General features: G+C 37.2%; 2 protein-coding genes across 2 annotated transcripts; one reads left to right on the top strand and one right to left on the bottom strand.

The window, feature by feature from the left end:
- Positions 1-40,158: 40,158 nt before the first annotated feature.
- Positions 40,159-43,093, bottom strand: LOC149263369 (protein SPIRAL1-like 3). The gene is made up of 3 exons (XM_089426194.1): positions 42,928-43,093; positions 40,778-41,112; positions 40,159-40,599 (listed from the first exon to the last, which is right to left on the bottom strand). The coding sequence occupies exons 2-3, from the start codon at positions 41,036-41,038 to the stop codon at positions 40,516-40,518; spliced, it is 345 nt and encodes a 114-aa protein (XP_089282320.1). The 5' UTR covers positions 41,039-41,112; positions 42,928-43,093; the 3' UTR covers positions 40,159-40,515.
- A 23,855-nt stretch (positions 43,094-66,948) lies between these two features.
- On the top strand, positions 66,949-67,638 carry LOC149263368 (uncharacterized). Its single transcript, XM_089387859.1, has one exon. It carries the CDS (start codon positions 66,949-66,951, stop codon positions 67,636-67,638), a length of 690 nt encoding a protein of 229 aa, XP_089243985.1.
- Positions 67,639-72,089: the final 4,451 nt, after the last annotated feature.

The raw sequence follows: 72,089 nt of genomic DNA, 5'->3' as shown, positions 1-72,089 counted from the left end.
GGATGGATTGGAGGGGCTTATACACCTGGCCTTTGAAGAAACAAAGGGAGAAAGAGGGATTCAAGAGAACCCCTCGACAGAAGGCACCCATCTCCTACCAGTGAAGCTGAGAAAACAGAATGTGGGGACGGAAGATAAGCTCAAGATAGCATCAGTGGGAGATTACTGGGACAAACAAACCACCAAAGAAAATTTTGATTTATTACATAAATACCAGGACCTGTTCCCAACTTCAGTGGCAAAAATCAAGGGGATAAAAGGTAACCTAGGAGAAATGAAAATTGCTTTGAAACTAGGTGTCCGACCAATAAAGCATAAACCATACCGACTAAACCCAAGGGTAAAAGAGAAAGTTAAAAGGGAAATTGACAAAATGTTGGATGCAGGGATCATATTTCTAGTAGATGAGGCTGACTGGATAAGCCCCATAGTTATTCAGAACAAGAATGATGCAACCGAAGTTAGGGTATGTGTCGACTATAGAAGCCTGAACAATGCATGCATGCATGACCCATTCCCCACGCCATTCAATGACGAAGTCCCAGACAATGTTGCAGGGAATGAGGCATACTCGTTCACAGATGGGTTCTCGGGCTACCACCAGGTATGAATAGCCGAGGAAGACAAAAGGAAAACAACCTTCACAATGGATTGGGGGTCGTATGCATACAATGTAATGCCATTCGAATTAAATAATGCGCTAGCGGTATTCTCAAGGATTGTAATAGCTGCATTCCGAGATTACATTCATAAGTTTCTAGAAGTTTACATGGATGAATGGACAGTATATATCTTACGGAAGAAGCATACCAGCTTATTGAGAGTGATGTTCAAGAGGTGCAGACAATTGCGGATCTCCTTAAATTTAAAAATGTATTTTCACAGTCCCCTTTGGAACTCTACTGGGCCATATTGTCTACAAAGATGGAGTCCGCGTGGACCCCACCAAGGTAGTAGAAATTGTCCACATGGAACCACCATGCAACATGAAACAACTAAGGGCAACTCTGGGCCACACGGGGTACTATAGATGGTTCATTTGGAACTACACAGCCATAACATCCTCGATGGATAAATTACTAAGGAAGACAGAAGAATTTATCTGGATTGCAGGCTGTTAAGCAGCACTGAATAAATTGAAAGAAAGGTTAGTAAGCACCCCCATATTAGTGTACTCTAACTTGAACAAAATTTTCCACGTACACATCGACGCATCTGGGATAGCGCTAAGAGTGGTCTTGGTGCAACCAGGAGAAAAGATGGACCATCCAATATACTACGCTAGTAGAAAGCTCTCTACGGTAGAAAGGAACTACACAAAAACAAAATGGTAAGCTTTGGCAATGGTCTACTCTCTCCAAAAGTTCAGGCACCACCTACTGGGCACATCGTTCAAATTCTTTACAGACCATTCTGCGCTGAAGTACTTAGTAAACAAGTTGGTACTAGAAGGAAGAATATGCAAGTGGTTGTTACTATTCCAAGAATTCACATTTGAAGTGGTTGTTAAACCAGGTAGATTGAATGTAGGGCCATATCACCTGTCACGCCTGGAAACAGAGGAGGATGACAGATCAATAGACAGTCAGTTTCCCGATGCTGACCTATTCAGGGTAGAAGCCATTCCCGATCACCTAGAAGAGATTGCTACTTTGCTAACAACAGGTCATTGCCCAGAGGGATACACGACAGCACAGAGGTAGCACTTAGTGGTCATAGCAGCATATTACTAGCTCATCGCAGGACACCTCTACAAAATGGGCTTGGATCAAGTTCTCGGACCCTGTGTCCTATAGCACGAAAGAAAGGGCATCCTATGGGAGTGCCACGCAGGGTTCGCAAGAGGCCATGTAGGAGACAAGGTCACCGCAAGAAAGATACTACACGCAGGATTATGGTGGCCCACTATCCATAAGGATTCTAATGCATTTTCCAAAGAATGCGATGTCTATCAAAGGGTCGGTAAGCCTTCCTGATGTGATGAGCTACCACTACACCCGGTCCATTCGGTGCAGATCTTTGGTAAGTGGGTAGTAGACTTCATTGGCCCAATTTCTCCACCAGCAAGACACTCACAAGCCCGATACATGATTATAGCGACATAATACCTCACAAGATGGGCAGAGGCCACGCTAGTAAAAGACTACACTACAGAAACAGCGGCAAGATTCATTTTTTTAATATTATTTCAAGGTTTGGATGCCCAAGGAGCCTACAAGTGACTAGGGCACCCACTTTCTAAACAAAACAATTGAAGCTCTACTAACAACTTTTATGGTCCAGCATAATAAGAGTAGTCCTTATCATCCACAAGCAAATGGTGCAGTAGAAGAATTTAATAAAATACTGGAGAAAGGGCTAACAAAAGTCGTATCTGCCAACTGGGATGACTGGGACGAGAGAATTCCAGCAACTCTATGGGAATATAGGACAACAGTCAAATGACTCCATAAACAAACTCCATTTTAGCTTATGTACGGCAGAGAGGTGGTGGTATTAGTGGAACTTATACTTCCTAGCATGCTAATATCAGAGGCTACAGGAGTGACGGATAGCAGTGCCTTGCGAAACAGGTTGAGCCAGCTGATGGAACTCAATGAAACCCGGTTCCTAGAAAAATTCCATCAATCAGTCAAGCAACGAAGACAAAAATCTTGGCAGCACATCAAGAAGAAATCATTTGAAGTCGGAGACCAGGTGCTCCTTTATGACATCAAGTTCCTGAAGTTCCCAGGAAAACTACAGATGCACTGGTTAGGCCCATTCATAATCGCAGAAATAAAAGAATCGAGCGCGGTAAGACTCGCGTAACTGGACGAACTCCTACTGTAGGGATGGGTGAATGGCGCACGCCTTAAACTCTTCCACAAGTAAAAAAAATAAATGGTTCGAATAAAAAGGTTGCAGCCAACCTTGGGATACCGCAACCCATTTGTGGTCGGGGGGGGTAAGGTCAGCGGTCATGTAAGTAGGCCAAGTCACCAGAGATTGGGTAGTATCAGTGGTCATGTTGGTAGGCCTAGTCAGCAGAGACAGTAGTTACACATGTCATCCTCATCAACAGAATACACGTAGGTCCAAACCTTTTCCAAAATTGATGGCCACACAAGTACCTATCCCATCCACTGTACCAGTAGATATTTCTCGATTAAGTAATCAATAAGGTAACTGTCAAGATAGGGTCACAAAATATCTCCCATTAAGCATATAATTAGTTAATAAATAAACCCATCACGGAAAACTAAAGACGCCATGCAGCCCACTCTGTACTTTCCAGACCACGTCATCGTTGTCACGTACAAGTCGGTCGACAGCAGAAAAATATAGCTAGAATACATGGAAAGGTCACCGAAGTAATTAGTTGATTAAATCCTCATCAATCAGGGGATGTCATGTCAGATTTGGCTACATAAACCGCAGGAGGATGCAGGGAACGCTAGAGTTTCAAACCACAGAAGAATTTTAGGATCACTCTGAAGAATAGGGGCAGAAGAAGAGAAGCAAGAAACCTCCAGTACAGATAGTTTACCGCAGAAGAGAAGAAATGGTGAAAGGAATAATATCAGTCCCACAGAACACTCTTGATGCACAAATTGAAGTAGTGGACGATCTATATGGGAAGTATGATAGGTCGAATCTGATCGACAATGACTTCACAGATGGATTCCAGTTTCCAGCCATGAAGAGGGAGGTGTATGCGGAAGAATTTCAAAGGGAGGATGGCACTAGGGCCTCCAGAATCAGAGATGAATTCAAGGGGATATAGAGGTCCACGCTATTCCACTTACGTATTTTGCCCGTATTCGGCACCCAATTTTCCGCCATGCAGTGCACAAAATTGCTGGCAAGCAGGATGCATGGTGGGTCACTATGGATAGACAAGGAATACCCCATTCATGTCGAGGATATTAATTGACTCATTGGGCTAGCAGAAGTTGGGAATACAGTCAGCACAACATTCCAGGTTGGGGTCAAGCGGGGAAAGAAGCAGATGGATGACAACATCTACGCCAGATACGGGATAGAGCGAGGTGGGAGGGATGCAAAGGTGGACAAACTTAATAAGGATAATATCAGGTTTTCTTTCTATCTTATCACAGGAAAAACAATGAGGCATTTCACAAGGAACGAGTGCACCTTTGATATCGTTTCAATTGCGAAACACTGCTGCCAAAGAGAAGTACTCAATTGGTCAGCCATCATGCTCAATGAACTATTCGAGGCTTGTGAAGATGTCTATAGGAGGAGAACTGGATTTGTGTTCGGGTACTTGGTAATGGCAATAGCAATGTGGAAATGGAGGCCACCACCAGAAAGGAAAATGGCAAACATTATGAAAACCAGCCAATTGCGCTCAGGTACGAATCGTGGAAGGCATCGAGGGATCCCAACATAAAGGAGATCAATGAGATAGCTTTCAATAGCTGGTATGAGCAGATGTGGACACCATTCAGTCCACTGAGAGGATACCCAAGTCTCTCTTGGATGAGTTCTTAGGCGAGCTCTAGTTTTGCGCCTCCCACGAGCACACTTACTTAAGACCGCGGTGTGTCAACCTGAGCACATTCAAATTGAGGCCGCAGAGGTTTGGCTTGATGAAGGAAGCATTGCACAGAGAAGTGGAGTCCTGGCCGGGAGTGGCCTACAAGGTAAGAGAAGGGAATCCAAGGTACCTTTTCAGAGTCCCGATGCCACAAGGCTGAGGGGGAGATGGGGCAGAAAGTAGTCAGAAGTGGGCAGCCGACGAAGTACTCTAGCCGATGCTACTCCAAATGGAAGAAAAAATGTTCGAAGCAAGAAGGACAGTCACCAGCTTCAAGCCAGGTGAGAGTGACTATCTTAAGAACTTTCAAGGTTCCACCATGCTTTCCCCCTTTCCCCCATTATAACGCAACCACTCATTATGGCACTTCCCTCGAGAGAATCTCAGGCTCCCTCCCAAATGATAGTCCCCAAACCGCAGAAAAAGTGATTCATCCGAACCCCACAGGTCAAAAAGCCAGCTACTAAAAAGCCAAAAATTATCCCGCCAGGTCCAGTCATCGACCTCACTTTTGTTCGGTGTGGAGCCTGATTATCTTTTGTATTCAAAGGCTTCAGCCGAATGTATACCCTAGGAATACTGTACACCCCTCCACGCGGGGGGGTGTGGGGGGGGACTTGTGCCCCCCGCAGGGGTCCGGGGGCCAGTAGTCCCTCGGCGAGGGTTCGGGGTAGCACCCCCGAAGCTAAAAATAGATGTAAATTTTCCTTGTAAAAGCATAGTAATTTCTAGTCAATCTAGGCCGTTCATTAGGCAGATGATCTGACAGTAGAAGTTATGTTTAATTTAGGTTTTTTCCCTAGAAGGCAACCCCTCGCTATATATATGAGGGAATTGTATTGCGTCTATGTACATTTGTATTCGAAGTGAGGAAAAGAGAGGATATTGAGAGCAAAGAGGGAGTTACAGTAGATCTGTTCTAGGTTGTATCTCTTCAGTTTGCTGGATAATATAATAAAATAAGGACTGGCTATTTCTTCATGGACGTAGCCTAAACTGTGTGAACCATGTATATCTGTGTCTCTCTTGTTTTATGTGTTTTCTGTGTTTATATTTCTGCAATATTTTATGTGTTCCATTGCTCTATAATATATAATTTTCTAACAACTTTTGAGGTTGAACGACCAATTCCCGCAACCACCATAGTCGAGGAGATACCTGCCACTACATCCATCATAGTACAACCGTCACAAGAGTCATCCCGTAAACTACTTCCACTTCTACGATCCTGTCCGAGATCCTCTCGTTCGGCCAGTGAAGGACTACTTCAGAAGCAGAAGTTCAGTCAGCCGGTCAGATAGAGGGCACCACCTCGACCATAGGAATGTCACCAGCGGATAGTACATCACCAATGTTTGGGTTGGACCCACCAGCAGGGAGAGACCTGGATACCATTTTGCAGAGAGAAAGGACTTAACCATACTTTCCTGCTCTCCCTATAAAGCTCGTAGTCCCTCCAAACCCTAGCATTACTCTAGCCACACCATAGTTCACTCCACCATCCCAGCAAGAACACTCACCCACCTCCCATTCAGATAAGTCCATTGCAAGCGACCTACCCCTACAACAACAATTCCTGGAACCAAGCACAATGTAGGCTGATACACTCCATCACTGGTCATTGGCCCAATTATTTTCTTTTATTCAGCAAGCAGCTCACAAGGCCAAGAGCCTCCATGAAGACCTGGCTAAAGAACATGAGTAGCAGAGGAAGCAGTTGCTCATAGTGACGGAGGAGCGAGATCGCCTATGGGAAGCAAACATAGGATTGCAAGCCCAGGTGGATCAGATTACACAACGGTTTCAATCAATATGGCCAATTGTCATCGAGGCCAACATTGAAGCACTGGCAGACATGACCGCCTGCACGTTGATCGACTGTTGCAATCACATATAGATGGTGTGCACACGCCTGACAACCACCAATGTTGAGATGAGGCAGAAGCTAGAGACGGTAAGGTCCACACTACCAGATCTCATGGAAATCTATGCACGGATGATTGAAGGAAAGTTCAGGGAACTGGAAGTGAAGAAGAAAGCCTTGGCCAAAGCCCTCACCAAAAGATACGTCCTAATGGGAAAGGTCCACGATTGGTCAGGCAGTTTAGCACTAAATAACCACCAGGTTTACCTGCTAAGAGAGCAGATTAAGTCACTGTTTGCCAACACAATGGATTGTACAAACCATACTCAGCTGCAGCAAATCAATGAGCAAATCGACATCCTCCAGGCCCAGGTTGACAGCATTGAGGAGGAGTCAGCAAGGACAAAATAGATAATCTGAGACCTACAGCCCCCGGTTCGTATGCAAGTTCTACTCCTGACAGAGGCATGCAACTCCAGCAACCAGCAATGGAACGACCTGCAGAGACAGCAGCCAACAAACCTACATCGCAATTGGCCGTGGCATTCACTGAAGGCACTAATGAAATCCTTGCCAACTGGGACCTAGACATTCAAAGATACACTAAGTTCAGGCAGCAAACAACAACTCAGTCCCAGAGTTGGAGCCTTCATTTGGAACAGAGGAGCCACAAGGGCAAGAAAGGGCCACAGGAACAAATTCCATGCCACATGCCAGGATTGAGACAGAAGAGGCACATACTTCGCAAGCAAGGATCGAAGCAACAGAAGTGCTGACATAACAGATAGCAGAGACAGCGCTAGTAGTAACGCAACCACCACTTGTAGAGCACATGGAAGTAATAGTAGGACTGCCAAAGGTTGAAATGACTTGACTCGGGGATAATTCAATAAATTGTGGTCGGGGCTTGTTGGGGCCTTCATTAATTTTGAATGATTTTGACCAGTTTTGACTGACCGAAGGGTGAGAAAGAGACAGATGGCAGCAATGGTTGGGTGGTGGAATGAACAGTTGCAGAGGAGTGGTGGCAAGGTGGCAGCAGAAGGCAAAGGCAGCCGAGGAGACAGGAAGGCGTAGAAGCAGCCAAGAGAGAAAGTAGTCGAGCGAGAACTGGCAATCCAGGCAGCCGAGGACATAAAAGGGGAAGACCAAAGAGGAAGAAGGTTGTTTTTGAACATACCAGAGGAAGAAGGAGTCGGGTGTAGAAGAGATACATAGTTGCAGAGGTCGAATGAGAGAGTGTTGGGATCCGAGGGACTTGGTTGCAGAACTGATCTAACCCGAGCGACTGAGCCAGGTATTTTATGTAATTCTTATGACGAATGCCAGATTATGATGTATTCTGTTATGTTAGGTTAATATAAGATAGAGCTTATGTTTGTTGTGACTTTTAACGTATTGAGCATCGTGTTTAGTGGGTCCATTAAAATTTTAAACAGTCTATTTGTTGCATGTAGATGGTAATTCATAGACTGATGCAAGGATGTTGTTAGTTCTGTGTTCTTTATGATGGATCTATGTGTATGATTTAAGGATATTGTTATCTCTATTTCACGTAACATGGATATGTATGTGTATGATCGCTTGTGCCCAGTTGATATTCCCTTGACCCTATGCTAAACCCTTCTCCCTTTTACTCGTGGCACACCTCGAGTGAGACTCCTTGCCCTTTGGGGTGAGGTGAAAATGTTGGCATTGTTCTAGACTATAGGGAACAATTGTTGGCCTCCTGTGCCCAAAACCAGGGTCTTTTCCCTGATGACTCTTTCGAGCCAACAATTTTTATGTTTTTTCCCCTTCAATATATATATATATATATAGATATATATATATATATATATATATATATATATATATATATATATATATATATATCTATATATATATATATCTATATATATATATATCTATATATATATATATGTTTTTTTTCTAAAACCTTAATTTCGATGATTAAACTTGTATGTGATGCAACCAAGAGATGGAGGAAGAAAGGATTTGGATCTATCAAGAGAGCAAAGATGATATTGGATTCCTTTAAGTGCTACAGACTTAAAAATAGAGTTCGTAAGGGAGTTGAAGTCCAAGCATCCATAAAATCGAAAATATGAATATAATGAAAAACGTAGATCTAAATGCCATCCCAACGGACTACATGGAGGTTAAGTGGAGACTATGTGAGCATTTTCAGACCTTAAGGGTAGGTTAGTGATAAGATGGCATGTTTATGTGTCACACTAATGGCCAAGTAGGGGTAGGCTTTAGGTGACATGGCATGTTAATGTGTTTCTAATGTGACATGTCAATGTAGCAAGATGACATGGTGTGGTGTATGGAGTTGAGATGGTAGTGAATGCATCACTACTTGGCAAGGGTGATGTGAAATTCGAAAATATGGAATTTTGTAAAATGAGAACTTTTTGGTTTTTTTGGATCCAAATGAATCTAAATAAATAAAATAAAAAAGATAAAAAAAACCCAAATATTCATATAAGTAGGAGTTTTACTACATGGGTCCAAGCTAACATGGTAGGTGCTAATAAGGATCGGATTGGTGCAACCATGTCGAGGTGGACATCAAATGGCAAGTAAATTGATGTGACATGGATGGAAAAATGTCTGGATAGTGGAGATATGGATGTGAATTTTAGTTTTTCACGAATTTGGATGTGACCATTGAGCATAACAAGACAGAAAAAAACCAAGATCCAGATGGGTTCAAAATCTTTGAAAAATCTTGATGAATTCAATTGACTGGAGATCCACAAAATTTCTATAATGGGGAATTTTCAAAAATCTCAAATCCAAATCAGAGCATGTCTAGTGTGTCTTCTAAGGATGTAACCCTATGTGATGTTGACACATGTGCTAGGATTTCCATATGGAATCCATGTGTAGCTAATGAAGCATTATACAATAGGGACACGAGGGAAAAATGGCTACCACACATCTACTATGTGCCAATGGTATAAATGTTGATGTGTTACCTAGGAGAGAAAATCTTCAAATGGCCATAAATTTGCATTCAAGGCTCATATTTTGATGAAATTTATATGAATATAAAGTTCCCAACAAGTGCCAAGAGACAATGTGATCTCAAAAAGTAGTTTTAAATTAGTTGATAGAAGAGGAATTTTGATAACCTTGTCTCCATAAAGTAACCTTGGAGTTCAGCTCTTAAAGTCCTTTTCCCTAAAGACCTTGAGGGGTTTGTGCTGTTACAGAGTGGTATGAGAGCTAACGTCCATTTGAAGAATGTGCTTTCTAATTCAATTAAAACTAAGTAAAAATACATCAATTTTGGCCAAAGTCATCAAGAATTTTTACAAAAGTAAATTCAAGTTTAAAGAAAGAGAAATATTTATTTCTCCCAAGGGATTCCAATTGTGGAAAGAAATTATAGCTGCTGACAAAGAATAATGTTTTTAAGCCTTCAATTCCCAACCATTTTGATTTTCCCCAAAACAACTATTTTTTTCCAACAAGGAATTATTTATGGAAATGGAGGTAAAGCATGTGGAAAAATGTAATGACACCTATCGGAGGGAAATTCTAATATAGGTTGTAAATTGGGGAAAATTAATGCCTCAGTCTTGCACAAAATGTGGAGATTGGATGTACATAAGTTCCCATTTGCACTACTTGGAGAAAGATAGTTTCAATATTATTCACCTATTAATTAAATAGTTTATAAAAATGGTTGATAGGATGTGAGGTCAATTAGACCTAATACAGAGAATGTTTAGGGCCAACAACAATTAGGCTTGTACCAATCACAAAATGGTACATTATGATGTAATGTATGATAGAACATAGTTATATATCCAATTGGTTTTCCAATTTGTGGGAGTCAACAATGACTTGGACATGAACCCATTATATTCATCTAACACTCAAATAATTTATTAGATTGACAAAACACAGTGAAAATAAAAATAAAAAGAAAACATCGGGCATGCAAGTAGCCTTTAATAACATCAATTTAATCAAATATAGTGCTCAACCAATTCTTGAAAGGTCCTATGATTCACAACTACTCTAATTACAAGAATCATCCTAGATAAGGATGGAATCAAGTTGTGTTGTAGATATTAGCAGAGTACACAATAAAGAGAAATAAAATGTTGTAGCTTAAAATGCACATGATTCCACAGCAATTATATGTGGCCAACAATTCAATGCAATGTTTATAATGCTCAATCAATCATTTAAATCAAAAATAAATAAATAATACAATAGTCACATTTTTGTCCTAGAAACATATATGATAAAACCAATATTTGGTGGGGATTTTATTAAGTTCACAAAATTGCTACAAATGTGTGTTATGGATTCTCAAACTAGAGATTCAATGCATCCTTACTCATAGGCACATTCAAACAAATGGATTTAGCTAGGAGATGGCTTTCAGGCTTCTTTTAAATCCATCATGTTCTACTTATGCCTTTGTTCTTCCTTTCCTCTTCACTTCTCTTCTCCATTAAATGCTTTCTTCACAAGCTTCATTTTTTAATAAGTTGCCTTGGAAAGACAACTATCATAATGGTTCATTTCAACTCCCAAGGAGAGTTTTTAGACTATTCACTTTTCCGAAATGAGAGATTAAATAGAGAAACAAATTTGGATTATTTTTTCTATCAAATTTGTGTAGTTTGACACTACATCTAAATCCACATGCATGTTTATGCATCTTTTGAGGCATTATAACACATACTTTGGACTTTTGTTAAGGAAACAATGCATCATTTCAAATTTCAAGTAATTTTCAACATTGGCCTTCATTGTCTAAAAAAAATATTTTTTGTTGAGGCTAAAATTTATCTTTTCAAATTTTCAAGTAATTTTTCAACATTTGCCTTCTGCTTGGCTTTTCAAATTTGGCGACAAAGTGTCTAAGGGTAAGAGATTGTTGTGTACTTAATTACTACATCCTTTTTATGTATTAGATTGTATCATGTACATGAGCTAATTTGTGATTATGTATGTGCATGGACTTTCGCATTTCATAGTTACCCCTACTCTTTTTTCATTATGCTTTACTCTTTGTTTATGTTATTTTTATGTTTTTTTCCACTTCAATAATTTATATATATGTGTGTGTGTGTGTGTGTGTGTGTGTGTGTGTGTGTGTGTTATGTTATTTTTATGTTTTTTCCACTTTAATAAAATATATATATATATATATATATATAATAAAAAATAAAAATTTCTATAGTTGCCTTTTTCTAAAACCTTAATTTCGATGATGAAACTTGTATGTGATGCAACCAAGAGTTGGAGGAAGAAAGGATTTGGAATCTACCAAGAGCCAAAGATGATATTGGATTCCTTTAAGTGCTACAGACTGAAAAACAGAGTTTGTAAGGGAGTGGAAGTCCAAGCATCCATAAAATCAAAAATATGAATATAATGAAAAACCTAGATCCAAATCCCATCATAATGGATTACATGGCAGTTAAGTGGAGACTATGTGAGCATTTTCAGACCTTATCGGTAGCCTAGTGTTAACATGGCATGTTGATGTGTCACACTAATGGGGCAAGTAGGGGTAGGCTTTGGGTGACATGGCATGTTAATGTGTTTCTAATGTGACATGTCAATGTAGCAATATGACACGGTGTGGTGTATGGAGTTGACATGGTAGTGAATGCAGCACTACATGGCAAGGGTGATGTGAATTTCAGAAATATGGAATTTTGTAAAATGAGCACTTTTTGGTTTTTTTTGGATCCAAATGGATCTAGATAAATAAAATAAAAAAGATAATAAAAAAAAACCAAATATTCATATAAGCAGGAGTTTTACTGCATGGATCCAAGATGACATGGTAGGTGCTAATAAGGATCGAAGTGGTGCAGCCATGTCGAGACGGACATCAAATGGTAGGTAAATTGATGTGACGTGGATGGCAAAAGGTCTGGATAGTGGATATATGGATGTAACTTTTATTTTTTCTGTAGTATACCTAGGGGGGATAATATGGGGTACAAAGGGAGGTACCCAAGGGAATAATGTAATAATGGGATGGGCCATAGTAATAAATAAGGTGGTTAACCCATATCATGTAAGGGACCACAACTAGTTAGTAATAAGGTAATGGGCCCATGGTATTAGATAGATGGTATTGAGGGAACCATGGTAATGACCCATGGTATTGTATGTATGAGGTCTATATAGAGGCTAGAGACTCCACATTGAGAGATGTGAAGGATTATTGTATGAACAGGCATATGGCTTGTGGAGTGTTCTCCTTCCTTAAGGAGTGAATGTATGGTGTTACCCTACCTTAAGGGTTTTACATTAATAAAGAAGCATTTCTAGTCTATATTCAGATCTTTTTATTCTTGGGTTAGATCTATAATAGCATTAATAAGGCCAAAAGGCATGACCAAAAATTCATAATGACCCTCATGAGTTCTAAATGTTGTTTTTGGAATGTCTTGAGTCTTCATTCTAATTTGATGATATCCTGAACAAAGATCCAACTTGGTGAAGTAAATTGATCCATGCAATTCATCCAATAATTCATCAATGACATGAATGCGAAATTTATCTTTAATAGTGAGCTTTTTGAGCTCCCTATAATCTGGACACATGCACCATGATCCATCCTTCTTGTGAACCAATACTACTGGAGCAGAGAAAGAACTTTGACTAGGTTGAATTATACCGGCCTATAGCATTTCTGCAACCATTTGTTCAATTTCACTCTTTTGGACATAGGGATATCTGTAAGGCCTGATGTTTGGAGGAACACTTCCTGGAATCAAATTGATTGCATGATCATGATCACGAATAGGTGGGAGGCCTTTGGGAGTCTCAAATACCTTGGAATGATTATCCAAGACTTTTTGGAGATCTGGAGAAATGGATGATTTCGATGTGGGAACCTCTAGTGAACATAATTGTGCAATTATGCCTCGTTGTTCTTTCTTTATAAGCTTTGTCATTCTGTTAGAGCTGATTATCTTTCCTGGTTTCCCTATGATACCCCTTAATTCAACTTCCTTTCCTTCTGCAGAGAATTTCATGAAAAGTTCTTGAAAATTAAAATCTATTGTACCCAAGGATTGTAGCCATTGGACTCCTATTACAACATCAGCACCACCCATTGGAATGGAAAGCATTGGGCTATTCAATACATATTATCCCATGGATAGCTTGATATTATGGCACTTTCCTGAGCAATTTATGGTTCCTCCACTTGCAACCATCACTTGGCACTCTGGTGCTGGATATAGGAAGCAATTCAATTCCTTGGCTATCTTACAATGAATAAAATTATGGGTACTTCTTGAATCAATCAACACTATTACCTTTTTCTTCTTGATATGCCCTTCTATCTTGATAGTTTGAGGAGTGGTAATTCCATCCAATGCATTACAAGATATGGTTGGATTCATTTCTTCTTTTTCTAGGGTTTGTTCCTGGTGTATATCCTCTTCTTTTGATGTTTCTTGTTCCTTTTCTTTCTCCTCTTCACAATCTATCTAAAATAATTTCTTCTCGGCGCACTTATGACCTTTAGTGTATTTGCTATCACAACTTTAACAAAGCCCTTTTGCTATTCTTTCTTCCAATTGTTGTGGTGTCAACCTTACAGGTTGTGGATGGCTAGGGGCAGCAACACTTCCATCTTTATGATTGTGAGTGGTAGGCTTCCTTGTTGCCATAATTTTGCTTTTCATTTTTCTTTCCAACCTGAGTGCCTTCTCCAATGAATCTGGTTCCCAAAGGCGAACCTCATGTTGGAAGTTATCTTTCAAATTCCCTATGAACACATCAATCCTATGCTCCTCTGGAATATCTTTTACCCTTATATTCAATTTTTGGAAGTCCTCAATGTGCTCCATCATTAAACCCTTTTGCTTGAGATTTATCAATTGGCTAAAAAAAGTGTTGCTTTTTGTATCCTCATAAGGTGCTATCATTTCATCTGTAAAAATAGCCCAATTGACAATTTGTTTACGAGAGCAAAGCCATCGATACCATACAAACTGATTTGATTCCAAATATAAAGTTGCAATGCGTACCTTTTGTGTGTTTTGCACATTATGGAGATCGAAAAATTGCTCCATCTATAGTATCCATGTTCCGGGATCCTTGCCATCAAACTTCCTCATATCGATCTTTGGAACATGATGGTTCTTCGATCCAATGTTAGAGTCTATGAAATCATGATTAACATTTATTTTTTTCTCATCATGAGTTTCCTTTACTACCCTTTCGCCATTAGTAAGCATTTATTGTAGAAACTTTGTCAAATCTATCTTCAAATCTTCCATGCTTGTCTTCAAATTTGTCTTCAAATCATCCATCTTAGCTTCCACGTCATCCATCTTAGCTTCCACGCCTTCCATCTTAGCTTCCACATCATTCATCTTAGCTTCTACACCTTTATTTAAACCATCCATCTTAGTTTCCACGCCTTTCTTTAAACCATCCATATTAGCTTCCACGCCATACATCTTAGCTTCTACATCTTTCTTTAAACCATCCATCTTAGATTATGTTACTTTTTGTGCGAGTGACATTTGTTGCACTTGGTCTCGTAATTTTGATATATCATGTTGCATTTCTTCCTCTTCTTCATGAGTCATGCTAGCGCTTTCAGGTTTCTTACTAGGTGTTTCCATTTTCTTTTTTTGGGGCATCAATAATGCTTCACTATGCCCTTTGAATTCCTTCAAACTAATTTTTCAAACCAAGCTTATGCAAAAATTTAAAAAAACATTACACACCTTTTATTTTTTCACTTTGTAGGAGCTTGATATTGAATCTAATGTATTTCTATAATTTTGGATCTCCAAGGTCTGAAATTTCTTCCTGCAATAACCCTCTAACTAATATTTCTAACTCCACAAGTCTGATCAAGATTGGATTATCCAATGAAGAGTTATGCCAAATCTCCCACAATGACTTGATTATAGACTTGTTATGTAGAGCAAACTTGTACGATGTGCCGCTAGTCACTGTTTCAACCTTAGGTTCTGAAAATGGTACCCCAAAAACTACAATCCGTCCTCTTTCTGAAGCTTCTTACAAAAATTCAATTTGATGATCAGAGAGAAAGTTATGAAGATTTTCCCAAGGTGACCTATTTGGAATGTAATTTGAGGGTTTGCAAAAACCTTAACTTCCTCAGATTATATCTCTGAAAATATAGCGAGTCGGGATCTGATACTCAGAGCCAAGGTTCAGACTGATTTCTTCTCAAATGGGTTATTTTTTTTTATCTTCTGAAACTTCGTAGAGAAAGAGTTATAGCGAACATTCCACGATGACCTGTTTTAGATGAAATTCTGGAGCTTGCAAAAACCCTAAATTCCTCAGATCATTTCTCCGAAAATATAGCGAGACAAGATATGAAATTCGGACCTGAGGTTTAGCTAGATTTCATCTAAAAATAAAAATAAAATAAAATGAATAAATAAATAAAATTAGCAAAATTCCATGATGACCTATTTGGAGCAACGAAACCCTAGAATCCAAAGCTCTGATACCAAATGTTATGAAACCAGCTCACAAAAAGATAGAAAAGATAGATCAACGCCTTAGAATTTAGCCTCTTCGAGGGGATAACCTCCTTTACATTACACAAATGAAAAATTCTCAGATGATTCAAATGACAAAACCTGCTTTCTATATATAGGAGTCTAAGGGGTCACAATATAACCAAGCTGACCTAACAATAATAATATAAAGGCACAAAAATAACAATAGTGGGATTCTATGGGGCACAATAATAACAATAAGGGATACAATGACAATAGTAATGGGGGAATCACTAGTATTATAGGGACCTAACAATAGACCTCTTTTAACTTATCTTTGAGGTTATTCAAAGATAATATATCTTGTCCCAAATCATGAATTCCTTTAGCATCTTGAAGCCAAGCCTAGGAGTATTTTCTAACTTGAATGACCTGGGACCGATAACGACAAAATCAACAATGGACTCATTCTCCAATCTAAATAGTTAGGACAATACACCAATAGGAGAAATATGGATTTGATCAATGCAACCATCCTCAACAAGTTTATTTGCTTGATGCTTAGACATATTGTTTTCACAATGGTGAATTATTAAATAAATTCCATGCTATTTTAGGATTTCTCCATCTTTGATAGAACTTGCTACGCTTATAGATAGGAAGTTCCCTTGAGCCATTGTTATTATTGAAAGGTGTGTGTCTATTTAAATGAAAGAACCCTATCCCCCAGTTTCTCCCCTTCAGTCATACAATTATGCATTTATTGACACATTTTTGTTGGATTAGAATCTCGATAAATCTAAAACGTTCGATGCCTTTATTATCCTACAAGTTTACAATGTGTTAAATTCATACAATGTGTTATTATTGATATACTCTTCTTAAATTCATCCAATGTGTTATTAGTGATATACTCTTCCACAATATTAGATTGTGACCTTGATTTGGTGCACAACTTTGCGTGTGGGGTTTCCAATGTGCTTACAACTTTGGTCTTTTCAATAACCTACAACATTGGTTGTTATTTAGGAGCAATGAAAATGTGACTTGGACCATGGATTTTTTGCATGTGTCTTGCAATCTTGGCATGACAACAACAATGGACATCATAGTTGTTATGTTGTCCTCTTAGAAGTAGAGGGATCAACTTTAAACCAATGAAAATTTTTGTAGGGTGGTGCCATGAATATCATTCATTAGAATTCAGAGGTTTCCATTCCTTTGATCAAAATACTTTGATACTATCTTGTATGGTTGTCAATGTTCTTTGTAATATTTGATCCCCTCACAAATTTCCACTTGGTTTATCATGGTTCCATTGGTTTTCATTTTGTACCTAGTAGAAGTGTACATCACTTCCTTTGTGACCTACAAATGGACATTAAAGTCCTTACAATGAGATTCGTCATATTTGTGAGCCTATTTAAATAAATTATCATATCTTCTTTTTATTTAATAAATATGGTTAAAATATCTTAATTTGCTCCACATTTACTACATATAATATTCCCATATATATAGGAATTTAAAACAAAATACAATTTTTTTTATATTTTCCAATATCTTGAATGATTTGTAGCTTCAAGGGCTTCATTTCATGTGTAGTGCTTAAACCTTCTCATAATGTGTGCAAAAAAGTAGATATATTCTTTGGAGTATAATATGATATTGAAATATATGTACTTTCTTTATTTTTAACATTATTGGGCTCTTGAGTGTTTGTGCAAGAAATAAGCAATCCCAAAGAAGTCTTGGTGTTGTGATCTATATGATTGTAAAAGTGGTGAATCCATCATAAACATCCTAAGTATAAACTATTTCATAATGCCTCTAAATGTTCTTAACATTGCACAAGTCTTAAAAAGTTCGCGAATAAGAGCATGTAAGAAATATCAAGATGCATATAAAGACATTTGAATTGTGATTTGTTCAATTTTAAAAATGTTGAACACATGTAAAATTTTATCCTAGGGCTTTGTATTCTCACAATGCAACGAATGTATTGTTTTTTAAGCACAACATTTAATTTTCCATCCTTTTTCCAATGGAATTTTTTTTCTCTTCAAGTTTGTCTCAACATTGTCCATAGGGTAGACTGTAGAAAAGGAGATTGATATCCCAGGTCTCCTCACTTTCACACTACTTTCCCTAGTAGAAGACTTATGCACTTTGCACTCTTATTCTAGTGGAAATAATAGGAGGATTGCATGACCTTAATATCTAATATAACACTATAATGCAATCTTTGTAGAGAACATTGTTCACATCAATGCATACCAATGCTTCGTGAATAATGCCCAAAAATTCAAAAGTACACTTGCAATTATGTTGTTTTTGGCTTAAATTATAACAATAGATGTAATAATCAATGTAGAAAAAATAGATAAAAACAAGTTGCACATCTATGTGATTCCCACAAGATGTGGAAAGTTCATTGTTTTAACTAAAATGTTGCAATGTAGAGTTACATATGGTCATAGATCGATGTTCACATTTTTGAACATTCATAAACTGTATGACACGAAGTTTCATCCACATGAGTCCAATTTTCACTTGGATTGATATCTCAGACCATAACACTATCTAATCTATAAACCTATATAATAACATCCTTACAAAAGAGTTCCATATTTCCTAACAATGAAGGGTCCTATATAATATATAGCAAAAGATTTTAGTTATCATCTGTAACTAGGCCTTGAATTAACCTACACAATGTTGTCATCAATATTTAGGTTATGTGCTCAATGATATTTATATTTATTCCCTAAAATTTATTGACCAAATTTGAAATAGACAATAAACCTTATTCTCAATGCTATAATTATTGTAGTGTTTTGCTCCATGTTAGTATAATATGCTTAATAGATGAAGCTATGCCATGTTAGTGTAATATGCTTTAATTTCCAATGTAGTGCCATTATAGATTCTATAATGTATCCTTAATAGCTTCAACATTACTAACTTACACTTGTGCTTCATAAAAATATGCACCTAAATGCCCATTTACATGCATTTATTAGCTTTCCTATGACTATTTTTCATTAATATTTGCAACATTACCTATTAAACAATGTTATAGAGTTAATAAGAATATTACATAAAAAAACAAAAAACATTTTCGATTTTGACCAAAAGGGGGTGCAAAATCTCTTAAAACCATTGTACCCTGAAGAGAAGAAATGTTATGATAACATTTTTCAAATTTCAAAATATATATTTTTATATTTTGACATAACAAATGTAACTTTGAAAATTAAAAAATACAATAAATCTAGTTAATAACAAAATTACATTAAAAAAAAAACAAAAAAAAAATATCAATTTTGACCAAAAGGGGGTGTAAAATCTCTTAAAACCATTGTACTTTGAAGAGATAATATTTTTTAAAGTTCAAAATATATATTTTTATATTTTTGACATCACAAATGTAACTTTGAAAATTAAAAAATACAAAAAAAAAAATAAGATTTAGACAAACACAAATTGCATTTGTCACCAATGTATTAACCCACTAACTACCACAAACCCATTAATCTCTAAACACTAATGACCAACTTATTATCCCGTGATTGGTCCTAACCCATTGACCAATATCGACTAGTTACATGTTAAATCCTAACCCTCTAATGAATAACCTACTAATTTCTAACCTTAAACCCAATAACCTATGAATACTTAACCTCTAACCTATTAATAATTAACGTAATGAATCACTATTTTTTAATTGCTAGTTTTGCTTAACCATTAACATATAATCACTAGCTCACCATGTAGTGTTCGTATACACAAAATTAATATGTTTGCAACTATTGAAGTGGAAAAAACATAAAAAAATAACATAAACAAAGATTAAATAATAATGAAAAAAGAGTAGGGGTAACTATGAAATGCGAAAGTCCATGCAAATACATAATCACAAATTATCTCATGTACATGATACAATATAATACAGAAAAAGGATGTAGTAGTTAAGTGCACAACAATCTCTTACCATTAGACATTTTGTTGCTAAACTTTGAAAAGTCAAGCAATGAAGGCCAATGTCGAAAAATTGCTTGAAAATTTGAAAAGATAAATTTTAGCCTCAACAAAAAATATTTTTTTAGACAATGAAGGCCAATGTTGAAAATTACTTGAAAAATTGAAATTATGCATTGTTTCCTTAAACAAAGTCCAAAGTATGTGGTATAATGCCTCAAAAGATGCATAAACATGCATGTGGATTTAGATGTAGTGTCAGATTACACAAATTTGATAGAAAAAATAATCCAAATTTGTTTCTCTATTTAATCTCTCATTTAGCAAAAGTGAATAGTCTAAAAACTCTCCTTGCAAGTTGAAATGAACCATTATGATAGTTGCCTTCCCAAGGCAACTTATTAAAAAATGAAGCTTGTGAAGAAAGCATTTAATGGAGAAGAGAAATGAAGAGGAAAGGAAGAACAAAGGCATAAGTAGAACATGATGGATTTAGAAGAAGCCTGAAAGCCATCTTCAAGCTAAATCCATTTGTTTGAATGTGCATATGAGTAAAGATGCATTGAATCTCTAGTTTGAGAATCCATAACACACATTTGTAGCAATTTTGTGAACTTAATAAAATCCCCACCAAATGTTGGTTTTATCATATATGTTTCTAGGACAAAAATGCGACTATTGTATATTTCTTTATTTTTTATTTAAATGATTGATTGAGCATTACAAACATTGCATTGAATTGTTGGCCACATCTAATTGCTGTGGAATGATGTGCATTTTAAGCTACAACATTTTATTTCTCTTTATTATGTACACTGCTAATATCTACAACACAACTTGATTCCCTCCTTATCTGGGATGATTCTTGTAATTAGAGTAGTTGTGAATCATAGGACCATTCAAGAATTGGTTGAGCACTATATTTTATTAAATTGATGTTATTAAAGGCTACTTGCTTGCTCAATGTTTTCTTGTTTTTAATTTCACAGAGTTTTGTCAATCCAATAAATTATTTGGGTGTTAGATGAATATAATGGGTTCATGTCCAAGTCATTCTTGACTCCCACAACTTGGAAAACCAATTGGATATATAAATGTTCTATCACAAATTACATCATAATGTACCCTTGTGTGATTGGTCCAAGCCTAATTGTTGTTGGCCCATAACATTCTCTGTATTAGGTCTAATTGACCTCACATCCTATCAACCATTTTTATAAATTATTTAATTAATAGGTGAATAATATTGAAACTATCTTTCTCCAAGTGGTGCACATGGGAACTTATGTATATCCAATCTCCACATTTGGTGCAAGCTTGAGGCATTAATTTTCCCTAATTTACAACCTATATTATAATTTCACTCCGATAGGTGTCATTACATTTTTCCATATGCTCTACCTCCATTTCCATAAACAATTCCTTGTTAGAAAAAATTAGTTGTTTTGGGGAAAATCAAATTGGTTGGGAATTGAAGGCTTAAAAATATTATTCTTTGTCAGCAACTATAGTTTCTTTCCACAATTGGAATCCCTTGGGAGAAATAAATATTTCTCTTGCTTTAAACTTGAATTTATTTTTGTAAAAACGCTTGATGACTTTGGTTAGAATTGATGTATTTTTACTTAGTTTTAATCGAATTAGAAAGCACATTCTTCAAATGGACATTAGCTCTCATACCACTTTGTAACAACACCAACCCCTCAAGGCCTTTAGGGAAAAGGACTTTAAGAGTTGAACTCCAAGGTTACTTTATGGAGACAGGATTATCAAAATTCCTCTTCTATCAACTAATTTAAAACTACTTTTTGATATCAAATTGTCTCTTGCTTGTTGGGTACTTTACATTGATATAAATTTCATCAAAATATGAGCCCTGAATGCAAATTTATGGCCATTTGAATATTTTCTCTCCTAGGTAACACATCAACATTTACACCATTAGCACATATAGACGTGTGGTAGCCATTTTTCCCTCATGTCCCTATTGGATAATGCTTCATTAGCTACACATGGATGACATATGGAAATCCTAGCACATGTGTCAACATCACATAGGGTTGCATCCTTATAAGACACACTAGACTTATGCTCTCATTTGGATATGAGAATTTTGAAAATTCCCCATTGTAGCAATTTTGTGGATCTCTAGTAATAAATAATGGGATGGGCCATAGTAATAAATAAGGTGGTTAACCCGTATCATGTAAGGGACCACAAATAGTTAGTAATAATGTAATGGGCCCATGGTATTAGATAGATGGTATTGAGGGAACCATGGTAATGACCCATGGTATTGTATGTATGAGGCCTATATAGAGTCTAGAGACTCCCCGTTGAGAGGTGTCAAGGAATATTGTATGAGCATGCATATGGCTTGTGGAGTGTTCTCCTTCCTTAAGGAGTGAATGTATGGTGTTTCCCTACCTTAATGGTTTTGATCAATAAAGAGAAGCATTTCTATATTAAAATCTTGTTATTTCTTAGGTTTATTTGCATTGTCTTATATTTTCATATCAGATCTATAACAAGTGGTATCAGAGCACTTTCTTGGGTTTATTGGCATTGTTTTGTATTTTCATATCAGATCTATAACAAATGCACCTTCTACATTTCAAGGTTTGATGAAATCCATTTTCAAACCCTTCCTTAGAAAATTTGTGTTAGTATTTTTTGATGATATACTAATATACAGCAAGTCTTGGAAGGATCATGTCCAACATGTTGACATGGTGCTCAAACTATTGGAGGAGAAACAATTATGTGCAAAATCTCCAAATGTTTCTTTGGAGTACAAGAGGTGGAATATTTGGGTCATATTGTATCTCATGAAGGTGTTAAGGTAGACCCTAGTAAAATTAAGACCATTAAGGAATGGAAAATCCCCACATCCGTAAAGCATCTATGAGGATTTCTCAGGTTGACAGGGTACTATCACAAGTTTGTTAAGAATTATGGGAAAATATCAGCACCTCTAACAACATTATTGAAGAAAGATGCATTCTCATGGACTCCATAAGCAACAAAGGCCTTTGAACATCTTAAAGAGGCAATGTGCCAAGCACCAGTCTTCGCTACACCGGACTTCACAAAAACCTTTATTGTGGAATGTGATGCCTCAGGAAATGAAATTGATGTTGTTTTAATGCAAAAAGAAAGACCCATTTCTTTCAAAAGTCATCCAATCAAAGGAAAGTATTTACACAAAGTTATTTATGTGAAGGAAATGTTGGCAATACTACCTGCACTTAAGAAATGACGACCCTACCTAATGGGAAGACACTTCAAGGTAAAAATAGATCATGATAGTCTTAAATACTTTTTAGAACAAAGATTATCTTCAGAAAAGCAGCAAAAATGGGTCACAAAGATGTTGGGCTATGACTTTGAAATCATCTACAAAAAAGGGAAGCAAAATGTTGTTGTAGATGCACTCTCAAGAAAGGATGAGGATGTGGAAGCATTTCTTTGTGCCATTTCTATTTTCCAGCCAAATTGGATAAACGAAGCAAGGGATGAATGGAAGAATGACGAGGAAGTGTGGGCACTCATTCAAAAGATACAACAGGATCCCAGTACATTTGATAAATTTAGCTGGAAAAATGATTTGTTATGGTACAAGGATCGGTTATACCTATGTAAGAATTCTCAACTCAAACAAAAGATTCTTAGGGAATTGCACATCTCTCCCTTAGGAGGGCACTCAGGATTTCTAAAAACCTACCACAGGGTTAAGAAGGATTTTTTTTGGGATGGCCTTAAATCGTATATTCAAAATTTTGTGGCAGAATGTTTGGTTTGCCAACAAAATAAAGTTGAAACAATTAAGACCCCGAGACTATTACAACCTTTATCGATTCCAAGCCAACGTTGGGAGGAGGTTTCAATGGATTTTATCGCAGGTTTAACCAAGTCCGAAGGAAAGAGTGTTATCATGGTGGTAGTTGATAGACTTACCAAGTATGCACACTTTTGTGCATTATCTCATCCATTTAAAGCGAGTACAGTTTCTACTGCATTTATGGAAACAATTCAAAAGCTACATGGAAACCCAAAGATTATTGTAAACGACAGAGATCCCATTCTCACTGGAAATTTTTGGATAGAATTATTTTCTTGTCTTGGTACTCTGTTAGCTCATAGCTCATTTTATCATCCTCAATCTGATGGGAAAACTGAGATAGTCAACAAATGTTTGGAAGGATATCTTCGTTGCTTTGTATCTGATAAACAAACACAATGGGTCAAATGGTTGCCTCTGGTTGAATGGTGGTATAACACATCCTTCCATATCGCAACAAAAATGACCCCAATTATGGCACTTTATGGATATCATCCACCATCCAACACATCATATTTAAGAGAAAATTCTATGGTTCAAGCAGTGGAAGACCACATCGAGCATCAACAACAAGTTCTCCAACTCTTAAAGGATAACCTCACCTTGGCGCAGAATAGAATGAAACAGAAGGTAGATTAACATCACAGCGAAAGAAGTTTTGATGTAGGTGATTGGGTATTCCTATGGCTACAACCATATAAACAAATGTCCCTCAAGCAAGCTAAGAAGGATAATAAATTATCACCAAAGTATTATGGTTCGTACAAGGTGTTGCAAAAGATAGGTACTATGACATACAAATTGGAGCTTCCTGCAGCTTCCCGAGTGCACCCAGTTTTCCATGTTTCATGCTTAAAGAAGGTTATAGGTGACAAGCTTCTAGTTCAAACAATATTTCCAGAACTTGATGAGGAAGGAAAAATCATATTGGAACCTGAAGCAGTCAAAGAAACAAGAACTCAACAGCTACGAAATCGATCAATTTCAGAGTATCTCATCAAGTGGAAGAACTTACCCGTTGAAGATTCCACATGGGAGGATGAGAATTTTATACAGAAGCATCCAGAACTACTCAAGCGTTGAGGACAACACTTTTTGAAGGAGAGGGGCATGTTAGGTCCCTATAATACTAGTGATTCCCCCATTACTATTGTCATTGTATCCCTTATTGTTATTATTGTGCCCCATAAAATCCCACTATTGTTATTTTTGTGCCTTTATATTATTATTGTTAAGTTGTCTTGGTTATATTGTGACCCCTTAAACTCCTATATATAGAAAGGAGGTTTTTTCTTTTGAATCATCCAAGAATTGTTCATTTGTGTAATGTAAAGGAGGTTGCCCCCTCGAAGAGGCTGAATTCTAAGGCATTGATCTATCTTTTGTATCTTTTTGTGAGTTGGTTTCATAACATCTATTGATTCATGGAGACATAACCATGACAATAATCAAATGAGATTATCTAGAATTGATATTTCAAGGGGTTATATTAGTTTCCGCTCCTTGGAATAAGGTAATTTTTTTTAATTTATCCTCTAATAAGGCTAGAGAAGCAATATTTGACAAGGACTCATAGTTCCTACATATTCGAACAACCAAGTGTTGATGAGTTGGCAAAAGTCTCTAGAGCATGCAATAAAGAAATTTGACAAAAAAAATTTAAATCTTTGTAAAATTAAAGCCAAATAGAAGTGTAAAAAAACATATTCATCAAAATAAATTCACTTGCAAATCCAAACTATTCAATGAAGAGCCCAAAGCATCCATAATAACACAACTATTATGGTCAAGTATATGTTTTATAAACATTGACCTTTGTACAATGCCACAAATTATTATAAGTAATACCAAAATATTTTAACAAAACCATGAGCTTACATACAAAATAGCATATGGGCATTAGAATCATTTGCACAAAAAACAAATTGTGTTTCCTTTGGAAAGCTCTCTCCACAAGGAGTGAAAACTAAAAAAATTGCTTATCCATGCAACTTAATCCAATGCTTCATTATACTTCACACAACAAACAAAGGTAAGGCAATTAAACTACATCCTATAAATACATGTGCGATTATCAATCTTTTTTATGATGTTAAAAGTGAACTCTTGAATCTCTTTTGATCATTGATGATTGTTTACAACGATGACTTTTATATTTTATTCCTACTAAATGACTATGATTGTTTATAACGATGACTTTTATATTCTATTCCTACTAAATGACTTATATCATATTCCTACTAACACATCAATCCTTTGAAAAAATATTTTTTCATCTCCATTTTCTTGCATCATTTATCATCAAACCATCATTCAAATTACACTTCTTCATTTTTTTCCATCATGTCTTTTCATTTCACTTTTGTACCAATATCAAAAGCTATAACTTTAATGTTAATTCCATACTAATGCATTAATCCTTTAGCCAAACATCTTTTCAACTATATTTTTCTCCTAAAACCATTTTCACATTTTCTTCATTCTTCTCTCAGTTCATGTATTTTCTAATTTCTTAACAAACACAATTTCATTACATTTTCTCTTTTTTACAACCATGAGGCCCATATCCATGATTCTTCTCAAATCAGGTCTCTTTTCATTTCTTCACAAGCCTTAAGGTCCATAACCAACAATTGTCACAAAATGTCAAAGACTGAAAACAATACAAATACTAGTTATTGTTAACAAATAACCATCACCAATGACAAAAGCTAAGAAAACAATGCAGATACTAATTACCAATTATAATTTTTTTAGATCTCACCTATTATCATTAATCTCTGGGACCATCTAAATGGGAGATATGATTGTCACAAGTCAAGTTATGGCTTTATACTTGGAAAACAACAAATTAGTTTTCATTATTATTATTGAAACTAGTCCAAATGGGAGATATTATTGTCACCAGTGAAGTTGATAGTTTCTACCTATAAAACAACAATAATAATTTCATGTCTTTCAAATTAAATTTTGCTTCAAATTGAACTTTCGCAAATGTTATTATTTCCATGAAATACATGGATTTTTTGAGACAAATATCCAAAATCATTGTTTTGATGCCACTTATTTCCATGAAATACATCGATTTTTTAGACAAATATCCAAAATCATTGTTTTGATGCCACTTTTACTATTTGTAGAGTATACAAAAAAAAATACCACTGCAAATGTGGTTCAAAATACCACAAAGTAAAGGGAAATATACTCATGGAACGCAAAAACCTTAGAAAAAATTTGACACACACAAATATGAATAACACCAAAAAATCCAAATGAATAACACCTAAAAATCCAGAGAAATGACACCTGCAATCCAGATTAACCACAGAACTTTTACCAAACTCTTTATAAAGATGGGTTATTTTAACATATTTTACTAATCATAATATGGATGGGCAATATTTAACATAACAAACACTATATGACACAAACCAAATATCCCTAAAATATTGGGTATAAATCACAATTATAAAATAAGTTAACCATTAAAATAAATCAATGTAAACTTGTGACTAATTCCATGTATAAATCACTACACTTTTGGTTCTATTCTCTATATGTCATGAACTCAAGTTTATTAGACTAGGAAAATAAATTTTAATGAGCTTCTTTGTATATCTGATGAGGTTTAGTTGAAAATAAACTATTTGATAAGCTCTAGTTTAGACAAGTAAAACAAATCAGATCTACACAAAGAGACATAATGATCCGACAAACTGCAAAATCCTATAAGCCATGGGCCAATAGCTCTTCTAAAGTCTCTCTAAAAACACTCTTATCAAGTGGCGGGAAAGTGTACTAATGTTATGCAAAACAATTTTCCCAGACTCGTGCAATACATTTATTTTTTGGAAAACAAAGTTCTATTTTCAAATGTGTAGCATCCACAGTACTGATTCTATTGTGGTTCACTACTATTATCTCTGATGAGTTCTAGCACTCGTAGGCGACGAACCTTAAATATTGTACAGCCAAAAACCCAGTTCAAACAACTTGTAAAATCGCCACAAGTCAAACGTTCCTCATTTCAATTGATTCTCTTAAAAAATGACTACTCGTCAACAAATATAAAATTGCATATAGAATAAAATACCCTCATGACAACATATTCACGCATTTTAAAGAAAATTGTTGAGAGCTAATTATAAATCTACATTTGTACAGATTGCAGTTAATTGACAGGTTGGAGTTAATAAAAAAATCACATGATTTAACATTATAATATAGCAAGCAGGATTTCGATATAGTTTAGTTAAATGCCAACTAATTTTGATAAACCCCCAGCCAGAACAAATATATTAATCAAATAAAAGAAACGAAAGGGTTCTTGTTTTCTTCCACGTTAGGTAATAACAGAAAAGAAAAGGTTCTTGTTTTCTTCCAGGAATCTTTAAAAAGATATATGTGACAACTTTCAAACAAAAAACTAGATTGTATTTTCATAACATTTACCAAATTCTGGACAATTTCTTGGGGATTGAAATACAACCCTGCAATAAACACACAGACCCAGATGCTGGAATTTGATATTTGATTAGATGTGACCGATTTGTACTAATATATGTAAAAAAAAAACCATAATGCTTATGTAGGGAACTAGCCCCTCCCATCTTTTTTAATTTAAAATAAACAAGATATTCAAACAAATATCAACTTCTAGACCATTATATGCCATCCATTACTGTACCCAACATTTATCAGCGTGTATGGAGATGTCAATTTCAAGTTTAAACATAACCGAATTCTAGTTCATCAAAAATATTGGTCTGTCATTATATTACATAAATCTGCCTAATTACAGGAATCATCCCAGCTAAGGAGGGAATCGAGTTGTGATGTAGATATTAGCAGCATACACAATAAATTGAAATAAAATGTTGTAGGTTAAAATGCACATCATTCCACAATAATTAGATGTGGTGAACAATTCAATGCAATGTTTATAATGCTCAATCAATCATTCAAATCAAAAATAAAGAAATAATACAATAGTCCCATTTTTGTCCTAGAAACATATATGATCAAACCAGCATTTGGTGGGGATTTTAGTAAATTCACAAAATTGTTATAAAATGTGAGTTATGGATTCCCAAATTAAAGATTCAATGCATCCTTACTCATAGGCACATTCAGACAAATGGATTTAGCTAAGAGGTGGTTTTCATGCTTCTTCTAAATTGATTATGTTCTACTTATGCCTTTGTTCTTCCTTTCCTCTTCATTTCTCTTCTTCATTAAATGCTTTCCTCACAAGCTTCATTTTTTAATAGGTTGCCTTGAAAAACCAACCATAATAATGGTCCATTTCAACTTGCTAAGGATATTTTTTAGACTATTCACTTTTCCAAAATGAGAGATTAATTAGAGAAACAAATTTGGATTATTTTTTCTATCAAATTTGTGTAATTTGACACTACATCTAAATCCATTTGCATGTTTATGCATCTTTTGAGGCATTATATGACATACTTTGTACCATTTTTAAGGAAACAATGCATCCTTTCAATTTTTCAAGTAATTTTCAACATTGGCCTTCATTGTCTAAAAAAAATATTTTTTGTTGAGGCTAAAATTTATCTTTTCAAATTTTCAAGCAATTTTTCAACATTGGCCTTCATTGCTGGGGTTTCCAAATTTGGAAACAAAGTGTCTAAGGGTAAGAGATTGTTGTGTACTTAACTACTACATCCTTATTATGTATTAGATTATATCATGTACATGAGCTAATTTGTGATTATGTATGTGCATGGACTGTAGAAAATCCTATACATTCACAAGCTAATGCAATTTGCTAAAGCAAGAGACAAGAATCTACTTCTATTTTTTATAGCGGAAGCCCATAAACATGGAGCAAACAATAATCAATAGAGGAAGAAAATCAAATGCACATAACACAATAAATATCTAGGGAAAGCCACAGCTCAAAACCCCACTATCTGTTTTGCATTAATCTAGAAAATCAAGATGAAATTACAATGTTGTTTCTCTCTTGAACAATCCCAACACTCAGCAAATTCAATCTCCAACTCATAAGCAAGCTCAAGGCCAAAGCTTAGCCAATTCACAAGCTCTCCAAGTCTCTATTCCAATGTGTAATTCCTATGAAGGATAGCTTGTATTTAAAGAGAAATAAAGACTCTAAAAGTTGTGCAATCCATCAAGGATCAGTTTTTGAATGCATGCACTATCACTGCAACTCAGAAAAAGATAAAACAAATAGTACATTGTCGCTACACTCTAGTTTCAACTGGGTGTTTCTCAAAATCGACATGCATGAGTTTCTAATGAGTAAATATTCAGTTAACTAGAGTAGCACTGGTGGAGTTCATTAGTGTCACCACTGACTTTTAACCCACTATTAGTTCTCTCAATCAGTTTGAGAACTAATTCACATTTAACTCATATTGGACTCCTACAAAGTATTGAGAACATATACATGACTTCCAAAAGACTTCCAACTCGAATTTCCTAAGTTAAGTAAGTTTAATAAACTTAATTTAACTATTTTAAGTTGCTATGAGAATAGAATTCGAATTTAATTCACAGTTTAATTCAAGGACAAATTAAACTAGAATTTCTTGTTGCCATTTCTCAACACTCTCTCTCAACAAAAAATGGATTATCAACTACCTTGATCATGCCTCTGTGAATCTCAAATTTACATATTGGCAATGCCTTTGTCAAGATGTCAGCATCTTGCTCCTCCGTGGGAATGTAATATAACAACATAATCTACCTCAATACACAATCTCTGAGATGATGATACCGGATATCAAAATGCTTGGACAGATCATGAAAGACTAGATTTTTAGAGAGTTTGATACAACTTTGATTATCACAATAAATCACTGTTGGATCCATCTACTGACCAAACAAGCCAACCAGGGTATTCCTCATCCATATAGCCTCAGCTGTTGCCTGACTTGCAGCCATGTACTCTACCTCTACCTCTGCCGAACTGAGTGCAACCGATCTTTGTTTCCTGTTGTACCAAGAAACTACCTTTTGACCCAATACTAAATATCCCTCCTAATGTGCTCTTCTTTTCAGATGGACTCCCTGCTCAATTTGCATCGGTGAAGCCTTGAAGCTTCACTCCCTCTATTCGTTTGTACCATAACCCAAACTGAGTAGTGCCTCTGAGGTATCTCAATACATGCTTTGTCGCCTTCTAATACAGTGTGGTAGGCCTAACCATCACTTGACTAAGTTTCTTAACTGCATAGCACATATTCGGTCGTGTGTTCACCAAGTACATGAGTGAACCCACAAGCTACCTGTAAACAGTACTTTCCACTACTTCCCCTGAAGTAGCATCCTCCTTCCTCTAGTTACCATCTAGAGTAGTCTCCATGGGTTTACTACTCTCTATGCAGAATCTCTTGAGTATCTCATTGGCATACTTTCTCTAATATACAAACAACTCCACATCTCCCTACCATACCTCCATGCCAAGAAAGTAATGCGTGAGCCCCATGTCTTTCATCTCAAACTCTCTTGCAAGGTCCTCTTTGCAAGATTTAATGAGCTTCTCATCACTTATCAGTATAAGATCATCTACATAAAGTACAATGATCAACAGCTTACCTTCCACCAATATGTGATACAAGTTCGCATCTACTTCAATATTCGTGAAGCCCAACCCAGTGAAGTAGCTATCTATCCTGGTGTACAAAGCACGGGGTGATTACTTCAACCCATACAATGTTGTCTTGAGTCGACACACATGCAAATCATAGTCCAAGGTTTCAAAATCTTCATGTTTCTCTATGTACACCTCTTCCTCAATCATGCCATTAAGGAAGGTAGCCTTCACATCCATTTGATGAATCTTCTAACCCATCTATGCTAATAATGCCAAATATATCTGATTGACGAGTACCTTGCAACAGGAGCAAAGGTCTCATTATAGTCAATCCCCTCTACCTATGAAAATCCATGGGCTACAAATCTGGCCTTATGCTTCTCCACACTACCATTTGAAGTTTGCTTTACCTTGTAAATCCAATGGGAGCTCACCACTGACTTGTCCTCTGGTCTCGGGACCATATCCCAAACATTGTTTCGAACTATGGAACCATACTCCTCCACCATTGCATCAACCCAAATTGTATGCTGCAGTGCTTCTTCAAATGAATATGGCTCTGTCACAACACATGCACCCATAAGTTCCATTTATCCAGTGTACCTCTCTGGTGACCTCCTTTGTTTGCGCTAAGAAGAGAGTGCTCCCACATTCTCCTGTGGATCATCCAACAATTTATCAACCTCTCTAGTGTGTTTTATTCCCTCTCTAGAACACTCTGCCTGAGTGGATGTCTCCACTCTCTGAACCTCTGCATGTGGATGCTCCACATTAATCTGAGGCTCCTCAAACTTAGGAGCTAAAATCTCCTCATCCACATGTAGCTCAAGCTCCCTCTCAAGGGATACTCGCATGGCCTTCTCCTCATCAAACATGATATCCTTGTGAACCATTGTCATCCGACTGCTCGGCATGTACACCCGATAGTTGTGGGGTGTATCAGTGTACCTCACAAAGATCCCCAAATCTAATGTTGGGTCAAGCTTCTTCTATGCATATTTGGTCTCATGGCAATAAACCGATGACCCAAAAATCCTGAAGTGACCAACATCTGGCCTCTTACCGGAATAAGCCTCCTCTAGTGTCTTCATCTCAAGTATTCGATGTGGGCAACAGTTCTAAACATAAATCGTTGTGTTGCATGCCTTAGCCCACAAGTGTAGTGGTAGGCCCTGATCATGTAACATCGCCCTTGCTTCCCCTACTATGCTCATTTTCTTCCTCATGGCAACCCCATTATGTTGAGGGTTATGGGGTGTCGTCAACTCTCGTTTAATCCCTTCTGATGCACAAAATTTCTTAAACTCATTAGAGATATACTCACCACCGTTATCACTCCATAGATCTTTAACCTTCTTCCCAAACTCTTTCTCTACCAATGCTTTGAACTCACAAAATTTTGTGAAAGTTTGATCCATTTTCTGCATAAAAAAATACCCAACATTTATGAGAATAGTCATCAACAAATATAACATAATACATGTGTTTGGTCGTGGATGTTGTTGAGAATGGTCCACACACATTTGAATGGACTCTCTCCATAATAGACTATGCTCGACTGTTTAAGGAAGACTTGGTGTATATTCCCAAAGTACAACCCTTCCATGTATCAACTTGCTCAAGTGTACCTTTGGGAAGACCGACAGAGACTTATTGCAATATCTTCAAAGCGCCATGATGCAAGTTTCCCAATCGCCTGTGCCACAACTCGCCGACGTCTCGGCTCCACATCTTTTCCGCTTTTTAACTCGAAGAATCACAATCCTCTACCTCTATCTTATAGAGATTCTGAACTCAAAACCCTATCTTCTTTACTTGACCCATGGCTATGTGTCGAAGGAAAGCCTTTCCTTTTGAAAAAATCACATCATAGCCTCTATCCTCAAGCATGGCAACAGATACCAAGTTCTCCGTCAATCCGGGTACATGCATAACATTCTTCAAGGTGAGTGGAGTTGCATGATCCCTCTGAAAAGTAATAGTTCCCACACCAGTAACACTATACTTACCGGCATCACCCATCTCGATATGCATCTTGAGATCTTTCTCCTCCAGTTCACTAAATAACTCTTTGTCGCCAAACATGTGGAATGAAGCTCCACTGTCTAAGTACCAAACACTTCCCATCATTGAAGACACCATGCATGCAATGAGGGAAAAGTCCAATTCTAATTGTGAGGCAAAGGCCTCACCCGCCACTCCTCCTGAGGACTTCTCCTTGGACTTATTCAATGGAGAATTTGTAGAAAAGTGTCATATCTTGTGAAAATGAAAGCATTTAACTTTCGTCAGTCCTTCTTAACTCCATGATAAGAATCTGATTTGGAATGGGAAAGTTTACCTTTCCCCTTCCTCACCTTAATTGCTAAGGCATGGTTCTCTTCATCATCAGTCTTTGATGAAGAGCCATCCTAGGTGTTCCTCCTGGTCTCATCCTGCATCAAATCTGACCATAGTCGTTCCTAATCTGGCGCTTCTCCCGACCATTGACAGAGCCCTGATAACTATGCCAACTCTTTGGGAGTCCAAGAAGAGCAAGGCCCACCATATCCTCCTCGGAAAATGTGATTCCAACACTTCCAATTTCATCCCAAAATTGAGTGAACTTGGTCAAGTATTTCGGAATCGTCTCACCTTTCTCCATCTTGATTTTATGAAGTTTATCCTTGAGTGCCAACTTCCTTTGATCACTTTTATTCTTATACAAGTTCGTCAATGTTTTCCACATAGCATGTGGGGTTTCCTTTCCATGGAGTCTCGAGAAAATATGATCTCGAACTCCCTCGAGGATTATCCGCCTTACCTTCGCCACACACTTCTTCCACTCGACCAAGTTCTGTGCATCAGTAGCTGTTGGCTTAGGAATTACTTGTTCAACAAATTCCTTCAAGCCATTTTCCTATAGCACAACCTCCATCTTGTCTCTCCAGGCTATGAAATTCGAGTTGCCTTCCAAGGCATACTCAAGCCTCAACCCATGGAATGCCATATTCTGATCTTGAAGTATGTATGTAAATTCGACTTTCACCTGTAACCCAGAAACTCAAAACTTTGAAATCTCCTCTAGAGAGCTGATTCTAAATCAGCGATATCTCCCTCATCCGAACTTTGATTCAGCCAAAAAAAAATTTGAATTTGGGTATCTTTTCCCAACGAATCCAAATCTGCAATTTGATTCTGAAAATTTTTCACATAAATTCTCAGATATGCTCTACATACTCTCGTCCCAAAAAACAATCTTGCTCTGATACCATGTAGAAAATCCTATAGATTCACAAGCTAATGTAATTTGCTAAAGCAAGAGAAAAGAATCTACTTCTACTCTTTACATTGGAAGCCCATAAACATTGAGCAAACAATAATCAATAGAGGAAGAGAATCAAAGGCACATAACACAACAAATATCTGGAGAAAGCCACAGCTCAAAACCCCACTATCTATTTTGTATTAATCTAGAAAATCAAGACGAAATTACAATGTTTTTTCTCTCTAGAACAATCCCAACACTTAGCAAATTCAATCTCCAACTCATAAGCAAGCTCAAAGCCAAAGCTTAGCCAATTCACAAGCTCTCCAAGTCTCTATTCCAATGTGTAATTCCTATTAAGGATAGCTTGTATTTAAAGGGAAATAAAGCCTCTAAAAATTGTGGAATCCCTCAAGGATCAGTTCCTGGATGCATGCACTATCAGTGCAACTCAGAAAAATCTAAAACAAATAGTACATTGTCCCTGCACTCTTGTCTTAACTACGTCTTTCTCAGAATCGACATGCATGAGTTTCTGATGAGTAAATATTCAATTAACTCGAGTAGCACTGGTGGAGTTCATTAGTGTCACCATTAACTATTAACTCACTATTAGTTCTCTCAATCAATTTGAGAACTAATTTAACTGAACTGACTCATGAAACTGAGTCTTCTATTTTACAACTTATAGTGGACTCCTACAAAGTAGGGAGAACGTATGCATGACTTCCAAAAGACTTCAAACTCGAATTTCCTGAGTTAAGTAAGTTTAATAAACTTAATTTAACTATTTTAAGTTTCTATGAGAATAGAATTCGAATTTAATTCACAGTTTAATTCAAGGACAAATTAAACTGGGATTTCTTGTTGACATTTCTCAACATGGACTTTCACATTTCATAGTTACCCCTACTCTTTTTTCATTATCTTTACTCTTTGTTTACGTTATTTTTGTGTTTTTTCCACTTCAATAGTTGCACACATATTTATTTTGTGTATACAAACACTATATGGTGAGCTAGTGGTTATATGTTAATGGTTAAGCAAAACTAGCAATTAAAAAATAGTGATTCATTAGGTTAATTATTAATAGGTTAGAGGTTAAGTATCCATAGGTTATTAGATTATTCATTAGAGGGTTTGGATTTAACATGTAACTAGTCGATATTGGTCAATGGGTTAGGACCAATCACGGGATAATAAGTTGGTCATTAGGGTCTATGGTAGTTAGTGGGTTAATAGATTGGTGGCAAATGCAATTTGTGTTTGTCTAAATCCTAAATTGATTATATTTTCTAATTTTCAAAGTTACATTTGTTAGGTGAAAAATATATAAATATATATTTTGAAATTTAAAAATATTATCATAATATTCTCTCTTCAAAGTACAATGGTTTTAAGAGATTTTACACCCCCTTTTGGTCAAAATTGATAATGTTTTTGTTTTCTAATATAAAAATATATCTTTTGAAATTTGAAAAATATTATCATAACATTTCTTCTCATCAGAGTACAAGTCATATAGATCACAACACCAAGACTTTTTGGGGATTGCTTATTTCTTGTCATGCCAAGATTGCAAGTCACATGCAAAAATCCATGGTCCTATAACATTTTCATTGCTCCTAAATCACAACCAATGTTGTAGGTTTTTGAAAAGACCAAAGTTGTCATCACAATGGAAACCCCACATGCCAAGTTGTGCATCATGCGTTTTAGATCTATCAAGATTCTAATCCAACAAACATGTGTCAAATTGGGGGATAGGTTCTTTCAATAATAACAATGGCTCAAGGGAACTTCCTATCTATAAGCATAACAAGTTCTAGCAAAGATGGAGAAATCCTACAATAGCAAGGACTTTGTTTAATAATTCGGTGTTGTGAAAACAATATCTCTAAGCATCAAGCAAATAAACTTGTTGAGGATGGTTGCATTGATCAAATCTGCATTTCTCCTATTGGTGTATTGTCCTAACTATTTACATTGGAGAATATGATTCCATTGTTGATTTTGTCGTTATCAGTCCCAGGTCATTCAAGTTAGACAATACTCCTAGGCTTGTCTTCAAGATGCTAAAGGAATTCATGACTAGGGACAAGATATATTATCTTTGAATAACCTCAAAGATAAGTTAAAAGAGGTCTATTGATTCATGGAGATATAACCATGAACATAATCAAATGAGTTGGATTATCTTAGTTCAAGGGGTTATATTAGTTTCCGCTCCTTGGAATAAGGTAATTTTTTATTTTATCCTCTAATAAAGCTAGAGAAGCAATCTTTGACAAGGGCTCATACTTCCTACATAATCCAACTACCAATTGTCGATGAGTTGACATAATGTCTCTAGAGCATGAAATAGACATTTGACAGATGTTTTAAAACACTTAGTAAAGGGAAAGCCAAATAGGTGTAGAAAAAATATATTCATAAAAATAAACATCACAAGTGTAAGAGTCAAATTCACTTGTAAATCCAAACCATTCAATGAAGAGCCCAAAGCATCCATAATAACACAACTATTATGGTCAAGGTTATGTTTTATAAACATTGACCTTTGTACAATACCACAAATTATTATAAGTAATACCAAAAGATTTTAACAAAACCACAAGGTTACATACAAAATAGCATAGACACTAGATTCAATTGCACACGAAAAATTATGTTTCCTTTGGAGAGCTCTCTCCACCAAGGATGAAACCTAAAAAATTGCTTATCCATGCAACTTCTTCCAATGCTTCATTGTACTTCACAAACCAAACAACGGTAAGGCAATTAAACTACATCCTATAAATACATGTGTGTTGGTGATCATTGATTGTTTATAACGATGACTTTTATATTCTATTCCTACTAAATGATTTATATTATATTCCTACTAACACATCAATCCTTTGAACAAATATTTTTTCATCTCTATTTTCTTGCATCATTTATCATCAAACCATCATTCAAATTACATTTCTTTCATTTTTTTCCATCATGTCTTTTCATTTCACTTTTGTACCAATATCAAAAGCTATAACTTTAATGTTAATTTCATACTAATGCATTGATCCTTTAGCCAAACATCTTTTCAACTACAGTTTTTTTCTCCTAAAACCATTTTTCACATTATCTCCATTCTTATCTCAATTCATGTCTTTTCTCATTTCATAACAAACACAATTTCAATACATTTTCTCTTTTTTACAACCCTGGGCCCATATCCATGGTTCTTCTCAATTCATGTCTCTTTTCATTTCTTCATGAGCCTTAAGGTCCATAGCCAACAATTATCACAATGTCAAAAACTATGAAAACAATGCAAATACTAGTTATTGTTAAAAAATAACCATCACCAATGTCAAAAGCTATGAAAATAATGCAGATTCCAATTATAGTTAACAAAGTATCATCACCAATGACAAAAGCTAAGAAAACAGTATAGATACCAATTACCACTTATAATTTGTTGGATGTCACCTACTATCAGTAATATCTCTGAGAGAGTCTACATGGAGATATGATTGTCACAAGTCAAATCATGGCTTTATACTTGGAAAACAATTTCATATCTTTCAAATAAAATTTTACTTCAAATTGATCTTTCACAAATGTTATTATTTAAATGAATTACATGGATTTTTTAAATCAATAATCCAAAATCATGCCACTTTTAATATTTTAGAGTATACAAAATATAAATGCCACTGCAAATGTGATTCAAAATACCACAAACCTTACAAAAGAATTTGACACGCCCAAAAATGAATAACACCTAAAAATCCAAATAAGTGGCACCTACAAACCCATATTAACGACAGAACTTTTACCAAACTCTTTATAAAGATGGGTTAATTTAACATATTTTACTAATGATTGTATGGACGAACAATATTTAGTATAACAATATTTAATATAAGGGACACTACATGACACAAACCAAATATCCTTAAAATATTGGGTGTAAATCACAATTACAAAATGAGTAACCACTAAAATAAATCAATGTAAACTTGTGACTAATTCCATGTATAGATCACTACACTTGTGGTTCTATTCTCTATAATCTGATGAGCTAAAGTTTATTCGATGTAAACTTGTTACTAATTCCATGTATAGATCACTAAACTTGTGACTAATTCCATGTATAGATCACTAAACTTGTGACTAATTCCATGTATAGATCACTAAACTTGTAGTTCTATTCTCTATATATCTGATGAGCTCGAGTTTATTAGACTAGGAAAATATATTCGCTCGAGTTTATTAGACTAGGAAAATATATTCGCTCGAGTTTATTAGACTAGGAAAATACATTCTCTATATATCTGATGAGCTCGAGTTTATTAGACTAGGAAAATATATTCTTTATATATCTGATGAGCTCGAGGTTATTAGACTAGGAAAATAAACTCTAATGAGCTTCTTTGAGCTCGAGTTTATTAGACTAGGAAAATAAACTCTAATGAGCTTCTTTGTATATCTGATGAGCTCAAGTTTATTAGACTAGGAAAATGAACTCTAATAAGCTTCTTTGTATATCTGATGAGCTTTAGTTCATTAGACTAGAAAAATAAACTATCTGATGAGCTTTAGTTCATTAGACTAGAAAAATAAACCATCTGATGAGCTTTAGTTCATTAGAGTATATCTGATGAGCTTTAGTTCATTAGACTAGAAAAATAAACTATCTGATGAGCTTTAGTTCATTAGACTAGAAAAATAAACCATCTGATGAGCTTTAGTTCATTAGACTAGAAAAATAAACTATCTGATGAGCTCTGGTTTAGACAAGTAAAACAAATCAGATCTACAGCAGAGACATAATGATATGACAAATTGCAAAATCCTTTAAGCCATGGGCCAATAGCTCTTCTAATATCTCTCTAAAAACACTCTTCTAAAGTGCCGGGAAAATTTTCCAAACTTATGCAATACATTTATTTTTTGGAAAACAATGTTCTATTTTCAAATGTGTAGCATCCACTGTACTGATTCTATTGTGGTTCACCCTTATTATCTCTGATGAGCTCTAGCACTCGTAGACGACGAATCTTAAATATCGTACAGCCAAAAACCCAGTTCACACGTTCCTCGTTTCAATTGATTCTCTTAAAAAATTACTACTGGTCAACAAATATAAAATTGCATACAGAATAAAATACCCTCATGACAAGTTCATGACGACATATTCACACATTTTAAAGAAAATTGTTGAGAGCTAATTATAAATCTACATCTGAACATATTGCATTTAATTGACAGGTTGGAGTTGATAAAAAAATCACATGATTTAACATTATAATATAGTAAGCAGGATTTCGATATAGTTTAGTTAAATGCCAACTAATTTTGATAAACCCCCAGCCAGTCAGCCAGAACAAATATATTAATCAAATAAAAGAAACAAAAGGGTTCTTGTTTTCTTCCACGTTAGGTAATAACAGAAAAGAAAAGGTTCTCGTTTTCTTCCACGAATCTTTAAAAATATATACGTGACAACTTTCAAACAGAAAACTAGATTGCATTTCCATAACATTTACCAAATTCTGGACAATTTCGTGGGGATTGAAATACAATCATGCAATAAACACACTAAAATAAACAGGATGTTCAGACAAATATCTCTAGACAATTATATGCCATCCATTACTGTACCCAACATTTATCAGCGTGTATGGAGGTGTCAATTTCAAGTTTAAACACAACCAAATTCTAGTTCATCAAAAATATAGGTCCGTCATTATATTACATAAATCCACTGCCTTTCGCAACAACCAGAACAATAACAAACATAGTCAATTGAAAATGACAAAACGCCAACTTAGTCAGTTGTGAATGGCAGAATGCCAAATGTTTGTTAAAGGAGATTGTCCTGAGAAAAGCTTCAATTCACGAGAAGCATCTAAACTAAAATTGGCATAAACAGTAAACAGTTATAACTTCGAAGTTCCAATGACCAATCCCTCTCATTTGCCCGGTGGGGCACCAAAAAGGTATCCAAGAGAAGAACCACCACCAGGAGCAGCATGGACTTTGGTTGATGGTCGATCCTGTAAAAGTTAGCATCAAGCCAAGCATCAGTGGACGATTAAAACTGATGATATAAAATGTAACTTCGACAACAGCACCAAGAAGGTTAAAAATTATTGATTTAGATAAAAATCAATCTGCAGAATGGACCAATACAAAAGACGAAACTAAAGCAAAAGAACATAGAAGCTGCCTTACCGTTATAAAATTTCCACAGTTCTGTCCTTCAGCACGAAAATAGTTATTAGTGTTTGATCCGTGCACACCTGCAGGGACTTCACTTCCATTTTCTGGAGATTTAGAAGACACTGCCTTTGGCTTCTGTGGAGCTTCACTGACCAAAGGTGCTGGGTTTTGCACAGGCTCACTACGGGTGGGCACCGGTTTCGTGGGCTCATCACTGCCAAACAAGTAGCCCAGAGAGCTCTGACCACCACCACTGCTGACACCACGACCCATCTTTCAAATTCTGTTTGTCAAGGGTCACCAGAGAAAGCTACAAATAAAAAGGTGCTGACCAGTCCAAGAGAGCCCTGAAAATAAGCAACCAAAACCCAATGAATTTAGAAAAACTCAACATTCAAAAGACCGAAAAGATCATAAATATAGGTAGATCAAAACATACAAAAAATAGAGGGCTAAGAGCAACTTATTGGATTGAAATTTGTAGAAAACAAGTGCAAGTATTTCATACTAAAAACCAGAAAGAACATATACCAAAAGTGATGGGTTACATGAGATTTTGAAAAGTAAGTTTTAGTTATACTCTAGAACCTGGGGTCAATGTACTACAAAATCAAATGTCCCCTGCAATTAAAAAGAGAAGGCTGAGGCATTCAACTGAGGTACTGCAATCTTAGATAATAACAGCATCATTCACAAAAATATTAGTACAATGCAGATAAAAAGCACCATTTAGAGATCTTTCTTGATCTTTTGTAACACGGAATACTAGATCGGACAAAAGGACTAAAAAAAGAAAACAATGGATGTCCATTCAAAACTGCAGTGCCCTTACATATACGAAAGGCATGATTTATATCCAACAAAACAAAAATGTTTGATTGCCAAAACCTTTGCAGGATTATCCATCAATGGAGTACACTGTAATGTCAAGGCAAGATGAATGCTTATACACATAACGGGATAAAAACATCAAGCATACTCTACCTGGCAAATAATTCCTTAGCAAGAACATTGGTAAATTGAAATGTAAATAGATTATATGAAATATGATATTGAAATCATGGAAATCAAATCAAAGACTACTTACACCAATACGGCCGTATACTGCCACACTTACTCTACATTTAGCATTCGGTCAAGTAACGAAATGTTCCCAATATATCAAAATATATTGCTCTAAAATAAACCACATGCGGTAACCTCGATAACAAAAAATTATTTATCAAACAACAATTTATATAGGCCCTATACAGCATACAACTATTGATATCCTACAGCCCTAAATAAAAGGGATTTCATGGAGACCAATTTACTCATACATCTGCGAGTTACATTTTAAAATTGGACTTCAACTGTTCCAAAGTTGCTCGCAGATAATCCAGAAAAGAAAACAGTTCCTCAATTGTGCAAATCAGAGGTGCAAAGCTTAGGTTTACAATTGTTTTGTTTATCTCAGTATCTGAAAACAGTCAGAAGAAACCTCCACATAGCGCCGAACAACATAAAACGCCCTCAAAAGAGGTAAGCATGCATCAGGGAGCAGTTACAACCAAAAGAGCATGAAACGTAAAATGAAAACTACAAGAGCACATTCGCAAAAAAGGTTTGACCATACTGCATTTCATTTAATGTCCAAGGAACAGATATGTCAGGCGATGCAGCACAATTCAAGTGCCATTAATCTTCACAAAATGCAAGCATACCCTAAGTCAAGCACTTTACTTCATGCGATCTAAACTACTGCAGCTATTTAAAGCCATTAAAGCAGTGCTATAATAACTCAAAATACGCCCCAAAAAATGCCACATTTTAGCCATAATCAAAGCTTCGAGGCAAGCATTTACCGGCAACCCAAATTTACCGGTTTAAACAATGGCCAACTCGCAGATCTCCCTTTGGGCTGAGATTTACCCTAACAGGGTACGAAAGGAATCATTCGTAAGAGAATACTGAACTAAAATGCAAGACAAACGAACATTTAACATTTGAAGTTCTCATTGCCATAAACACAGTAAAAGTCGCGAAAGCCATAGAGGGTTCAGTGAGGCCCGTGAAAACGGCATTGTAGGGCCAGATTTAGGGTGTAAAAGATCGAAGCAATGCCAAATTTCTGCCCTTAAAGCTCAAAAGAAAGCGTTGGAAGGGGCTCGAGCGTAACTTACCTGTGCTTTGGATGTATAGATCTGGCGGAGGCCAACCGATTGAAGCAGATTCCGAAGGATCTGATAGCTTTGGTCCTCGGCCGCTTGTCGGAGCGAGAGCAAATTTCTTGAATAAGAAGGAGAAGTGAGCGTAAAGCAATATGAATCTGTACAAATAAAGAACACAAATGCATATAACAAAATTCATTTTAAAAATCGTAAATATATAGGGAGCTAAGTGGGTAACGACCAACCCCAAAAGTCACATGGGTGGAAGAACGCTGGACTTGAAATTTTCTTGGAAAACGCAAAGCGAGTCGGTCACATGGGCTTTGTGATTTTAAGTTTTGTTTGTAATTGAGATTAGTTGGCAATGTAGGTGTATTAGATATATAAAGGGAATCAAATTAAATATTTTTTATCGGTAAAGCTCTAATGTTTATCTCACGAAAGCAATAGAAAATTAATGGGATTATGGTGTAATGGCAAGGGTGGGTGTAGCTTTGGTTAGTAGAAGTTTTTTAATAAAATATCCTTTAAAATATATATAGATAAAAGAATATATATATAAGAGAAAAAAGTATGATAATATGAAACAAATTTATAAGATAAAGATATGTTATTAAAATAGCATATTGGCATGTATAATGTAATTTGATTTAAAAATAACATATAAAAATTGTGAATTTGTAGTTACCAATATCAAAAAATTTACAAAACTTCTTTCCCCATGAGTAGTAGAAGTCATGGAAGAAGAATGTCCAACATGTGTTAGGTGCACATTGAATGACGAATATTTTCTCCTCTCATATCAATGTATCACAAATGAAATTATTATTGTGCAATAATTGTCTTAAAATGACATTTCAAAGGTGATCCAACCTTGCATGATGGTTTATTCTCCCTTCCTTATCCTCTTTTCATGGTATTTAGTTCAATTTAGTTATTTGGGTTTCACTCTTTATAATTAGTTTCATTATCCATACTTCTCACATTGACTTGGTTTCATTAGAGTGTAAGCCTCATGTGGGACCATTGCTTTAGATTACCTACTTTGATATACAATCTCTACCAATTTAATCAACCTTCTAAATGTTCCTTTGTTTACTAACAATCTTTGATGGTGAACCTAATGATCTTTGATGGTGAACCTAATGATCTTTGATGGCGAACCAACACCTTGTAGATTCCCATGTGCATTTTCTTGTTTCAAGGGAGCCAAAACCCCCTTCCTTTGCCTTTTTTTGGAATAACATGTTTCTCATATTTATTAATACAAAATATAACTGTATTTTATTTTAAAAATGGTCATGAATATAGTATCCACAATCATAAATCCAATCATCAATAGTCCTCATCAACTAATCAAAATGATGTCGTTCAATGGCCAAAAGAATGTTAGTCATTAAGGTTATACAAGCTAATAAACCATAAAATTAAAGAGAAACGACATAGAGTATCTAAACTAATTGAACAATATATAGTTCCATATCAAGTTAAATTCGGAATCACATCAACTCTAAGAGGAGGATCTCTACCATTAGGGGTTAACCCCCATCAATTAGTCACAGGCTTAAGACCAACCTAGATTAGCTCACATTCATCATTTTCCCTATGCAAGCTCTACATGCCCCTTGGGTCAAGAGATAGCCAAGGGTGTCGTGGGAAATTTTCTAAATCAAGGAATATCAAGAACATTGGATGTGGAGCAACATATGTATTACTCCCAACACTCACAAATTGCATAGTCAATTATGAATCGAGGGCATCTATTTTCAAACTAGATTGAGTAGGTCAGAAAGTGAATAACGAGGAGCTCCTTCCTCATTACAATGGGAATTTCAACCCAAAAAGTCTAATAATTGAAGTAGGTGTGCCACCGTTTATTTGCCCCTAAAATTACATGTCAAGATTATTGGGCTTGTCGACAGAAATATTTGCAAAATCCATAATCTCGTCAATAAGCAAAGGAAATGAGATAGTATACTTAAAATTGAAAAGTTGTGAATATAAGTTGTCCCTGTGCATTATTAGGTTATGAATATCATCCTTACAAATTTTGGCATCTTGTTTAGCTTTCTTGAGTGTGATGCTTGCATTTTTAGTGTAGAAAAAAGAGTATTTGTCAATAAAAGTTACATTTGCATTCTCAAGGGATATTTTTTAGGTACTTGGTGCTTACAATCTTGAAAATTTTGCTCGACTAAGAAGATGTGTGCCTTGAGATATATACTCAACCTAGATGGGTGCATTTAGATCAAGCATATGGCCCTAGAATATACATTTTTAACTATAGTTTACATTGTTGGAAATTTAGCAGTGACGAGGGTTTAGGATGTATGCATTCTACAACATGAAATATTTGAGTCTTGAGTATAAAATTTGGACATGTTGTATAGGACAAATTCCTCCCCCTTACCACAAAATTTTATAAAACAATATTGAGTTTGAGGATTGTGGAACAAGCTTTCATCAGTAGTGGGAGGGGTTCAATATTTTAGAATTTTGCAAGCTCAAATCTTTGAGTTTGGACACAAAATGTGGATATATAGTAAATAAATTATTCATTTACCTTCTAACAAAATTATAGGAAATATTGAATTATGACCCAACCTTGAAATCAATGCAACTTGATATGAAATTTAGTGCATTCTAATTTTTCTGATAAGGGTCTCATTTTTTACCATATTATGCAACCTCAAGTCTTTGAGTTTGGGGAGAGAGAGAGAGAGAGAGAGTTCAAGGTTCATGCAGAGAGAGAGAGAGAGAGAGGATCTTCAAGGTTCATGCAGAGAGAGAGAGAGAGAGAGAGAGAGAGTTCATTTTTTCAATTTGTGTGTGAGAGAGAGAAGATCTTCAAGGTTCATGCAGAGAGAGAGAGAGAGAGAGAGATCTTCAAGGTTCATGCAGAGAGAGAGAGAGTTCATTTTTTCAATTTGGGTGAGAGAGAGAGAGAGAGTTCATTTTTTCAATTTGGGTGAGTGTGTGAGAGAGAGAGAGTGTGTGTGTTCATTTTTTCAATTTGGGTGAGAGAGAGAGAGAGAGAGAGAGAGAGAGAGAGAGAGAGAGAGAAGAGAGAGAGAGTTCATTTTTTCAATTTGGGTGTGAGAGAGAGAAGATCTTCAAGGTTCATGCAAAGAGAGAGAGAGGGAGAGAGAGTGTTCATTTTTTCAATTTGGGTGAGAGAGAGTGTGTTCATTTTTTCAATTTGGGAGAGAGAGAGAGTTCATTTTTTCAATTTGGGTGAGAGAGAGAGAAGATCTTCAAGGTTCATGCAGAGAGAGAGAGAGAGAGAGATTTCATTTTTTCAATTTGTGTGAGAGAGAGAGAAGATCTTCAAGGTTCATGCAGAGGCAGAGAGATAGAGAGAGAGAGAGAGAGAGAGAGAGAGAGTTCATTTTTTCAATTTGGGTGTGAGAGAGAGAAGATCTTCAAGGTTCATGCAGAGAGAGAGAGAGAGAGAGAGAGAGTTTGTGTTCATTTTTTCAATTTGGGTGAGAGAGAGAGAGAAGATCTTCAAGGTTCATGCACAGAGAGAGAGAGAGAGAGTTCATTTTTTCAATTTGGGTGAGAGAAAGAGAAGATCTTCAAGGTTCATGCAGAGAGAGAGAGAGAGAGAGAGAGAGAGAGGCAGGAGGACTTGATCTTCAAGGTTTATGTGTGAAAGAAGGAGATCAAATTGGACTCGATCTTCAAGGTTCATGTGTGAAAGAAGGAGATCAAATTGGACCTAAAGTGGAGCCTAGAGGTGATTTTGAGGAGCTGATTAGTTATTTATTTAATGAATGAATATATGGGAGGATGATAATTTATGAATTTGTCAATATGATCAATAACTGAACTTGATTGTAAATCTATAAAAGGGAAGTAGAAGTTTTTCCAAGGGTGTAGATTCTCGGAGATCAAATCCTTTGGCTCAATGGAGGAGTGGAGAACTAACTTTCTTGCAACAATTCCTTCCATTTTGTTCTATTTTATGCATATCAAATTAATGCATTACTACCACAATCATAGGCTGTTTGCGAATCAATTTTCCTCTATCTTTGATGTGCATTTGTATATATTCCTTGGGAATTCAAGTTAAACAAGAGCAGGAGTGTGACTCCTTGCATATCAACTTATTCTACATATGAAATTTTTATCAATAACATATCTAGTAGTTTTGTTTACATGGTTAATAAGCTATGTATGGTTAAAATATAGTTTATTTTTTAAAGCATTTTCATCCAACATTTATGTAAAAACTAGATGATTTAGTTAGCAAGTTGAACCTTCAAATTAGATTATATTGACATTCTTTATCAATCATTTCAAGGCCTTTGCTTGTAAACTAAGACTTCATAAACCCAAAGCATATGCACCAATTCTATAAGTCCATCATATTTTCATTTATACATCTTAAAAATAGTTTTGCTCATTAATTAGTCATGACCTTTCTTAGCTTAAATTATAGATTAGAAGTAGTTTTTAAGGTATCCCTCCTACATTAGAAATGTATTAGTTGCAAAGTGAGAGATGTGAATGCCAAGGTGATAACTGTCATTGCATCTAACATGGCGTAGAACTTGCTCTGATTAATATATTGAACTTTATATTTAAAAGTGAAATTATGGGTGTAATAATTGCCATTCTTTTGAAGGGCATTGTCCAATTATGAAGGTAAGCAGTTCAACTACAACATTTGATGAGAAATTCATTCATATCATATGTCAAATCTATTAAGGTACAAAGCATTTTTCCATTGAATTAAATTCTTAAATCTGGGGATGACAACAATCAATGGTGTCTAAGACAAAGAAAGTCTCACCTCATGATTAAATACTTGTTTAGAAATCTACAACATGTTATATGAGACAAGGAATATCGAAGGAGAATCTAAAGTTAGTTTTCATCATTTCACCTGGGGATCAATATGTATGGGAGCTATAATCATGTCAAAAGTGTGTGATCCCTTGAAATACACTACTTTCATACATATAATTAGATATTGTTATTATCATACTTCTCTATGGTTGCTTAACACAATAATGGTTGTTTTGTTTATATGGTTTATGAGTTGTGTATGGTTGTATATGAAACTTCGTTTATTTTAAACACTTTCATTTAGCATTGATGTAAAACTCAAATTGACCAAATTAGTAAGTTGAAACTTCAAATTATATTGTATTATTAACATTCTTCATTAATCGTTTCCAGGCCCATGCATGTGAACTACGACTCCATAAACTCAAAGGATAGGCACCAATTCTATCAAACTATTGTATTTTCATTGATACGTCTTAAAGTATTTATGCTTATTAATTAATTATAGCCTTTATTAGCATAAATTGCATATCAAAGTAGCTTTTAGGGAATACCCCTTACATTGTAAATGCACCAATTGTGAATGATAGAGATGAATGTTACCATGATAACAGACATTGCTTCTAGTGTCATGCCAAACTTGCTTTGACAGGTATATTGGATATTATATTTGAAAGTGAATGTTTGGGGGGTAATAATTATCATCGTTTATAGGGACAATGTCAATTTTTTTATTTAACTAGTTCAAATACAACACTTATGAGAAGATTGTTCATTTCATACAACAACTCCATTAAGGAGAAAAAGCTTGTTCTGTTGAATTAAACTTTTTGGTTCTTGGGATGAGAAAATGGTGTCTAAGACAAATAAAGTATCAACTCATGACTCCACTAAAATATCACCCCATGGCAAGTGATTTCCTATTTTTCGTTGAAGATTGATTATCATTGAGCGCCATTAGGATGATCAGGGGTGGTGGATCCCTCCATCTGGAAAAAGTAAAGAGTTAGGATGCATGCAAATCCCAACACAAAGTTAATGGTGCAAGGTGTGGTAATGATCTTGATATGGTCCAGTGATATGATGCTTCTCCACTCAAGGGGTTATCAACATGCTTAAGGGAGATCTATTTGTAGAGTGTTCATGGTGGTAATAGGGGATGTCTTGTGGCCAATTTATTCTTAGTGGTGCACGATTGTGAAAAAAAAATCCTCACTTGCATTGGGTACTTATGATTTTATTGGCTTTCATGGCTAGGTATGCTTTTATATAGTAAGATGTTTGTCAACTCTATGTTATTAAGTCTAGCAGTAAGCTTGGTTGTTTTTTCTACGAATGGAGTGATGGCTTGATAACATTAGTTAAGGAGAGTTTAAGTCTTGTGGTAGTATAGTTGTTGTGTCAATTAGTCATATTTTTGTTAAAAATATTGATCGAGAAGGTTATAATGTCTTTAGAATATGATGTAGCTTGTTTAGTAGAGAGTATTTGATAGGCTTTATAATTAGTTTTAAACCTTTTACTTTGACAAAAGCAATAATGCTATATTATTGGTTTGGTTTCCCTTGTGGCAAACCAATAGGAATGGGTACATTATGTAATATTTTTTTATCTAATATAATATAAATCATCTACCTAACTTATATATACTAAAAAAAACTCGTTTTCACCAATTTTCATCGTAACAACATTTTATGTAGCTAATTCTGAATATCTAAAGACAAAGTCAGAAAATAATAGGGAGAAGCTTACCAACTTATAGATTGACACTCAAAACTCTATCCTGGAATACATATAAGGGTGTATATGCAAAATGTAATTTTGTATCATTTTTCGAATGAATGAAAATTATGGTTTTTTTGTGGGAAAAACTATATACCCGGAACAAACCTTAGTATCACTCCACAACAAAAGAGATATTTAAAAACACAAAAAATCTAAAAAATTAAGTATGAAAAATGAAACCTTAAAAGAAAGCTAAATAAAAAAATCATAAATTTAAACATTATATCATAATAATTAACAAAATAGCAACATAAGTAATTATAATAATAAATAATAAATAATGATCTTATTAAATCATTTATACTATAATAACAAACTAATAATAAGCCTTGAGGGTTAGCTCAGTTGGTCGAGTCGTTGTCGTTAAAGCACCTATGTTATTGAGAGGTCATGGATTCAATTCTCTCGACACTCTCGGGGTCAGGCTTCATGGTTCAGCTGGCAAGAAATGATCATTTTGAGTAGATCTACCTAGTACAAATAATTTGTGGACGTTGTTATCACTTAGAAAAAACCTCAGTTGCATAGGGAAAAAACTAAGGTAACCTCAAACCACTTTGGAGTCTAAAAGTTGCTCCTTCTAAACTCTAAGGGGGATATCTCATTAACATCTCAATCAAAATGAAAGGTTGTGTTCTTAGGGTCAATGGTTAGACCAATAGTAGGTATGCATTTCTCTACATAATAGAAGGCTCAAGAGCTTGCCATTGGGCATGGAGTCATTTGAAAATGAGTTAAGAATATTTGGAACTTGGCTTGTAGGGTATTGGATTCCAAAGGCATGTATTTCAACAATATGATAAACATTAATCATCTATAGCATGAAAGGAAGAAGAGGAATACACTCAGAGCTTTAAAAACAGTGCATCATAATGAGGAATTTCGTATTTAACTCATCAACGAAAAAGAAAATACCTAAATATAATATATAGAGTACTGTGACATGAATTATACATCTACTCACTGATTCAGATGAGAATCTTAAACACTTAATGAATAACAAAGAAATAACACAACTCTAAGAAACATACCACAAATGCTGAAAAATGAATCTTTGGCACAAAGCCCTTGTACTTCTATCCAAAAGTTCTTATATTAACCAAATGCACATGGTTATAATAGGTTTTCTCTTCAAAATCCAACCATTGTCTCTCCTTTCAACATAAGTTTTATAGAAAAATTACAGCATACTCAGATCCATAATTTGTGAGAAGTTTTAATTACAAAATATCTCAAAATATCAAAAGATTATTAAGATCCATAAGAAATGGATTTAAAAACCTCCTTATCTATCTTTATTTTTCTATTTGAAATTATTAAGGAGATATTAAGATCTAATCCCCAAGTAGAATTGATGAGGTGGCTCATCAACAACTATCCACGAGTTTTTTTCCGGCGAATTCCTGAAAATAAGCTTCAAATATCCATTCAAATCTCCAAAATTGTGATAGTTATGTAAAATATGTGAGAGGTTTTTGTTAATGGGTTTGTTCCCGATAAAAATCTATTTTTGTTTTCAAAAAATCATTCCCATTTGTTCAGAAACCTTGCCCGAATTTACTGCCTTTTACAGGAAAAAAGATAGTAAAACTGAGTTTTTGCTGACATTTGATTTGTTAGCGCCAACGTTTCAAATTTTCTGAACCAACACTGAAAAATTAATTGTTAGTACTTGCTTGATTGAGGACCCGCTCCTTTGCTAATGTGTGATTTGTCAGCGCAAATTAAATTTTACAATTGGCACTAATAATCTAGTTGTCAATGCTTTTATTCAACAAATTTAAAAATTGGCGTTGATAATCCATCTGCCAACGCCTTTATTCAACATTTTACAATCGGCACTGACAATCCCACTATCAGTGCCTTAAAAAAAATCGAATAATAAAAAAAAATCCACACTGCTACACTTAGAATTCTGAAGTAAAATTGAGATAACAACTGGCTCTAGTGGGGATATTGTCCTCCCTGTGAGGCAACAAAGAACTCGTAGACCAAGTGTCTGGACCATTGGGTTGCTCTGAACCTCTATCTGTAACTTGTACTTGACCTGCAACATGTTCCTTCTCTAACTGAAACCAAACTGAAAGCTGAAAGCTGAAACTAACCACATTGAAAATTGAATGCTAAAAATCAAACTGAAACAAATGCTTGTCCTAACAAGCTTATTTCACATTATTTCCTACTCCAACATGATTAAAAACTTTTGAAATCAAGTGATACAAAAATGGCAGTGAAGGCAATCAAGTAGCTGCTCAAATAAATGGATTGCTTGAAAATGCTTCAACATAATGAAAACCGAACAATTTAAAGACATTGGCAACTATTGATAAATTTTCTTCTCACAGTAGAGACGTAGTTGAAAATTAAAGTTGAAAAATTCCTTCCATATTGTCAGCTATGGGATCAATAAAGTAATGTTCTATTTGATGATCTTCAAGGTAATCCGTAAATTGATTGTTATGGTTGGTTTATTCATGTGTTGTCTTTATGTCAAACCATCATTCTAACTGTGAATTGTCAAATTTTTGTTCAAAAACAAATCACTCTTCAGTTGTGAGAAATGAGGGCAGCACTACCTCCTTTTGTTTTGGTTGGAAAAAGCTTTCAAAAGATTAACTTTGGTATTGGAAATTGTGGGGTTGTATTTGAACCACTAAGACCTCAACATCTTTCTCAAGTTTTATGATAAATTTTCCAAGAAAATGAATTTTATATATGGAAGAACATTTGCATGAATTGAAATAAATAGATAAAAAACTTGAAAAAGATTCATCAATCTGATCATTATCAAAATTGTCCAAATATTCCATGAAACCTTCAATAGATACAGGATTTTCCACATACCCTGTCATCTTGATTGATTAGGCAAATGGATTTGTACTTTAAACTCTTAATTCTTTGGATATTGGAGTCGTCATGGATCTCCTAAACTCTAGATTGTTTGACAATGGAGTCTCCAGGTGAATGATCCACAACTCAATGATGTTTGACCATTTTTCACCATCAAATATTAGATCTAAATCTATGTCGTTCTCCCAGAAAAGATTTCACCTTCTCTCCCCAGCAACAACACCAAAATGTTATCACTTAGAAAAAACCCCAGTTGTAGAGAGAAAAAACTAAGGTAACCTCAAACCACTTTGGAGTCTAAAATCTAGCCCTTCTAAACTCAAAGGGGGATCTCTCATTAATAGCTCAATCAAAATGAAAGGTTGTTTTCTTAAGCTCAATGGCTAGATCAATAGTAGGTATGGATTTCTTTACATAATGGAAGGTTCGAGAGGTTGGCATTGGGCCTGAAGTCATTTAAAAATGAGTTAAAAATCTTTGGAACTTAGTTTGTAGGGTATTGTATTCCAAATGCATGTATTTCAACAATATGATATACATTAATCATCTATAACATGAAAGCAAGAAGAGGAATACACTCAGAGCTTTAAAAATAGAGCATCATAATGAGGAATTATGATTTAACTCATCAGATGAAAAGAGAATATCCGAATATAAGATATAGAGCAATCTGACATGAATTCTACATCTACTTATTGATTCATATGAGAATCTTAAACACTCAATGAATAACAAAGAAAGAACATAGCACTAAGAAACAAACCACAAATGTTGAAAAATGAATCTTTGGCACAAAACCCTTGTACTTATATCCAAAGGTTCTTCTATTAATCAAATGCACATGATTACAATAGGTTTTCTCTTCAAGTCCAACCCTTGGTTATTTTTCATTATCAACTTTATAAAGCAATTACAAAACCATAACCATGTTTTCAAAAAAAAAAAATGATTACAAAGTCCAAAAATAGCTAAGTAAATCTCCGATTAAAACTAAATACATTACATTGTTCTATCATAAAACAAAATGATAATATTATGTATCTGAGAAATATGTTGTTGTTGAGACTTGGTTGAATCTAAGGATCCCCAAGTCGAATTTGATGACATGGCTCTCCAATTGAATGTTGATTAGGCACTTTTCTAAATATAGAAAGAAAAAAAAATCTCATGAATTCCAGAAAAATAGGATCCAAAGATCCATTTGAATCTCTCAAACCATGATATATGTCAGAAAACTGAGGGAGGTTGTTGTTAATTGGTTTGTTCCTTCCAAAAATGACTTCTTTTTTGTTTTCAAAAATTCATCTCCATCTGTGTGGAAACTGCGCCCAAAGTTATTGCCTTTTACAAGAAAAAGCAAAGTAAAACTGAGTTTTTGCTGATGTTTGATATGTTAGCGTCACCATTTCAATTTTTTTGAATCAACGATGAGAAATTAATTATCAATGTTCGCTTGATTGGGGACTCACTCCTTTTTTTTTGTAAATAAGATATAATAAATTACCTGGTAAACTAATAGGTTACAAAATTTGGGTTGTGTGGGAAAGAGAACCCAACGCAAGGCCCAACCGAAAAACTAGTGAAGGTCATAGCATTGTCTTTTTTACAGTACTATGCTGACAAACGAGGGTTCTAAGTACAAAGGTGGAAACTGAGAGGTGCCCTCTTTACAACATTCTCATAATTGAGAGTATAGAAGCCGAGAAAGGAGAAGAAAGCATTGTCGTGGCTGACCACGCCGATTTTGATTTCCTTCGCGACAAAAAGCCTTTCGCGGAGGAAGAAGAACATAAACGAAGGAAGAAAAACAGGGAAGGAAACTAACGACATCACTCTTGGTTGGTGGTGACCCAGTCCTCATCCAGATGAATGGGAGTCTCCTGAGAGTTTCCCTCCTGATACACGGTGGTGATCTGTCGACTCGTGGAGGCCCCAATATCCTCTTTCTTGATGCTCGGGGATCCTTCAGTAGTTGAATGGACCTTTGTTGTCGACTTATTTTTGATGATAGTATAATTCGAAGCATCCCGAGTGATGAATCTGCAGTGGTGGATGGCTTCTACATACATTAAAAACTTCTCTATGAGCTAGGCAATCTTTGTTTCCAGAGCCTTGGTGCGCTCCTCTTGTTCCTGCATAGCAAGCCCCATGATGGTCTTCATTTTCCACCATGTTTCGATAGTACGCGCGTAGAGGTTTTCACACGCCCAGGTGAAAGAAGGGTCTGAAATCCAAGCAAATTCGACGTCAACCTCCTCAGTGGTAATCTCTCTTTGGAGAACATTTGCTCAGACTTCTAAATCGGAAATCTGGTGCTGAGTTTCTGGATTAACCATCTCTGCATAGCACAGATTTGCACGCCTATCAGATGTCTATGCGCGAGTGGTAGGGGGCAGGCCCGGGGACTACCAGTAGGAGGCTGCGTGACTGCACGCACCTCCCCGACTTGGACCAGGGATGGAGCAATTCCTCAGGGCCATGAGAGAAGTAGAAGGACTGGAGAGCGGGGGGAACCAAAGAGTAAGGGACCAACTAAGAGGGGAAAAGGTAGAGAGAAGAATGAGGGGGAGAAGGGGGAGGGGTGAATTTATAGAAGTCGGGAGAAGGAGGGAGGTCAGGATGAGGGAGAGGGGGCGGGAAGGGGAAGCATGTGAAGATCTGATGAGGGGTGGTGGAGGAATGATAGTGCAGTGAGGATGTGACTGAGAGGCAGCGGTCACACCAGGGGAGGGGATGTGGCATCGCGAGCTCTAGAATCAAGCGAGCCAAGGATGAGTCCATACTCAAGCACCATCCACCTGTACTTCCAACTGAGGAGAGAATTGACCTTGAAATTATGAAAGGTACGCAAATAGTTATTGTTTGATAGAGTAATTATCTTCGTCATTGATTGATGCGCATTGCTGACGGAGTTCCCCTTCCTCCAATTCCTGCCATGCTCGGGACTTCATGCATAGGGTACCAACCATACCCTCATTCGCCAGTCTATCCGCAAGTTTCTTTCCCTTCCTTCTAATTTCTTGAAAGTGGAGGCCATCCATGTTGTCAATTCCTTGCTTAATCAATTGTAATTTTGTTTAGGTGCCAGTTTTCCGAAATTGTGTCCACCTCGAAACCCTGCTGAAGTTTTTTGCTAATTTGGGTGGCCAGTGTGGAATATCCTTCAACTATCAAAGGATTGAGGTTTAGTTCGTGCATTGTGGTGATGCCATGATCCAGGGCATGAAGTTTTGCGGCATTGTTTGTAGCTGAACCTATGTTGCCCTCATAAATCCAGATTATCTCTCTTTTGGAGTTTCTGAAGACTCCTCCGAAACTGGTTGGGCCCGGATTCCCTTTAGCTGTGCCATTGTAGTTGAGCTTGAAGGTCCCCTACTCTGGTGGCTGCCAAGTGTTATTTTTATTTTCTTGCTTGGGGAGGGGAGTGATTTCGTAGACCTTGATTTGAAGGAGATCCATCATTGAGAGAATTCTCACTTCGAAGAAGGTGGGAGGGGCTTTGACAGTCTGAGTGGGAAGAGAGGTCATTGTTTCCCAGAGTGTGCTTTTGATCTTTGAGATAATGAATTCCTCTTGGGTGGAGAAGCCACAAAAGATTTTGGCATTGTGTTCCTTCCACAGAGCCCAGTAGATCAGACCAGGAATTAAATTCCATGCATAGTTAACTAGAGGATGTGGGGAAATATTGTTCTCCAGTTTGTAATGGTACTTTGGATAGAAGAGGGGTCTCAATTAGAGCTTTTAAAGACCAAAGAAATCCAATTCCATAAATTAGGCACGAAAGGGAAAACATTTAACAAATTATTGGGGTTTCTTCTTCTTGCTAGCAGAGGGGGCATCTCGAAGGGCCAATAAATCATTTTCTTCTTAGATTGTCCCATGTTAGAATTTTTATGTGCATGACTAACCATAGAAAGATATAAATTTTTGGCCAGTGCTTCATGTCCCAGATTGCATTCCACTTTGCATCTGATTGGAGTTGATCGTGCTTTGTTATGTATCTACAGGCTTCTCTTAATATGGAGTGTCCACCTGAGTTTTCCCCCATCTGAGTTTATCTTCAGTAAAGTCAAGGATGATTTGTCTTTTTTGTAATTCTAAAGAGAGGTATGACTAGGTTTGGGGGTTCATATGGGGAATCCATTCCTCTTGTTTCATCTAATTTCTCCATCTGTCATTTTCTTCACTTTTTCCCAGTACTAGTTGATTTTGATCTTCCATCTGTCTTGCATTTCAATCTTGATTTGATGATGATGATCTTAATCAAGTTCCAGCCTTTGTTGCCAGGCATCCTCCCAGAAAAGAGCCTTGTTCCCACTGCCTATTTCCCAGAAACTATGTCTTTGAATGATGTCCCTATTCTCCCAAGCTTGATTCCATATGACTGAACATTTGATGTTTCCATTGAGCTTGATGATTTTCTCTTGCATTAAGGAAGGGTGTACTTAGCTTTCCAAAGGACTCCCCAAGGGGAGGTGGGGTTGGCAATCCATCTCCATATGTTTTTGACTCCCAGGGTCTTTCCCAGGAGGTCTATGTCTGTAAGACCTAGGCCACCATCTTTTTGGGCTTGCAGATTTTTTCCCATGCTACCAGAGCCCATTTCTATTTGACATCTGCACCTCGCCATAAGAAGTTCCTCTGAAGGTTCCTGATTTTTTTTGAAATAAATTTTGGGGCTGCCAGAGCTGAGTACAAGTCAAGCGAGATGGCCTATAGTACAAATTTAACCAAGATAGGACGACCAACCAAATTGAGAGATCTGAAGGTCCAGTTGGCAATTCTTTTCTCCATTTTTCTAATCAGGTTCTCTCAAGTGGCCCGAGAGAGAGGCCTATCTATAAGAGGAACACCAAGGTAAGTGGAGGGGAGAGTAATAATGGGAATAGCTAGGAGTCTGGCAATGTTCCTACAAATGGGTAGCGGAGTGTTAAAGAAGAACAACTTGGATTTCAGGGGATTGATGGAGGTACCAGAGGCAACAGAGAAGTCCGTCAGGATGGACATGAAAGAAGTGGCCTCTTTGATAGAAGGGAGGCACATGAGAAGGGTATCATCCACAAATTGTTGGTGAGTTGTGGGGGGGACAAGGCATGGGATTGGAGATCAGAGAACTTATTTTCATGTAGAGTAGCAGAGATAGAGTGACTTAGCCCTTCCGCCATTATAACAAAGAGGAAGGGAGATATTAGATCCCCTTGCCTAATACCCCTTGAAGAATTGAAGGGTTGCAAAGGTGATCCATTCACAAGGATGGAGAAGAAAGCTCTCGACACCATTTTCATGATCCACTTGATGCTATCTTTGTGGAAACCAAATGCCTCCGGGACCTGTCTCATATAGTTCCAACTAATTTTGTCAAAGGCTTTGGACATCTCTAGTTGAATCATCATACCAGTTTTTTTTTGGGATTTGAGAGATTGAATAAGCTCATGGGAGAGGATGATATTATCCATGATTTGTCTTCCTTCCACATAGTCAAACTGTTGATGGGAGATGAGGAGAGGGAGGATGACTTTGATTTGATTGGCAAGAACTTTGGAGATTATTTTGTATATGACATTGCAGAGGGCTATGGGCCTGAATTTGTCCAGGGAACCCGCAAAGATTCCCTTGGGTATTAGAGTCAGGAAAGTAGAGTTAAGGGCTTTAAGGACATACTTCTGAATTCGAGATTCCTCCACTAGGGTATGTACTTCCAATTTTATGATAGGCCAGCAAGCTTTGTAGAAATCAATGGTGAACCCATCTGGGCCTGGAGCTTTGCCATTGGGCATTCCCATGACCACATCTTCCACTTCCTGGAGAGAGACTTTCCTTAGGAGCATTTTGTTATGGTCCTCCGTGAGGATTTTGGGGATATTCTTGGTGATCTTTTTTATGTCTTGATCTTGATCATTCCTTAGCTCTTTGAGAGGAGAGCTGAAATAGTGGTTGAGTTCTGTTTCCAACTCCTCTTGAGAGTGGATGAGATGATACTCTTTATTCTTCAGAGCTAGAATTTTTTTGTTCATCCTGTGTTGTATCGTTGTTTTATGGGAAAATGCCATATTTCTTTCCCCACATTTTAGCCAATTTATTCTAGATTTTTGTTGCCACAACTTTTCTTCCTTAAGGTCTCTTTCATCCCAACTTTGTTGTAGTCATTGTTCCTCTTGCTTACTGTGCTCCGTAAGCCCTTCTTCAATTATTTTTTATTGGAGAAGTTCCAGTTGGTGTTCCAAGGTTTTTTTTATCTGTGATGATGTTGCCAAATGCATCTTTGTTCATTTTTATTTTATTTCCTCTTTGATGTGTTTTAACTTTTGTTGGAAAGTATACATTTTGTTACCAGTTCTGATGGGAGAGTAAGTCCACCATTGTTTCATTTTATCCATGAAATCCTGGTGATCCAACCAGAAGGTCTCAAATCTAAAAGGATTGTTTTTCGAACCAATGGAAATTTGAATCCTGAGAGAGATAGGCTAGTGATAAAAGCCTTCTTACGGAAGGATTCTCGCCTCCGTTTCCTAGGAGGTAAGGTAAGTTTCCTCGGAAAGATAGAGAAACGATCAGATGAGATAATTGAAACATCGGATTCCCAAATTGCAATGAACGGAGAAGAATAAATTTGAACAATCTTGCGAATGCTCTGAAAAATCGAACCAAGTTCCTTGCGAGCCAAATATGACAAACCACCTTCCTACAACTGGTGACAAATTGTAAAAGCATCATAGTCATCAAAAGACTTAAAAAATGATGTTATCACCATGAATGCATGAGACCGGTTGATTCATGGTCAATGGATAAGAAAGTGATCCATGTGACAACTTGTGCATTCATTATCACACAAAGATATTTCTAGTTTGATGAGAGGAAATATTTGCAATACAAGATTCACAAGAAGTCTGAGGAGCTGACCATTAAGGGGGAATTTTGATAAGTATGATTCTTACGGGCAAATATAGTCCTTGAGATGATCAACTTCACAACTCCATGACTTCATGAGAGACAAACATTCCCAACCTGAGTTTGATGTAAGGGATTTGCATGAAGTTCAATGAACTGTAACATATTCGTGAATTCGGTCATAAGTAAAATATTGTAAATTTGAGAGGTTACACCTGGAATACCAAACATTTTTTACACAAGAATTCACATCGAGCGAAACCATGCAGATAGATGGATTGTGCGAGAGAAGCCAGATATGATTTAGTTCGAGGGGCTTACCAGAGTCGCGATATCCTGACATAACCATCAACGAAATTTGAAGTTCCTTGACCCCCTGGTAGGTCCCAAAATTTCCAGAATTGTAGAATCACATTTTGAAGCCTATACTAGATCATGCATGGCTTGAGGGTGGATGTTGTTGCTAATTTCAAAACTACTCTCTGGGTGGCGGACATCTTTGTCACAAGTTTCACGACATTTTTTAGCTTCAACAATAAAAACATTACTCAATTGAAGAGGCTCTTCTGATAGTGAATTCAAATATAAATGAATTGGTCAGATCACATGAGCAAGCTGATTTGAAGAGTTGTCTTCATGCGAAAGGAGAGATGATGATGGGTTCTCTATGAATTTATTGTTTTCAACTTCAACATGGACAACCTCACTGCCTTATGTAAATCAAGGAGATAACCAATCGGAGGAAAAAACAAAAGAACATGCAGTATATCCATCACAAGTGGATGTATTGTGAATGGTAGGACACAAGGGATAGTGAGGTGGAGGGGAAGTTTTGATATGAATGTATTCTTTGACCAAAGCAGATCCTAGATTCAAATTAAAATATTCATGAGGAACCAAAAGGTCACTTTATGTGCTTGGGCATATGTCATGGCACATGGAAGCATTTGAATGACTAATTCCCAAGGTTGGGGGTTGATTAAAATAATTGATTGTACTGGATTTTCCACCGAGATTAGAAGATTGAGAATTGTTCAAGAACGGAAAATCATTGTTTGATGTGAAAAAATTCGAAACAAAGAAAAAGATTGATAGTGTCCTCACCTTTCTACTCCTTTACCTGTGAAATGTGATTGCCATGTTCCTGATCCCAATTTGAGCTAGCAGCTTGAAAATCAAGAGAATGTGAAAAGCTAGTTGGTGAAGCAGATTGATCAAGTGATTCATGGTACAAAAAGTCAGTATGTGAAGAAGATAGAGGATAACATAAATAGAGATCAACCTTAAGATTAGAGTTATGAACGCTAACATCCCATTGCGAAATCGAGTGAGTCTTCATCATAGGTTTTGTGAGCCATCCTGAAATTTCCTCCATTGAAGTGGGAGACTAATGAGAAGTTGGACTGGAGATTTGATTCACAGATTTCCCAGTTTTACCATCACCACAAGGAGGCACCCACATCGGGACCGGAAAAGGAGGAGGAAAAGGAAAAAATGGGGTAGTGGCCTCCTCCTCTACAATCTAAGGTGCCTCATGATCCGCAAGAGTTGCGGAGGAAGGGAAAACAAGAGATTCACCGTATTGGGAGACATGAACCAAGAATTTAAACTCTTGTCTCAAGAAATTTGACTTCAAATTTTTGTTAGGAATTTCACAACAGAGGTGAAGGAACTGGTTAGAAAAGTCCTCAACTAACTCGTCTAGCTCCATTCTTAAATGATGAATTCTTTCATAGACATCTTGGTGGCTATATTTATCGAATGCTTTATACATCATCGTGGTAAGTTAAGAGAGCAAATGGATAGAAGCAATGGATAATGTATGACACCATTGTTTAACGCGACCTTCGAATATGAGGGTGAGTAATCTAGCCATGACATATTTGGAACCTACTTTGTGACAAAGACGAAGATGGATAACTTGAAACAGATGTTCATGAAAATTTGATTCACCCTCACCATCGAAATTAAGTTTGGAAAAGTCATAAATAACCTCTGTAGGGATGGTACAATTAAGCTCTTTAGAAAAAAATTCTAAGATTGTAATTTTGGGAAGAGCCATTTGAAAATAAGAGATTCAAATCAAAATCTACAAGCACATCATGTCGTCTGGCCCTCCTTCTAGCGCAATTTTGTTGACGGTGATGAAAATTTGTCAGTTAAGGGGATCCCCTGATATGAAGTCCCAACTAGACCTCACACCATTTGGTGTAGGAGTCCCATCTGGTATAAAGGCATGTTTGCCATATACTTAGAGATCTACCTTGGCTCTAGTTGTCAGCATGGGAGAGTGATGCAATGGTATCTTTGAAAACCAAGGTAAGTGTGTATGGTGAGTGTGCAACGCAACTGTGTCAAGGTTCTCTTACTGCAAAAGGGAAAGAAAAGTTGGCCTCTAAGTGAGAGGTAATAGTACCACCTAGGAAGAGACATATGCAAATAATAAAGGTTTGTCCAGCATCCAGCAGAATAATCCACAACGGATGCAGAAATCATTAAAACCAAAGTACAAGGGAAGACCCATCCACCATCCAACAGAGTAGTCCACAATGGATGTGATGATTATTATAACCAATAAGTGAGGAAGGTTTGTCTAGTATCCTGCATAGTATTCCACAAGGGTGAGACAACAATGATAACCAATATAACACATTCCCAACAAGGTAAGTACTAAAACAACTGAAATAGTTCAACTATCTTAGTACATGTGAAACAAACATGAATTACAAATTCCAAAAGAATAGTCTTACAAACATCTACAAAACATGCATGAAAACATGTTGGCCTGAACAGGCTTCTGTATTAAGAAAAATTTCCAAGACACATATGTACATCATACATCACTAGCCCCAGTAGTGGGACATTGGAGCCACTCCTCGCTCCTCAAAGAACTGACTGAAAACTCTCTATGCTTCGTGGGAGGAGCCAAGGTGAAAATTCCTTTGCTCATACAATGAGGGGGTATATATAACCAAGGGTGATGCTTGACCCTTGTGACTCTTTGACTACCCTCATGATTGTTTAACTTCCTATGACTTTTCAACTAACATGACTCTTCATATTCATGTGTGTCCATTGGACTTCCACTTTACATTATATTCGATTTACGATAGACATGGATCATAATAGTGATGTGGCCTTTGAAAACTCATGACATGACACTGCCAACAGGGGCTAGCTTGTTGAGGTGGCAATGTCAAGCCATTGTTGCTGTTGATTGATAGATGTGTTCTTAGATGTGCTTTCTCTTCTCCTCCACGTAACTTGATGATGCGGGGTCTTCAATGATATTTGGTCTTGGGAGGTAATTGCATGCATGTGTTCCCTTTTCTTGTACTTGATAAGCTTCTTTGTCCATCCACCTATAAGTGAGGCTTCTAGCATGTCTTCTCCTTCATCATCTCGCCATGATCTAACAGTGTACATGTTCCTACAATTCACTCATGATGGGATGACAACAAATCCAAAAATTCCTTAGTCTAAGATGATGCACTGGGGTAGGCTGGGAAAGAGGGCCCAATAATTGCGCATTGCATAGTTTCAGGTGACAAGGAGGGAGACTGGTCATTGAGACTATGTAGAGCGCAACTCAGGCTTAGATAAGGAACTCCTAAGCACAATCTCCACTGTTGGGGAAAATTGCACAGAGGCCACTGGGAGATAGGATTTCACAGTTGAGATCATCAGTGGCAGCTGCAAACTGGGACCCTAGGAGGAAATTATGTGTAGTTTTATGAAGGAAGGTAAGACTAGGAAGTAGAGGGACTAGAAAAGACAGATCTGTGCAATTTCTGACATGAGTGAGTCTAGGTTGGGGGAGGACATTTGGGGATAATTCTGCGTAGTTTTGGGAGGCAAGGTAGGCTTGGTTCTCGACACATTGTGGGGTTCTAGGAGGTAGGGAGGAGGCTTGATGATTGATCTTTAAAAATGTGCCGTTCAGGCCAGGCTTGAGGAGGCTACTACTCAATTCTGGGGAGGAAGGTAGTCTGCTGAGCTCTGGAGTTGCGCAGTGAAACTTCCCTGGGTGATAGTGACTACGCACTGCACAATTCCAAGCAGCAGAGCAACATCACTGAGGGCTAAGACTATGCAATTGGCATCTTAGTCGGGGTCCGGTGAAAGAGAGTTGTCCGGCCGGAAGGATTTTCAGGAAAATGGCTAATTGTGGTAGGCAGGTGAACTTGTGAGCAACTTGACATTGTTATCAAACACTTAGCATACTTCTAAGACACCAAAACATAGACCATTAGAACAAAAATATAAATAATTACCCTCTATGAGATTTTCTAGAACTAAAAGTGACAAGTGTGACACTTGAGATAGACTTTAGGATGACAGTGACGACACTTGTGTGACAGTGCTTAAAATTTTGTGTCTGAGTGCGATAGGTGTTTACATGGCTAGGACAACTTGTATACACAAAGACCAACCTTCGAGGTCACCAAAAAGCCTCACAAACATGACGTAATAACAAAACATGCCAAAAGATGGAAGTTGATCCAACAAGTGAAATGGAACAAGACATTTAGAGGAAACACATGGAATGGATTTCAGTGATTGCAACCATGCATGTCATTGAAGACAAAAAAGGATATGGCAATGATAAGTGGTCCTTCATGCTACACTAAGAGGTGCATTTCAAAATATGTCTTTGTTTTCCATACCTACCCTACAAAGGGTTATGCATCAGATGGAGTCTTCATGCAGTCTCGATATTCTATCATACCCTGGGTTCCTTGGTCTCCTTATCTTTCTCCTCAGCTCCATGAGAGTCATATAGCATGTCATCCTTCTTCATGGCCACTGAGAGACACAATTGTGCAATTTAAGGGGGAAGTTACTACTGCAGGATAAGGACACATCTACACAATTTCAGGATGCAAGGCAGATTGGGCAGTTGAGATGCTTGAGGGACAAAACTACGAAGTTTTTGGAGATAGTGGATTACGGCTAAGGGAAAAACACTATAGGAAGCCACTTTTTAGTTTTGGATGCCAAGAGAGGTTGGGCTTTCTACGCATTGCGCGGTTCCAGCAGGAAAGGGAGAAAGCTTGAGGGTTGCAGATACGAAGTGTGTAGTTCAGAAATGTTGGATGAGGCTAGGTTTCTAGGGAAACTCTGGAATTTGGTTAAGTGTGGGATCAATGGAACCGATGTGAATAGTGATATAACTTCACTATGATCACACACTTGAACACTTAGTGATACAACATAGACCATGAAAAACATATAAAAACATACTTATCTTAATGCAACAACCCTTGTAGAAGCGTATGACAAGTGTGGCTCCAATGATAGACTTTGGGAGGATAAAGGTGAAACTTGTGTAAGAGTGTGTGAAATGAGTGTGAAACATGTCAATGTGATGAGAACAACCTATTCTCACAAATATTTCCCCTTGAATTAAGAAAAACTTCCCTTTTCATGACAAGCTATAATCCCCATCCCCAAATATGACACATACTATATAACGATAAAAGTGTGAACGATTCTTAATATGTAGTAAGGGAGCTTCAAATCATGAGCTTACCAATAAATGACTAAGGAAAAAATGATCGCAAGATCCATAGTAGGCTCTGAAATTTTTGTACAGGACAAAATTTTGGAGGGTGTTGCAATCGCTACAACAGAACCACTTTTTCTTCCCGCCCCTATAGCTAATGGAAGTACTCCTCCATGTAATAAGAGTTTGCACACTAACCATAGGTGTGCCATTTGCACACAACAAAAAATTGATGCTCATCATTGTCCTGATCTCCCTCATGAGACCTATTAGTCACCATCTATTAAGTGATTACAATCACACCATCGCTTCCACCAACACCAAACATTTATCATCCACAATCTACCGTCTACGATGTCACTACCTTGCTTAATCAATGGATGGTACACCCTTGTGCATTGTGCAGTGAGGACACCCATCTCAACTATCTTTTTCCTCTAATCATAACATACCACCAACACCATATGGCTCAAGTGACATATATATCTCATCAAGAGCCCAACATGCCTTAGATTGAGGTAGCTCCTACCACTCCAAGTCCCTCAACCACCTTGAGGAATGATCCCACACCTAGTGTGGTTCCCACCACACCAACACAATCATCGGAAGGTGAAAACATCATCCCCACATGGAACACAACAAGAGAATCCTCTTCCATCTAGTACAAATGACATACCTAATCATGAGCATATATATTATATTTCTTCCTCCATGGGGGAAATGATACCAATTGTCTACTCGTCGTTCCATGGTTTCAAGCTCACTTTATCTTATACAAAGGTATTTCTAACTAGTACAATGTGGATACACATCATATACATTATGTCTTCCTTCATTGACCCTCTAGAACTATCATGATATTGTGTGATTGCACCTCTATTAGTACTTGCACATGATGAGCACTACTTCATGAATTTTCGATGTCACCACTAGATTTCTTGGATATCTTCCATTCTGATGAATATGTCATTAAAGTCATGATAGTACTTGAGTGTCCTTGGCATGGCATGCATCATCGTTCCTTATTTTTACTTGAAGGATCCATTACCTCTTTTTTACCCTATGACACATATGTGTAGTAGAAGCAAATGATTTCATTCCCTCATACCATGTCGATTGGTTCAATAATCCCATTCAAGCATGAGATTCTTTTGAAGAAGGTAATATGGCCAATATATCTCCTACCATCAAGGTCAACATTTTGAATAATATTGGTGTTGGTGAAGAGATAACACCAGGGGAAAGATGTTTGAAAAGTATTTTGAGATACCACACAAGAACAAAGTTTCTGATTGTGTAGTTGGTTTAATTTGAGAATACATAGAGATGAGAGTAGGGTAAGAGGCGATGGTGGTAAAACCCTAGGTTACAATGGAGACCTGGCCTTGTAACCTCGTGGCTAAAATCATGGCGTTTTCTGGGGGTTAACCTCATGGGCCTGACTACGCTCTACTAAATAACAACTATTTTGACCCCGTGACCCATACTTGGCTATCTGTTGCGGTTGGTTTTTAGTCCGAGCTTTGAAAACTCCATTTCTACCATTTTGTCTTACCCTCCCCTAGTATTACGGAAGTCAGTTTTACTGTCGGTCATCGATGGTTGAAGAGGACCTCGTGGACTACGAGTAGGACTCGATGCCCAAACAAGAGATCTGGGCATATCAAGTTGGACCCGACACTGGTCCCAGGCCTGCAAAAGCACATCGGGTGACAGATGCACAACAGACGCCTCTACACCTACTCTCCACCGGAAAACAGCTCCTGATTGCTGTCGACATTGAAGACCTTCCTGGCTTGGAATGCCCTCCACTCTCTCCGGCTACCCTAAACCTGCTCGGCACCAGCATTCAAGCCTCTCCCACCTTCGACTGACCCCCGGTTTCATCTCTGCCTCCTTCCAGGACATTGAACATGCCCTCATACTCTTTCGCTCTGGTTGGCCCATCAAACCCTACACACCCTGCATATTCTTTCGCACGTCCTGGATCCAGCAGTATAAACCCTAACTCACCGATTTGGTTAGGATGTTTTAGCTTGCCCATCCCAAACCCTAGACCCACTCTGTCTACTCCTCGCAGTTCCTCAAAAGCATGTAGAAGTTTACTGAGGGAGCACCCCACGGGTCAGCGCACAGACAAGCCCAAAAAGGGTAAGTGCCTCAGAGCAGTGGACACAGACATAAACCTGACCTTCGGCGAGGATGTACCTATGGGAGATGTGGTTGATACGACAAGGAAGGTTCTTGTTGGGCGGGTGAGGGGCAGAAACTATTCGGTGGAGCGCCTCCGACAATGGACCATGGAAGTATGGGGCTCTCTGTTAAAGGAACTCCCTATCATTAGGGTTTTGGCTCGTGGTTGGTTTGCCCTCCGTTTTCACAAGGAGGAGTACACGGACTGGATTCTTTCCCAGTACTGGCATATTGAGTTATCACCTATGCTACTCAAGAGATGGGACCCTCTATTTGATCTAGAACGCGAGCAGTTGGGAGCAGGACCAATTTGGGTCAGACTACCAGGGTTACCCATGCAGTTCTGGACCCCCCAGGTATTCAAACATATCGGCGACACACTGGGGACTTACCTTGAGCACGACCAGTCCTATGAAAGAATGGGAATCATGACCATGGTGAGGATTCTGGTCCATCTTGATACCAGGGAGGGACTTGAGGAGAAAATCACACTACACAGGCAGCATTTTTCTCGTAGACAGCTCCTTGAGTATGAAGGAGTCCCAAGGTGCCACAAAGTGGGTCACCTGTACAAGGACTTTCCGCTACTTCCATCGCCGGCATCAAAGACCTCTCGAGGGGTAAAACATCATCTCTCGGAAGAACGGAACATGAGTGACCAGCAACAAGGACATGCCCCACCTGAGGCTATGGAAGGGGTGACATAGAAGGCAAAAAATCCGTGAAAGACTCCTCCCTCTCCACCTTGCACGTGCTCCAAATCGGTTGCTGGATTGGCTCCCCCTTCGAGTAATGACTTTGTTCCCATAACCTTTGTGTTTCTTTCAGATGCTATGATTTCTTCAATGCATATACCTGCACCCCCCCTGCCATTTCCCTGTGCCCTCTCCCTACCATCACTTGCAACATCATATCCCCCCCCAACATTCTCCAGTACTTCTACATCTCTCTGGGGAAATTCTACCCCCCCTCCATATACCTCCTCCCCCTCTGTGATGGGGTCACATCCTTACAACCTCAGATCTAGATCTCTGCACAATTCTCCCCATCTTGGATTGGGTTCATCCCCCATAAACACTGACCCAAAGCCCACCCGAGGGTGCCCATCCAAGATCAAAAAAGCCATCAGAACAGCAGTGGCCGATGTTGCGCGAGGTCGCCAATCCACCATTGAAAGGGCACTTAGAGCATCCGAGCCCTCTATCCCTATTCCCCCATGATCTGGCTATCCTTCAACTATAGGGGACTAGCCAACCCCAATAAGAGATTGGCTCTAAAACGTCTATTGTACAACTCCAACTGTGACATCCTACTACTCCAGGAAACTCTTGGTTCATTTGAATTCATATCCAAAACCCTTCACTCCATCCTCCCAAGCTGGTATTTCCAAGGATTAGATGCGGTAGGTAGATCGGGGGGTCTCGCCATGGGAATCAACCCCAAAACAGTCAAACATATCTCATCCTGGGGTGGAATAGGCTTCATTGGCATGGATATTTTTGCGAGTGAACTGGGGATCCATTTAAAGGTGATAAACATATATGCTCCTAATCAAAACAGACTTGATTTTTGGCACTCCATGCTAGACCACCCTCTTGTCAGGGAATCCACCATCATCAGAGGAGATTTAAATTTTTCAATGGGCATTGAGGAATATTAGGGCCATCACTCTCAGATTGACCCCATTTCGGACCAGATGAGCACACTATTGGAGAACTATAAACTTATTGATGTGCCCATGAACAAGAAAATGCCCACTTGGCATAACAGAAGAACTGGTGAGGCTGCCCTGGGTTGGAGACTGGATCGCTTTCTGATACATGAAGATCTCCTCCATTCCCTTACCCTTTACAGGCAATGGGTAGGTACTGGGGGACTATCTGATCATTCTCCCATATATCTACAAATCTCTGGCCCTTCTAAAAAGCCTCAAGCCCCCTTCAAATTCAATTTTGGATACCTAAAAGACCCTGATTACATCAAACTGGTATCATATTTTTGGAAGGCACAACCCTCTCTTAGGGAGCAGAGAGTGGTTGCTGAATTTTGTGGGCGCTTAATCAAACTCAGAACTCTTACTATGGAATGGTCAAAAAAGAAAACAATTGAGAGATGAACAGACCCTTAAAGACATAGAAGTACATATTGCCTACCTAATGGATGAAAAGGGGTTGGGTTACCTATCAAATGATACAAAGCTCCAACTTGTGAATCTGGAAACACAGAAGGCAAATATCCTACTTGAAGAGGAAGAATTGTGGAAGCTTAGAAGCAGAGCTATATGGCTCCATGTTGGCGATGGAAACACAAAGTTTTTTCACAACTTCACCAATGGTAGAAAGGCCTCAAATACCATTTGGCAACTGCCTAGTGATCAGGATGGATGGGCCTTCACACACCCTCAGTTAGCTAGGCTAGGGATTTCTCATTTCAAAAATCAGTTCACAGCTCCGGCTGCCATCACCCTCCATGATATCATTAATCTGGCCTTCCCAATGTTTGTGAACCTCGATGAATCTGAATACCTACTTCAACCTCTCACTATGGGGGAACTGGAGAGCACCCTAAAATGGTTTTAAAAGGATAAAAATCCTAGTCCAGATGGTTGGCCGTTAGAATTATACACTGCATTTCTTGAAATCCTAGGGCAGGACCTTCTGGCGTTCATTGAAGAAAGCAAGACTACTGGACACATCCATCCCCCCTTGAACTTCACCTACTTGGCTTTGATCCCTAAATCAGACTCCCTCACCTCTTTCAATGACTTCTGACCTATCTCTCTTTGCAACTGCCTATACAAAATTATATCCAAAATCATCGCCAATCGTATTAAGCCCATCTTATCCAATCACATTTCCCAGGAGCAATTTTCTTTCCTTCACCATAGACATATCCAGGATGCTATTGGCTCGGCCCAAGAAGCCCTCCACTCTATAAAACTCAAGAAGCTCAAAGGACTAACTCTCAAAATAGATCTATCAAAAGCATTTGACAAAGTCAGTTGGTTATACATTAGAATGATCATTACTCATTTGGGTTTTCCTCCGGCTCTCTCCAACTGGATAATGGGATGCATCTCCTCTGTATCTTTTGCCATACTCATCAATGGGTCAACCACTCCCTCCTTTCATATTGACAGGGGCATAAGGCAAGGATGCCCTCTATCCCCGTTACTCTTCCTCCTAGTCATGGAAGGACTGAGCAGGTTGATTGATACTGAAAAAAGAAGGGGGAGACTCAGGGGACTAAAAATCATGGATCACTTCAATCTGACTCATCTCCTCTTTGTGGACGACATTCTAATTTTCTTGAGTGGAAGTGTTCTGGACACCACATCCATGAATGAGATTCTAAATCTCTTCTACAGAGCGACAAGGATGGAAATCAATCAGGAAAAATCCACCATCTCATTCTCCAATTGTACTCAGCAGGAAAATCAACTTTCACTACAAAAATTTCCTTTTCAAGTCACTGAACTAAAGGAGGGGCTTAAGTATCTTGGCTTTAGGATTAAACCTGATGGATACAAAATTGTTGACTGGACCTGGCTCATCACCAAAGTGGAGAAAAGAACAAATTGTTGGTGTTACAGATTCCTATCTATGGCTAGAAGATTAATTCTTATCAAATTAGTCCTAGAAGCCACTCCAATATTTTGGATGTCCCTGGCTTGGATCCCAAGAGGGATCCTTCACAGAATTCAACAAGCTTGCTGTCAATTTCTTTGGAAGGGAAGAAACGAAGGAAAACCTTTTGCCTGGGTCAAATGGAATAGAATAGCCACCCCAAAAAAATGGGGAGGATGGGGTCTCAAGTGACTCCCTGCCTTTAAACAAGCCTTAGCTGCAAAACAGGGTTGGCTATTACTAAAATAAAAAAGCCTCTGGTCGAAGGTAATCACCCACAAATACATTTGGCCTTCAACAATCATTGATTGGATAAGACAACCATCCTGGAACAAAAATGGCATCTTGGTTATCTAGAGAGCCATTCTAAATACACTCCCCATTATAAAGGATGGATTATTATGGAAAATTGGAAATGGAGATTCTATTCGTATTGGGATTGACCCCTGGACCGGAAGTGGGAACTCTCATCAACTCCCTCTCGAGCTTATAAATCACTTAAATGGCAGAGGCATAAAGTATATAGAACAGCTCGGTGATCAACAGAACTCCACTTTTCTCTCACAAGCTTGGTTGTCCGGACAAAACTGGAACATTCCCATTGAATGGGACAGGACATGGCAAAACTTCATACAAGCACTCATAGAATCACATGTCAGATTAAAAAATGAAGAAGATGAACTTATTTGGGCTCACTCCAAAATGGGCCATTATTCCTCCAAACAGGGCTACGACATTATAATTGTTGAGTCTAAACCGGAGGCCATAAGTAGTTGGTGGAAACCCACCTGGAAACTAAAAGCCCCCTTACGCACAAGACTCCTGATGTGGAATATACTTGAAAATAAGATCCCCATTGGATCCTATTTAAAAAATATGGATTTCATGGGTCCTACCTAGTGTGTACTCTGCCACCAGGAGGAGGAATCGACGCAGCATCTCTTCCTCACTTGCCCGAACACAACTAATATATGGATACAAGTTCTCACAACTCTCAAGCTGAACATGAGATGGCATGGAGTTGATATTTTATCTGCATGGGACATCTGGTGGGGAGTTGTAGCGGAAAGAATAAGAAATTTACCCTTCCTGGTCTCATGGCATATCTGGCTCAAGCGAAACCTCATAGTCTTTGAAGACAAGCCGGTGAACTGGAACCGGTCCCTTCGAAAATCTGCTCATCTTTTGAAGAATTACCTGCAGAGGAAAATTACAATAGACTCAAGAATCTTAGACAAGAGCAGATAGACAAATCAACCCCTTGGGCCTATTTTGATGGTGCTGCTCAGCCGCATGTTTGTGGGGGTGGCATCATCTTTCACTTCACAGAAACACACTCTTTTCAAATTAGTATGGGATTAGGCCATGGTACAAATAATCATGTTGAACTGATATCACTCCATCATCTGATTTACTTTGTCATCCTTAAACACTGAAGGAAAATACAAATATTTGGGGACTCAAAGATTGTGATTGATTGGTTTAACAACACAGCTTCTTGTAATGCATACTCTCTGAGAACTATAATGGAC

This window comes from Pinus tabuliformis, chromosome 6 (assembly GCF_031772625.1).
Source record: "Pinus tabuliformis cultivar Carrire ecotype Pingquan chromosome 6, CPIR1, whole genome shotgun sequence".
Classification (NCBI taxonomy): Eukaryota; Viridiplantae; Streptophyta; class Pinopsida; order Pinales; family Pinaceae; genus Pinus; species Pinus tabuliformis.
This window is presented reverse-complemented; position numbering and strand designations above follow the sequence as displayed.

What these genes read in the sequence shown, in the direction of transcription:
- LOC149263368 (XM_089387859.1), top strand. Translation starts at nt 66,949, where the DNA reads ATGGGAGATGTGGTTGATACGACAAGGAAGGTTCTTGTTGGGCGGGTG.
- LOC149263369 (XM_089426194.1), bottom strand. Translation starts at nt 41,038, where the DNA reads ATGGGTCGTGGTGTCAGCAGTGGTGGTGGTCAGAGCTCTCTGGGCTAC. An exon ending in ACTGTGGAAATTTTATAACG is followed by an intron (nt 40,600 to 40,777) that starts GTAAGGCAGCTT and finishes TAACTTTTACAG; the next exon opens with GATCGACCATCAACCAAAGT.